Source organism: Anabrus simplex, chromosome 10 (genome assembly GCF_040414725.1).
Source record: "Anabrus simplex isolate iqAnaSimp1 chromosome 10, ASM4041472v1, whole genome shotgun sequence".
NCBI lineage: Eukaryota > Metazoa > Arthropoda > Insecta > Orthoptera > Tettigoniidae > Anabrus > Anabrus simplex.
The window spans coordinates 13,204,891-13,265,838 of record NC_090274.1 but is presented as its reverse complement, the minus strand read 5'-3'; the positions used below and the strand labels follow the sequence as shown (position 1 = coordinate 13,265,838).

General features: G+C 39.6%; 1 protein-coding gene across 1 annotated transcript; it reads left to right on the top strand.

Moving 5' to 3' along the window:
* The first annotated feature begins 1,802 nt into the window (after positions 1–1,802).
* LOC136882450 (putative mediator of RNA polymerase II transcription subunit 17) lies at positions 1,803–30,939 on the top strand. Its single transcript, XM_068229418.1, has 2 exons — positions 1,803–1,885; positions 30,027–30,939. Exon 2 carries the CDS (start codon positions 30,092–30,094, stop codon positions 30,416–30,418), a length of 327 nt encoding a protein of 108 aa, XP_068085519.1. The 5' UTR covers positions 1,803–1,885; positions 30,027–30,091; the 3' UTR covers positions 30,419–30,939.
* Positions 30,940–60,948: the final 30,009 nt, after the last annotated feature.

Genomic DNA, 60,948 nt, shown 5'->3' with positions numbered 1-60,948 from the left:
AATAATCCCTTTGTTTATATAACTTGACAATATATTACATTACTTCTTCTTAATCTGTTTACCCTCCAGGGTCGGTTTTTCCCTCGGACCCAGCGAGGGATCCCACCTCTACCACCTCAAGGGCAGTGTCCTAGAGCTTCAGACTGTGGGTCAGGGGATACAAGTGGGGAGGATGGCCAGTACCTCGCCCAGGCGGCCTCACCTGCTATGCTGAACAGGGGCCTTGCGGGGGGATGGGAAGATTGGAAGGGATAGACAAGGAAGAGGGAAGGAAGCGGCCGTGGCCTTAAGTTAGGTACCATCCCGGCATTTACCTGGAGGAGAAGTGGGAAACCACGGAAAACCACTTCCACGATGGCTGAAATGGGAATCGAACCCTCCTCTACTCACTTGACCTCCCGAGGCTGAGTGGACCCCGTTCCAGCCCTCGTACCACTTTTCAAATTTCGTGGCAGAGCCGGGAATCGAACCCGGGCCTCCGGGGGTGGCAGCTAATCACACTAACCACTACACCACAGAGGCGGACTACATTACTTCTACATGTTGTAATTACATTTACATTAGTTTGTGGGAAATACCGAATTATAAACACTCTGTAAATTCTTAGACTTAGGTTTGAAATCATTTTTGTTGTACATAAGTATTCTTTGCTATATATTTGTTGAAGTGTTATTGTAAAATTTGCAATGTTAATAGAGAGTTGATGTAAATATATCTTTGACGTTTACCGGGCGATGTGGCTGTGCGGTTAGGGTCGCGCAGCTGTGAGCTTGCATCCGGGAGATAGTGGGTTCGAACCCCACTGCCGGCAGCCCTGAAGATGGGTTTCCGTGGTTTCCCATTTTCACACCAGGCGAATGCTGAGGCTGTACCTTAACTAAGCCACGGCCGCTTCCTTCCCACTACTAGGCCTTTCTATCCCATCGTCGCCATAAGACCTATCAGTGTCGGTGCGACGTAAAGCAATTAGCAAACAAAAAAAAAAAGAGCTTCTTTGACATTTTATTCTGCTGCTGCTGCTGCTGATGATGATGATGATGCTTGTTCTTTAAAGGGGCCGAACAACTGAGGTCATCGGCCCACGTTTTATTCTAGCCCAAGCCACCTCGTTGCTTTTAACCTCATGGTTCCGGATGTCTTTCTGCTATTAAATTAGCCAGTTGAACGCGCGTGTTGTGAGTGAAGTAGTGCGAGGACTCAAGAGTGTATCAGAGAAAAGCATGGGATAACTGTGATTGTACATGTGCTGGCTAAAATGCCACACATCTACGCTACTGAAGAATATGCAGATATGGTGTATTTTGTACGTCCTCTTAAACAATAATCACCATCAGCATTAGTGTTAAGAAAGGATGGTTTTCCTGTTGTACTTTCTCTTGAAACAATGATCACCACCAACACTTCAACAACACATCGATACCACCAACTGATTTAAATCTGACCAGTTGAGAAAATTGTCAACACATTCGTATGGCTGTATAATAAAACGTTAATCACACCATTTTCTCTGTACTTCATACTTTTTTAGGAAACTTTCGTGGTTTATCTTCTTCTTTCTCTGAAATTTTTCGTATGGGGAAAATGTTTCTGGGGAAAGGTAATTCAAGATTCGGAACGGCTTTGGGTGTTGACTCGTTTCTTCACAAACGGACTTCGTTTCTTCGCCGTAAAGGCGATTCCTCACGCAAACCATAATCATCTGGTTACCAACCCAAGCTCCCTTGATGAGAGGCCATTTTAGTGGTCTCTTGCAACAGGCAGGCGATTTTCTATGCTCTGTGATTGGCTCTGTTGTTGAGAGGAAACTTATCACTCGGTTATCTTCCCCAAGAGCTGCACTCATGTCAGTACAAACGGATAAAGTGGAGGGCCGCCTGTACCAAAGGTAAGACATACATGTTTCCTTTAATTATTTTGTTCAATCTTTTCAAGCAATTACAGTTTCAAAATTTTATCAACATTTTAAGGATGATAGAAAAGACAAAGAGTTTTTCTGTAAAATAACAAAAGAATAATTGAGTGACAAAATCAGAAACTATTAAAAGGGTATAAATTAAATATGACTCTCGTCAAATAATAATCAATATTGCATACATACATCTTTATTATAGTCTGTTATGCCCTTCAGCGTTCATTCTGCAAGCCGTTATAACTGTCCGCCTCTGTAGCGTAACGGTTAACATTATGACCCGTCCTCGAAGGCCCGGGTTCGATTCCCGGTGCTGCCAGAAATTTAAGAATGGCAAAAGGGCCGACATGTAGTTAAAATGGTACATGCAGAATTTACCTCCATTGGGGGGGGGGGTCTGAAAAGAGCTGCATCACCTCGGCATTAGGACACGAGTATACTTAAGTGTTCATATGGATTGATGGTGATTAAGTGCGGCCAGTATCCAGTATTCAGGAGATAGTAGGTTCGAACACCACTGTCGGCAGCCCTGAAGATGGTTTTCCGTGGTTTCCCATTTTCATACCAGGCAAATGCTGGGGCTGTACCTTAATTAAGACCACGGCTGCTTCCTTCCCACTCCTAGCCTTTCCCTGTCCCATCGTCGCCATAAGACCTATCTGTGTCGGTGCGACGTAAAGCAACTATCAAAAAAGGAAAAGAAATAAAAACTGGATCGGCAGGAAATGATTGAAATCTCCAATGTTCTCCTTTCTTTGACGAATTCGACTTACAGTACGATACCGGTATACCATATTTTATAGTGTATATGAAATTTACGTCGAGTTCATTTGAACACTAACAATAAGTAAATCTATACGTACACGTATTAAAAATACTTTTCTCCATATGAGGACATAAGATGCAAAAGCCGCCAAGTCCACGTTGACAAAATTTCCAAAAATTGAGAAAAACATGCCTCTGCTTTACAATTTGTTCTTATTGTGTGTTTATTGGACAAGAGATGTGTAAGGGGTTTGGGAATGATATGAGCAAAGAAAAATAAACCTATTATTTTTGTTGTAAATGTGGATTTTATTTTGGACTTGGAGGGTTTTGGTTGGAACATGATAGTAATCATCAATTCAAAATTCTGTCATGTAGATGAATGAGAAGCTAAGTCTCTACAATCAAATACTTTGCATTAACAATGAAATATGTCAATAATAAAAAAGCTTTCTTCTTCTTCTTCTGCTTCTCTAACCTATTTCAATCCACTCCTCTCCTCTGACAGCTCGGAACATACCACTTATTACATGTTATAAACCTCATTTTAGGTCCGTATTGAAAATTTAACAGTTCAACAATGATAAAGGTGTTTTAATTTATTCCACCTATTCAATACTTATATTATCACGTATAGTTGTTACATAATTAAATTCTTAGTTACATGGGACATGTTTCGCCCTCAATTAAGGGCATCTTCAGCCTAAATACAATAATCAAAAATACAACTAAATTAAAAGTGGACGTTAAATACAATCATCAAAAATACAACTAAAATAAAAAGTGGAAGTTAAAAGTTTAGTCTGTTCTTAAAATTCAGAACAATAAAATTGTGAAAAATGATAAAATAAAAAGATGCTAATGGAAAACTGTCTTATGATTAAACTATAATCTTGTCAGAGACTAAAACTTCTATTAAAATTCGAATTAAAACAGTTCATATAAAATATTGGAAAATCAAAGTGGTAGTAATAAAAAGCCAACGACATGAGGGCGTGTACACAAGCATAAACTTGATTGTCATGAATACAATCTTTTCAAGGCCGTTGATGAAATTCGTGGTAAGTAAGGCAAAGCATCTATTGAAAAATTGTAAGAGGCCGTTAGCACCGGTAGGTAATAAAATGGCTGAATCCTTGCCAGAAAATGTCAACAGATGCAGAAATAAGTTTTCTGTAAGAGAAGGAAAAGAAGAAATAAGAAACTGAACGTAAGGAGAGAATTCACTCTTACATAATTTTGAAACAGATGAGGACTTACATGTAAGTGGAAGTTGTTATTTCTTAACTACTGTTGAGTTGGTTGCTGCCCGTCTGTTGGCTCTAAGTCTGGTGTTATAACTGTGCTGCAGAGGCGGTAGCAAACTCGGAGGGGAAGGAATAGGGGAGTGCGGAAGGGAGGAGAGGATGGGTGGAGTCAAATGTGACGAGGCTGACAAAGGGGCGGAGTCAACTGCATTGCTGGAAGTAGGCCTAATATCTGTAGGTATGGGAGGAGTATTAGGGTTTGAAGAATTAAATATATTAGGTATCCTAAATTTATTCGAACTAACTGACTTTAATAATTTTGGCATTAATTCATGTAACATACTTTTATTGTCCGTGGTTTCATTGAGATTCTTTTGCTTATTGTACGTCTGATCTAAATAGATGTATAAACTTTCTAATTCATTCAGCATTCTTCCTTTTTGTATGTTTCTAATTATCGTTAAGTCTTTCTCTATGGATTCAAATCTGTGGCCAGTCTCCCTCATATGCAAACTCATCGCTGAGTATTTCCTATGTTTTTCCGCGTTAACATGTTCCATGTATCTTGTCATAAAATTTCTCCCAGTCTGTCCAACATATGAAAAATTACACTGAGTACATTTAAGTCTGTATACTCCCGATCCTAAATAACGATTCTTATCATAATTAACTTTTTTATGATTAAAGAATATGGACTGGTTAGTATTAGTAGTTTTAAAAGCTATATTAAAATTATGTTTCTTGAATACGCTAGTAATCTGATGTATAGCTGGATTATTAAAAGTGAATGTAGCATACTCAGTTTTTTTGGTCTTTTCTGGTATCAGATTCGTAGATAATTTGTTCTTAATTTTATTGATTAATTTGTTGATCATTTCTATTTTGAAACCATTTTGTTTAGCGAGGTATCTAATATAATTCAATTCTTTCTTCAAATTCATGGGAGATAGAGGGATTCTAAATGCTCTATAAATTAGACTGTGAAAAGATGCTTGTTTATGTGAACTCGGGTGTAAAGAGGAATTGTTTATAGTTGTAGATGATTGTGTCGGTTTTCTAAATATTTGGAATTCAAAAGTGTTAACCGTACGCGTAACTGTTATATCTAGAAAATTCAATGAGTTATCGACTTCGTCCTCTTTCGTGAATTTCAAATTAGGTTCGATTTCATTTAATTTATTTAAGATTTCTTGACTATTAGTGACATCTTTGTTTATGATTACAAATGTATCATCTACATATCTCAACCATAAATCCATTCCTTTAATTTTTGCTATTATTTCATTGTGTTCGATTGAATCCATAAATATGTCGGCAAGGATGCCCGATATTGGGTCACCCATTGCTAATCCATTCTGTTTATAAATATTATTGTTAAATGTGAAGTAGTTATTGTCTAATACGAACTTTAACAATCTAGTGAATTCTTCTACTTCCATTTTATTAAGATTATTGTGTTTACAAATATTATCATGAATGATATTAACAGTTTTATCTGTCGGAATATTCGGGAACATATTCACTACGTCATACGAACACATCATCTGGTTTGGAAGTACGCCAAATCCAAGCAAAATGTCACACAAGTCAATGGAATTTCTTAATGGTTGTTTATTATTAAAAGTGTAATGTCTTTTCAAAAAATTGTGAATGTATTTGGAGACTTTATACGTGGGAGAATTACGGCAATTGATAATCGGACGAATCGGAATATCTTTTTTATGTATTTTGGGCATAGCTCTACTTTCCGGGAGCCTAGGATTCATATTGACAAATTTTAATTGTTCTTGTTCAGTAAAGAGAGATGTGGATCTTTTAAGTAAGGCTTTTAAGTTGCGTTGAATTTTAGTTAGCGGATTTTTTGTTACTAATGTGTATTTATTATTATCATCAAAAAAATCTTCAGTTTTTTTGATATATGTATCTTTATCCATCAAAACGATCGCACCCCCCTTGTCAGCCTTGGTTACTATAATATTGTTATCTTCAATTTTCGATTTCATGTTTTTTATTGTTTTCTGTTGTTTGGGATCAAAATTGGAATAAATTTCTTTAGCCAGTCTGGGTAATTTCTTCTTTAACTCCAATCTTACTTCATCTTGTACATCGCGTGGGAGTTTTGATATGTTCGCCTCCGCTTCTGCAACTGTGTTAATGATATCTATTTCTCTATCTTTATTAGGCCAATTGTATTTTGGACCCCTTTTAAGTAGGTCATTCTCTCCTTCCGTAAATTTTACCTTGGTCAAGTTAACTACCGTGGGAGTGACATTGTCCGATGGGCCCTTAATTTGTTCTTGTTTCGTTTGTTTACTACGACGTATTTGTGTGTCTATTAAATGATTCAATTTCTTATTCAATGTATCCTGTTTCTTACTAAGTGCGTATGTTAATTTGTGTTCCATGTGTTGATAAAAAGACTGCCATTCTAATGGGGCTAAATCCTGTGTCACCGCTAAGTGAACGTTATATAATTGCAAATTCAATTTGGACTTCTTCCTGTAATATGCCTTGATTTCATTTTTAAGCCATAATTCATTTACCTTATTTTGGGTTACATTATGGCTTGGATTGCTTATGTTCTTACGTTGTGTTGATTTTAGAAAAGTAGGTACAAGTTTTAGTCTCAGACATTGTTTAAGAAAAGCTAAATCTTTTCCTAACTTACAAATCTTCATTTTCAGATTGAGAAACTTATTTAATCTACATTTTGCCTGGTTGGCTGTCACATTACATGTTATAAACCTCATTTTAGGTCCGTATTGAAAATTTAACAGTTCAACAATGATAAAGGTGTTTTAATTTATTCCACCTATTCAATACTTATATTATCACGTATAGTTGTTACATAATTAAATTCTTAGTTACATGGGACATGTTTCGCCCTCAATTAAGGGCATCTTCAGCCTAAATACAATAATCAAAAATACAACTAAATTAAAAGTGGACGTTAAATACAATCATCAAAAATACAACTAAAATAAAAAGTGGAAGTTAAAAGTTTAGTCTGTTCTTAAAATTCAGAACAATAAAATTGTGAAAAATGATAAAATAAAAAGATGCTAATGGAAAACTGTCTTATGATTAAACTATAATCTTGTCAGAGACTAAAACTTCTATTAAAATTCGAATTAAAACAGTTCATATAAAATATTGGAAAATCAAAGTGGTAGTAATAAAAAGCCAACGACATGAGGGCGTGTACACAAGCATAAACTTGATTGTCATGAATACAATCTTTTCAAGGCCGTTGATGAAATTCGTGGTAAGTAAGGCAAAGCATCTATTGAAAAATTGTAAGAGGCCGTTAGCACCGGTAGGTAATAAAATGGCTGAATCCTTGCCAGAAAATGTCAACAGATGCAGAAATAAGTTTTCTGTAAGAGAAGGAAAAGAAGAAATAAGAAACTGAACGTAAGGAGAGAATTCACTCTTACATAATTTTGAAACAGATGAGGACTTACATGTAAGTGGAAGTTGTTATTTCTTAACTACTGTTGAGTTGGTTGCTGCCCGTCTGTTGGCTCTAAGTCTGGTGTTATAACTGTGCTGCAGAGGCGGTAGCAAACTCGGAGGGGAAGGAATAGGGGAGTGCGGAAGGGAGGAGAGGATGGGTGGAGTCAAATGTGACGAGGCTGACAAAGGGGCGGAGTCAACTGCATTGCTGGAAGTAGGCCTAATATCTGTAGGTATGGGAGGAGTATTAGGGTTTGAAGAATTAAATATATTAGGTATCCTAAATTTATTCGAACTAACTGACTTTAATAATTTTGGCATTAATTCATGTAACATACTTTTATTGTCCGTGGTTTCATTGAGATTCTTTTGCTTATTGTACGTCTGATCTAAATAGATGTATAAACTTTCTAATTCATTCAGCATTCTTCCTTTTTGTATGTTTCTAATTATCGTTAAGTCTTTCTCTATGGATTCAAATCTGTGGCCAGTCTCCCTCATATGCAAACTCATCGCTGAGTATTTCCTATGTTTTTCCGCGTTAACATGTTCCATGTATCTTGTCATAAAATTTCTCCCAGTCTGTCCAACATATGAAAAATTACACTGAGTACATTTAAGTCTGTATACTCCCGATCCTAAATAACGATTCTTATCATAATTAACTTTTTTATGATTAAAGAATATGGACTGGTTAGTATTAGTAGTTTTAAAAGCTATATTAAAATTATGTTTCTTGAATACGCTAGTAATCTGGTGTATAGCTGGATTATTAAAAGTGAATGTAGCATACTCAGTTTTTTTGGTCTTTTCTGGTATCAGATTCGTAGATAATTTGTTCTTAATTTTATTGATTAATTTGTTGATCATTTCTATTTTGAAACCATTTTGTTTAGCGAGGTATCTAATATAATTCAATTCTTTCTTCAAATTCATGGGAGATAGAGGGATTCTAAATGCTCTATAAATTAGACTGTGAAAAGATGCTTGTTTATGTGAACTCGGGTGTAAAGAGGAATTGTTTATAGTTGTAGATGATTGTGTCGGTTTTCTAAATATTTGGAAATCAAAAGTGTTAACCGTACGCGTAACTGTTATATCTAGAAAATTCAATGAGTTATCGACTTCGTCCTCTTTCGTGAATTTCAAATTAGGTTCGATTTCATTTAATTTATTTAAGATTTCTTGACTATTAGTGACATCTTTGTTTATGATTACAAATGTATCATCTACATATCTCAACCATAAATCCATTCCTTTAATTTTTGCTATTATTTCATTGTGTTCGATTGAATCCATAAATATGTCGGCAAGGATGCCCGATATTGGGTCACCCATTGCTAATCCATTCTGTTTATAAATATTATTGTTAAATGTGAAGTAGTTATTGTCTAATACGAACTTTAACAATCTAGTGAATTCTTCTACTTCCATTTTATTAAGATTATTGTGTTTACAAATATTATCATGAATGATATTAACAGTTTTATCTGTCGGAATATTCGGGAACATATTCACTACGTCATACGAACACATCATCTGGTTTGGAAGTACGCCAAATCCAAGCAAAATGTCACACAAGTCAATGGAATTTCTTAATGGTTGTTTATTATTAAAAGTGTAATGTCTTTTCAAAAAATTGTGAATGTATTTGGAGACTTTATACGTGGGAGAATTACGGCAATTGATAATCGGACGAATCGGAATATCTTTTTTATGTATTTTGGGCATAGCTCTACTTTCCGGGAGCCTAGGATTCATATTGACAAATTTTAATTGTTCTTGTTCAGTAAAGAGAGATGTGGATCTTTTAAGTAAGGCTTTTAAGTTGCGTTGAATTTTAGTTAGCGGATTTTTTGTTACTAATGTGTATTTATTATTATCATCAAAAAAATCTTCAGTTTTTTTGATATATGTATCTTTATCCATCAAAACGATCGCACCCCCCTTGTCAGCCTTGGTTACTATAATATTGTTATCTTCAATTTTCGATTTCATGTTTTTTATTGTTTTCTGTTGTTTGGGATCAAAATTGGAATAAATTTCTTTAGCCAGTCTGGGTAATTTCTTCTTTAACTCCAATCTTACTTCATCTTGTACATCGCGTGGGAGTTTTGATATGTTCGCCTCCGCTTCTGCAACTGTGTTAATGATATCTATTTCTCTATCTTTATTAGGCCAATTGTATTTTGGACCCCTTTTAAGTAGGTCATTCTCTCCTTCCGTAAATTTTACCTTGGTCAAGTTAACTACCGTGGGAGTGACATTGTCCGATGGGCCCTTAATTTGTTCTTGTTTCGTTTGTTTACTACGACGTATTTGTGTGTCTATTAAATGATTCAATTTCTTATTCAATGTATCCTGTTTCTTACTAAGTGCGTATGTTAATTTGTGTTCCATGTGTTGATAAAAAGACTGCCATTCTAATGGGGCTAAATCCTGTGTCACCGCTAAGTGAACGTTATATAATTGCAAATTCAATTTGGACTTCTTCCTGTAATATGCCTTGATTTCATTTTAAGCCATAATTCATTTACCTTATTTTGGGTTACATTATGGCTTGGATTGCTTATGTTCTTACGTTGTGTTGATTTTAGAAAAGTAGGTACAAGTTTTAGTCTCAGACATTGTTTAAGAAAAGCTAAATCTTTTCCTAACTTACAAATCTTCATTTTCAGATTGAGAAACTTATTTAATCTACATTTTGCCTGGTTGGCTGTCACATTACATGTTATAAACCTCATTTTAGGTCCGTATTGAAAATTTAACAGTTCAACAATGATAAAGGTGTTTTAATTTATTCCACCTATTCAATACTTATATTATCACGTATAGTTGTTACATAATTAAATTCTTAGTTACATGGGACATGTTTCGCCCTCAATTAAGGGCATCTTCAGCCTAAATACAATAATCAAAAATACAACTAAATTAAAAGTGGACGTTAAATACAATCATCAAAAATACAACTAAAATAAAAAGTGGAAGTTAAAAGTTTAGTCTGTTCTTAAATTTCAGAACAATAAAATTGTGAAAAATGATAAAATAAAAAGATGCTAATGGAAAACTGTCTTATGATTAAACTATAATCTTGTCAGAGACTAAAACTTCTATTAAAATTCGAATTAAAACAGTTCATATAAAATATTGGAAAATCAAAGTGGTAGTAATAAAAAGCCAACGACATGAGGGCGTGTACACAAGCATAAACTTGATTGTCATGAATACAATCTTTTCAAGGCCGTTGATGAAATTCGTGGTAAGTAAGGCAGAAGCATCTATTGAAAAATTGTAAGAGGCCGTTAGCACCGGTAGGTAATAAAATGGCTGAATCCTTGCCAGAAAATGTCAACAGATGCAGAAATAAGTTTTCTGTAAGAGAAGGAAAAGAAGAAATAAGAAACTGAACGTAAGGAGAGAATTCACTCTTACATAATTTTGAAACAGATGAGGACTTACATGTAAGTGGAAGTTGTTATTTCTTAACTACTGTTGAGTTGGTTGCTGCCCGTCTGTTGGCTCTAAGTCTGGTGTTATAACTGTGCTGCAGAGGCGGTAGCAAACTCGGAGGGGAAGGAATAGGGGAGTGCGGAAGGGAGGAGAGGATGGGTGGAGTCAAATGTGACGAGGCTGACAAAGGGGCGGAGTCAACTGCATTGCTGGAAGTAGGCCTAATATCTGTAGGTATGGGAGGAGTATTAGGGTTTGAAGAATTAAATATATTAGGTATCCTAAATTTATTCGAACTAACTGACTTTAATAATTTTGGCATTAATTCATGTAACATACTTTTATTGTCCGTGGTTTCATTGAGATTCTTTTGCTTATTGTACGTCTGATCTAAATAGATGTATAAACTTTCTAATTCATTCAGCATTCTTCCTTTTTGTATGTTTCTAATTATCGTTAAGTCTTTCTCTATGGATTCAAATCTGTGGCCAGTCTCCCTCATATGCAAACTCATCGCTGAGTATTTCCTATGTTTTTCCGCGTTAACATGTTCCATGTATCTTGTCATAAAATTTCTCCCAGTCTGTCCAACATATGAAAAATTACACTGAGTACATTTAAGTCTGTATACTCCCGATCCTAAATAACGATTCTTATCATAATTAACTTTTTTATGATTAAAGAATATGGACTGGTTAGTATTAGTAGTTTTAAAAGCTATATTAAAATTATGTTTCTTGAATACGCTAGTAATCTGGTGTATAGCTGGATTATTAAAAGTGAATGTAGCATACTCAGTTTTTTTGGTCTTTTCTGGTATCAGATTCGTAGATAATTTGTTCTTAATTTTATTGATTAATTTGTTGATCATTTCTATTTTGAAACCATTTTGTTTAGCGAGGTATCTAATATAATTCAATTCTTTCTTCAAATTCATGGGAGATAGAGGGATTCTAAATGCTCTATAAATTAGACTGTGAAAAGATGCTTGTTTATGTGAACTCAGGTGTAAAGAGGAATTGTTTATAGTTGTAGATGATTGTGTCGGTTTTCTAAATATTTGGAAATCAAAAGTGTTAACCGTACGCGTAACTGTTATATCTAGAAAATTCAATGAGTTATCGACTTCGTCCTCTTTCGTGAATTTCAAATTAGGTTCGATTTCATTTAATTTATTTAAGATTTCTTGACTATTAGTGACATCTTTGTTTATGATTACAAATGTATCATCTACATATCTCAACCATAAATCCATTCCTTTAATTTTTGCTATTATTTCATTGTGTTCGATTGAATCCATAAATATGTCGGCAAGGATGCCCGATATTGGGTCACCCATTGCTAATCCATTCTGTTTATAAATATTATTGTTAAATGTGAAGTAGTTATTGTCTAATACGAACTTTAACAATCTAGTGAATTCTTCTACTTCCATTTTATTAAGATTATTGTGTTTACAAATATTATCATGAATGATATTAACAGTTTTATCTGTCGGAATATTCGGGAACATATTCACTACGTCATACGAACACATCATCTGGTTTGGAAGTACGCCAAATCCAAGCAAAATGTCACACAAGTCAATGGAATTTCTTAATGGTTGTTTATTATTAAAAGTGTAATGTCTTTTCAAAAAATTGTGAATGTATTTGGAGACTTTATACGTGGGAGAATTACGGCAATTGATAATCGGACGAATCGGAATATCTTTTTTATGTATTTTGGGCATAGCTCTACTTTCCGGGAGCCTAGGATTCATATTGACAAATTTTAATTGTTCTTGTTCAGTAAAGAGAGATGTGGATCTTTTAAGTAAGGCTTTTAAGTTGCGTTGAATTTTAGTTAGCGGATTTTTTGTTACTAATGTGTATTTATTATTATCAAAAAAATCTTCAGTTTTTTTGATATATGTATCTTTATCCATCAAAACGATCGCACCCCCCTTGTCAGCCTTGGTTACTATAATATTGTTATCTTCAATTTTCGATTTCATGTTTTTTATTGTTTTCTGTTGTTTGGGATCAAAATTGGAATAAATTTCTTTAGCCAGTCTGGGTAATTTCTTCTTTAACTCCAATCTTACTTCATCTTGTACATCGCGTGGGAGTTTTGATATGTTCGCCTCCGCTTCTGCAACTGTGTTAATGATATCTATTTCTCTATCTTTATTAGGCCAATTGTATTTTGGACCCCTTTTAAGTAGGTCATTCTCTCCTTCCGTAAATTTTACCTTGGTCAAGTTAACTACCGTGGGAGTGACATTGTCCGATGGGCCCTTAATTTGTTCTTGTTTCGTTTGTTTACTACGACGTATTTGTGTGTCTATTAAATGATTCAATTTCTTATTCAATGTATCCTGTTTCTTACTAAGTGCGTATGTTAATTTGTGTTCCATGTGTTGATAAAAAGACTGCCATTCTAATGGGGCTAAATCCTGTGTCACCGCTAAGTGAACGTTATATAATTGCAAATTCAATTTGGACTTCTTCCTGTAATATGCCTTGATTTCATTTTAAGCCATAATTCATTTACCTTATTTTGGGTTACATTATGGCTTGGATTGCTTATGTTCTTACGTTGTGTTGATTTTAGAAAAGTAGGTACAAGTTTTAGTCTCAGACATTGTTTAAGAAAAGCTAAATCTTTTCCTAACTTACAAATCTTCATTTTCAGATTGAGAAACTTATTTAATCTACATTTTGCCTGGTTGGCTGTCACATTACATGTTATAAACCTCATTTTAGGTCCGTATTGAAAATTTAACAGTTCAACAATGATAAAGGTGTTTTAATTTATTCCACCTATTCAATACTTATATTATCACGTATAGTTGTTACATAATTAAATTCTTAGTTACATGGGACATGTTTCGCCCTCAATTAAGGGCATCTTCAGCCTAAATACAATAATCAAAAATACAACTAAATTAAAAGTGGACGTTAAATACAATCATCAAAAATACAACTAAAATAAAAAGTGGAAGTTAAAAGTTTAGTCTGTTCTTAAAATTCAGAACAATAAAATTGTGAAAAATGATAAAATAAAAAGATGCTAATGGAAAACTGTCTTATGATTAAACTATAATCTTGTCAGAGACTAAAACTTCTATTAAAATTCGAATTAAAACAGTTCATATAAAATATTGGAAAATCAAAGTGGTAGTAATAAAAAGCCAACGACATGAGGGCGTGTACACAAGCATAAACTTGATTGTCATGAATACAATCTTTTCAAGGCCGTTGATGAAATTCGTGGTAAGTAAGGCAAGCATCTATTGAAAAATTGTAAGAGGCCGTTAGCACCGGTAGGTAATAAAATGGCTGAATCCTTGCCAGAAAATGTCAACAGATGCAGAAATAAGTTTTCTGTAAGAGAAGGAAAAGAAGAAATAAGAAACTGAACGTAAGGAGAGAATTCACTCTTACATAATTTTGAAACAGATGAGGACTTACATGTAAGTGGAAGTTGTTATTTCTTAACTACTGTTGAGTTGGTTGCTGCCCGTCTGTTGGCTCTAAGTCTGGTGTTATAACTGTGCTGCAGAGGCGGTAGCAAACTCGGAGGGGAAGGAATAGGGGAGTGCGGAAGGGAGGAGAGGATGGGTGGAGTCAAATGTGACGAGGCTGACAAAGGGGCGGAGTCAACTGCATTGCTGGAAGTAGGCCTAATATCTGTAGGTATGGGAGGAGTATTAGGGTTTGAAGAATTAAATATATTAGGTATCCTAAATTTATTCGAACTAACTGACTTTAATAATTTTGGCATTAATTCATGTAACATACTTTTATTGTCCGTGGTTTCATTGAGATTCTTTTGCTTATTGTACGTCTGATCTAAATAGATGTATAAACTTTCTAATTCATTCAGCATTCTTCCTTTTTGTATGTTTCTAATTATCGTTAAGTCTTTCTCTATGGATTCAAATCTGTGGCCAGTCTCCCTCATATGCAAACTCATCGCTGAGTATTTCCTATGTTTTTCCGCGTTAACATGTTCCATGTATCTTGTCATAAAATTTCTCCCAGTCTGTCCAACATATGAAAAATTACACTGAGTACATTTAAGTCTGTATACTCCCGATCCTAAATAACGATTCTTATCATAATTAACTTTTTTATGATTAAAGAATATGGACTGGTTAGTATTAGTAGTTTTAAAAGCTATATTAAAATTATGTTTCTTGAATACGCTAGTAATCTGGTGTATAGCTGGATTATTAAAAGTGAATGTAGCATACTCAGTTTTTTTTGGTCTTTTCTGGTATCAGATTCGTAGATAATTTGTTCTTAATTTTATTGATTAATTTGTTGATCATTTCTATTTTGAAACCATTTTGTTTAGCGAGGTATCTAATATAATTCAATTCTTTCTTCAAATTCATGGGAGATAGAGGGATTCTAAATGCTCTATAAATTAGACTGTGAAAAGATGCTTGTTTATGTGAACTCGGGTGTAAAGAGGAATTGTTTATAGTTGTAGATGATTGTGTCGGTTTTCTAAATATTTGGAAATCAAAAGTGTTAACCGTACGCGTAACTGTTATATCTAGAAAATTCAATGAGTTATCGACTTCGTCCTCTTTCGTGAATTTCAAATTAGGTTCGATTTCATTTAATTTATTTAAGATTTCTTGACTATTAGTGACATCTTTGTTTATGATTACAAATGTATCATCTACATATCTCAACCATAAATCTATTCCTTTAATTTTTGCTATTATTTCATTGTGTTCGATTGAATCCATAAATATGTCGGCAAGGATGCCCGATATTGGGTCACCCATTGCTAATCCATTCTGTTTATAAATATTATTGTTAAATGTGAAGTAGTTATTGTCTAATACGAACTTTAACAATCTAGTGAATTCTTCTACTTCCATTTTATTAAGATTATTGTGTTTACAAATATTATCATGAATGATATTAACAGTTTTATCTGTCGGAATATTCGGGAACATATTCACTACGTCATACGAACACATCATCTGGTTTGGAAGTACGCCAAATCCAAGCAAAATGTCACACAAGTCAATGGAATTTCTTAATGGTTGTTTATTATTAAAAGTGTAATGTCTTTTCAAAAAATTGTGAATGTATTTGGAGACTTTATACGTGGGAGAATTACGGCAATTGATAATCGGACGAATCGGAATATCTTTTTTATGTATTTTGGGCATAGCTCTACTTTCCGGGAGCCTAGGATTCATATTGACAAATTTTAATTGTTCTTGTTCAGTAAAGAGAGATGTGGATCTTTTAAGTAAGGCTTTTAAGTTGCGTTGAATTTTAGTTAGCGGATTTTTTGTTACTAATGTGTATTTATTATTATCAAAAAAATCTTCAGTTTTTTTTATATATGTATCTTTATCCATCAAAACGATCGCACCCCCCTTGTCAGCCTTGGTTACTATAATATTGTTATCTTCAATTTTCGATTTCATGTTTTTTATTGTTTTCTGTTGTTTGGGATCAAAATTGGAATAAATTTCTTTAGCCAGTCTGGGTAATTTCTTCTTTAACTCCAATCTTACTTCATCTTGTACATCGCGTGGGAGTTTTGATATGTTCGCCTCCGCTTCTGCAACTGTGTTAATGATATCTATTTCTCTATCTTTATTAGGCCAATTGTATTTTGGACCCCTTTTAAGTAGGTCATTCTCTCCTTCCGTAAATTTTACCTTGGTCAAGTTAACTACCGTGGGAGTGACATTGTCCGATGGGCCCTTAATTTGTTCTTGTTTCGTTTGTTTACTACGACGTATTTGTGTGTCTATTAAATGATTCAATTTCTTATTCAATGTATCCTGTTTCTTACTAAGTGCGTATGTTAATTTGTGTTCCATGTGTTGATAAAAAGACTGCCATTCTAATGGGGCTAAATCCTGTGTCACCGCTAAGTGAACGTTATATAATTGCAAATTCAATTTGGACTTCTTCCTGTAATATGCCTTGATTTCATTTTTAAGCCATAATTCATTTACCTTATTTTGGGTTACATTATGGCTTGGATTGCTTATGTTCTTACGTTGTGTTGATTTTAGAAAAGTAGGTACAAGTTTTAGTCTCAGACATTGTTTAAGAAAAGCTAAATCTTTTCCTAACTTACAAATCTTCATTTTCAGATTGAGAAACTTATTTAATCTACATTTTGCCTGGTTGGCTGTCACATTACATGTTATAAACCTCATTTTAGGTCCGTATTGAAAATTTAACAGTTCAACAATGATAAAGGTGATAAAGGTGATAAAGGTTACTTACCACGAATTTCATCAACGGCCTTGAAAAGATTGTATTCATGACAATCAAGTTTATGCTTGTGTACACGCCCTCATGTCGTTGGCTTTTTATTACTACCACTTTGATTTTCCAATATTTTATATGAACTGTTTTAATTCGAATTTTAATAGAAATTTTAGTCTCTGACAAGATTATAGTTTAATCATAAGACAGTTTTCCATTAGCATCTTTTTATTTTATCATTTTTCACAATTTTATTGTTCTGAATTTTAAGAACAGACTAAACTTTTAACTTCCACTTTTTATTTTAGTTGTATTTTTGATGATTGTATTTAACGTCCACTTTTAATTTAGTTGTATTTTTGATTATTGTATTTAGGCTGAAGATGCCCTTAATTGAGGGCGAAACATGTCCCATGTAACTAAGAATTTAATTATGTAACAACTATACGTGATCATATAAGTATTGAATAGGTGGAATAAATTAAAACACCTTTATCATTGTTGAACATACCACTTAGTCGGGCAGCTCTTCTTCTTTCTCTCAATTCTTCCCAACCCAAAAATTGCAACATTTTTGTAACGCTACTCTTTTGCCAGAAATCACCCAGAACAAATCGAGCTGCTTTTCTTTGGATTTTTTCCAGTTCTTGAATCAGGTAATCCTGGTGAGGGTCCCATACACTGGAACCATACTCTAGTTGGGGTCTTACCAGAGACTTATATGCCCTCTCCTTTACATCCTTACTACAACCCCTAAACACCCTCATAACCATGTGCAGAGATCTGTACCCTTTATTTACAATCCCATTTATGTGATTACCCCAATGAAGATCTTTCCTTATATTAACACCTAGATACTTACAATGATCCCCAAAAGGAACTTTCACCCCATCAACGCAGTAATTAAAACTGAGAGGACGTTTCCTATTTGTGAAACTCACAACCTGACTTTTAACCCCGTTTATGAACATACCATTGCCTGCTGTCCATCTCACAACATTTTCGAGGTCACGTTGCAGTTGCTCACAATCTTGTAACTTATTTATCACTCTATAGAGAATAACATCATCCGCAAAAAGCCTCACCTCTGATTCCACTCCTTTACTCATATCATTTATATATATAAGAAAACATAAAGGTTCGATAATACTGCCTTGAGGAATTCCCCTCTTAATTATTACAGGGTCAGATAAAGCTTCACCTACTCTAATTCTCTGAGATCTATTTCCTAGAAATATAGCAACCCATTCAGTCACTCTTTTGTCTAGTCCAATTGCACTCATTTTTGCCAGTAGTCTCCCATGATCCAACCCTATCAAATGCTTTAGACAGGTCAATCGTGAAACAGTCCATTTGACCTCCAGAATACAAGATATCTGCTATATCTTGCTTGAATCCTACAAGTTGAGCTTCAGTGGAATAACCTTTCCTAAAACCGAATTGCCTTCTATCGAACCAGTTATTAATTTCACAAACATGTCTAATATAATCAGAAAGAATGCCTTCCCAAAGCTTACATACAATGCATGTCAAACTTACTGGCCTGTAATTTTCAGCTTTATGTCTATCACCCATTCCTTTATACACAGGGGCTACTATAGCAACTCTTCATTCATCTGGTATAGCTCCTCCGACCAAACAATAATCAAATAAGTACTTCAGATATGGTACTATATCCCAAGCCATTGTCTTTAGTATATCCCCAGAAATCTGATCAATTCTAGCCGCTTTTCTAGTTTTCAACTTTTGTATCTTATTGTAAATGTCATTGTTATCATATGTAAATTTTATTACTTCTTTGGCCTTAGTCTCCTCCTCTATCTGGACATTATCCTTGTAACCAACAATCTTTACATACTGCTGACTGAATACTTCTGCCTTTTGAAGATCCTCACATACACACTCCCCTTGTTCATTAATTATTCCTGGAATGTCCTTCTTGGAACCTGTTTCTGCCTTAAAATACCTATACATACCCTTCCATTTTTTCACTAAAATTCGTATGACTGCCAATTATGCTTGCCATCATGTTATCCTTAGCTGCCTTCTTTGCTAGATTCAATTTTCTAGTAAGTTCCTTCAATTTCTCCTTACTTCCACAGCCATTTCTAACTCTATTTCTTTCCAGTCTGCACCTCTTTCTTAGTCTCTTTATTTCTTCATTATAATAAGGTGGGTCTTTACCATTCCTTACCACCCTTAATGGTACAAACCTGTTTTCGCATTTCTCAACAATTTCTTTAAACCCATCCCAGAGTCTGTTTACATTTTTATTTACTGTTTTCCACCGATCATAGTTACTTTTTAGAAACTGCCTCATGCCTGCTTTATCAGCCATATGGTATTGCCTAACAGTCCTACTTTTAAGACCTTCCTTTCTATCACATTTATTTTTAACTACCACAAAAAAAGCTTCATGATCACTAATACCATCTATTACTTCAGTTTCCCTATAGAGCTCATCTGGTTTTATCAGCACGACATCCAGGATATTTTTCCCTCTGGTTGGTTCCATCATTTTCTGAATCAGCTGTCCTTCCCATATTAACTTATTTGCCATTTGTTGGTCATGCTTCCTGTCGTTCGCATTTCCTTCCCAATTGACATCTGGTAAATTCAGATCTCCCGCGACAATCACATTTCTTTCCATGTCGTTTCCCACATAGCTGACTATCCTATCAAATAATTCCGAATCCGTGTCAGTGCTACCCTTTCCTGATCTGTACACTCCAAATATATCAAGTTTCCTATTATCTTTAGAAATGAGCCTTACACCTAGAATTTCATGTGTCTCATCTTTAACTTTTTCGTAGCTTACAAATTCTTCTTTCACCAGAATGAACACTCCCCCTCCCACCCTTCCTATTCTATCTCTACGATACACACTCCAGTATGTCTCAAATATTATTACAATATTATAAGTCCACCTGTTCAATACAATACAATATGATCCACTATTTCATATGGTCAAAATTTTATACATAATACATAAATACATAATACATTTCTTCCAACTAATGTTTCAACGGAATTATAACATCAACTTGACTGTCTTCTAAATCCAATCGACTACCAACATAATTACTGACATCCGCTAGCTTTGACATACGTTTTATCATTAGCAACGCCTCTACATGAAGTTCCATTTTCTTTTCTACTTTCAGATATACCAGCCGTATACATTTTAACATGTTTATTACGTTCACACTTCCGTTTTAAATAACTGACAGTGATTTTACCATCTTGGATTCAAACTATGGGAATTGAAGAAACATCCCCCTTTGATGATTGTGTTTACATTTAAGGCCATCACAGTCTTAATGATATTATAAAAAAAGGATCCATTTTAATTTTAAACTCTCAAAATTCATGTTTAACCACGTTTTAATCTTCAAAAACAGTTAATTTACTCTTTTTAACATACTTTGGTGCATTATCGTTGTTTTACATGTTATTGTATAATGTTTTACGAAATCATTTTTCAACATTTTAACCTATAATTTATAAGATTAGAATGACTCCATATGTATTATTTTTAAGATTGATATAGATTGATGATGCCCGTAAGGAGGGTGAAACATGTACCATTGACTTTTATGTATTATGTATAAAATTTTGACCATATGAAATAGTGGATCATATTGTATTGTATTGAACAGGTGGACTTATAATATTGTAATAATATTTGAGACATACGTCATCTTCAATACGGAACCAAAATGAGAATAGTTACTTGTAACATACTTCAGTGCCGTGAGAAAATTTCTGCATCCATTATATCATTTCTCAGCCATGATTCAACTCCTATTACAATATCTGGTAAATATGTATCTATTAAATTTCTTAATTCTATTCCTTTCCTTACAATACTTCTACAGTTCAACACTAACAATTTTATGTCATCCCTACTTGATTTCCAGTTCCCTGTTCCCTTATCACCGCTCCCTAGGCCATCCCGTTTCCCTTAATGTACCTCCCTATTACCCTTCCAAACAAATTTCCTAACTTATACGTACCACTGCGGTTTAAATGAAGGCCATCTGAGCGCAGATCGCTATCTCCTACCCACCCATTAGGATCTAGAAATTTCACTCCCAGTTCCCACATACCCACTCCATAGTCTCATTTAAATCCCCAATCACCCTCCAGTCAGTATCCCTTCTACACAGTATTCCACTAATAACAATCTCCGCTTTCTTAAACTTCACCCGTGCTGCATTTACCAGATCCCACACATCTCCAACTATGTTGGTACTTACCACTCTCTTCGCTCTACCTGTACATCATCTGAAGCATTTGTAATTTGTCTATAAGAATGCATTTTCATAGCTTCATTTCTTGGGTAGCTTACGCACTTTATTAAGCCTACCCTTGTCATGCAAATGAGATAGACACGCCGAAAGAAACATTGGAATTGAATTTGGAACAAGGCGCCTGGTTTTAGCAGAAATGCTAAAGCAAGTGCTTTCAAAATGTTCACTATATACTACAGATTTCAAGGAAGACTGCCTCATGCTATTTTCTCGTCACACCGACGTGATATAATTTTGACCCATTTTTCTCGTAATTCTCCTGGGAACTCGTGGAAAGAAGTTCTGCTGCCTTTCTGGTGTTGGCATTTGCAGAATGGTACACATCAACAAACAATTGTTTAGCAAGCGCAATAAATATCCTGTGAATAGTATGTTTACAATAAATTCTCTCTCGGCGCCAAATACAGAACCTCGTATAGTTATAACTATGCACCGAAAATTATCTTATGTTTAAATAGAAACTATATACTCACTTCAAGATGAATACACAAATCAACAACTTGATTATTTTTAAGGTCTACCTCAGCTATAAACTCACTAACTTAACTTTTTGCTTCACAATTTTCATATATGCCAGTGTTAAACAGTAGAGTGCTAACACAAAGTCTAGCGGCGAGACTGGAACTAGAACGTATTTTGCGCTGTCTAAGCTGCCATGCGGAGGCCTCAATACTAATCACGTAGGCAGCAGTAAGACTGAGTAAATACCGGTACTTCAGGCCCCATGTGACAAATACGGGAGCTCCTGTTGGTAGAAATATCTCCCAATTGCTATTGGTCGATTACGATTTGAGTTTGAGAATTCCCGACTTTTCTGTTTCTCGCTTGCATCACATTGGTCTCACTACTCACTCAGTAAATGTGTCTGTGCAGTTCTTTCTAGTGTCTGTTATTTTGTTGGTGTGTAGTCAAATATTAAATTACTTTTTAATTTTATAATCATGCCGGACCTCTATTTAATTGTAATACATGTGTAATTATCGTCCCTTTGGTGAAAGTTTTGTTGTATAGTGGTATTATTACTGCACTACAGTTGGTAGACTGTCAATCTTTCCTACGTCTATCGAAATTCACTGAGAGAGCATCAAAAAACTTACCAGTCTGTAGCTATATTGTTTTCCAGTTTTTATGTTCTCTACCCCCTCCCCTGCTATAGGCCTCAGACCAGGGTACTTTATGTTGTCTGTTTCTGTGCCCCCCCACACACACTTCCAATCGCTGCTGCTGCTAAACGGTATGTCTATTCATTCGCTGAATCCACCACCCTATAGCCTACTTAACTATTATGGGGACTGAAAGGACAGTGATTTTGTAACAATTAAATTTCTTTTCACATATAAAAGGAAATATCAGATCCCTTCTGATAGCGATCTATACAAGCTGCACAAAGTTCACTGTTGTGAAAAGTTTTCCACTCCACATGCAAGGTTTAACTTGCCCATTTGCCTTCATTTCAGAGGACTGCGGGTTTGATTCCCTGCCAGATCGAAAATGTTAACCTTGTCTGGTTACTTTCTCCATGCTGGGGGCTGGGTGTTTGTCCCATTACACATCTACATACATCAATAGTGAATTCATCCCTTCACCAGCATAATTGGAAAAAGCGCCCGGCTGTAAAACAGGGCTTTTTCCACACAAAGTTCTGACCCCATGCAGTTGGGAGAAACCAGGAAGGAGAAGAAGAAGAAGAAGGTATAATGTTGTTTGAGTCATCAGCCCATAGGCTAGTTTGAAGCAGCCCTCCATGCCACCCTATCCTGTGCTAACCTTTTCATTTCTACGTAACTACTACATCTGCTCTAATGTGTTTGTCATATTCATACCCTTGTCTATCCCTACCATTCTTACCACCTACAATTTCTCCTCATAAATCAGCTGTACAAGTCCTGGGTGTCTTAACATATATCCAATCATTCTGTCGCTTCTTTTCATCAAATCATCGTTCTCCTCTCATCAATTCAATTCAGTATCACTTAATTTGTAATTTGATCTATTCATCTCACCTTCAGTATTCTTCTGTAATATCACATTTCAAAAGCTCCTATTCTTTTTCTTTCTGAGTTCGTTATCATCCACGTTCCACCTCCATACAATACCACGCTCCAGACGAAAATCTTCAAAAACATCTTCCTAATTACTACAACAATGTTCAAAGTGAGCAAATTATTTTTCTTAAGAAAGGTCTTCCTTGCCCACCTGCTGGCCATGATTGTTAAGGCATAGAAGTCTGACACCGTTGTTCCTTTGGTCAAAAAAAATTCACCATCAGAATGTTAGCTGCCTGGGTAGAGGAGGTGGTGGTGGTATACAATTTCTAATCAGCAGATTGCACTTCAAAAGCCTGGATTAAATTCCAGACCTCTCCGCAGTGCTCGTATGGAGTGAGGGCAGATGACGCTGTTGATGGCGTTTTGTCCGTCAGATGGGGACATTAAGACCTCCTTGGTGGTATTGGACAGGAGTAAGCTATGTGCTGGCACCAGGTTTCACCTTCTCCCTACTATCATATATCACGTCATTCATTTAATCTCATTAACTCCTCTGATGAGCTTGACGTCTGGAAGGGCATCCGGTCATAAAAACCCGCCGCAACAGATTCATCTCGCCTCATACCCGACCCCGTAGAGAAATGGGATAAGGACTGGACAAACAAGAAAGGCCTTCCATGCTTGTGCTAGTCTGCATTTTATGTCCTCCTTATTTCTGCCATTGTTAGTTATTTTCCTACCCAAGTAACGATATTCATCTACTTCCTTAAGACTTCATTTCCTAATCAAATATTACCTGCATCACCTGACTTCATTCGACTGCACTCCATTACTTTTGTTTTAGACTTAATTATTTTCACCTTGCACTCCTTCCCCAAGACTCTGTCCATACCATTCAGCAATTTCTCTAGATTTGCAGATGTTCTAAGGTACCCTCATTTAATACTAACATCAATTTAAATAGTGTATAAGCTCTCAATTATTCAATGAAAGCATTTCAGAATATAATCATCACTCTGTCACACATAATACTACAACAGATCCACCAACTGACATAAGTGAATACAAAATCACTACCATGTGCTAACCATGGATTCAAAGCTGAAGTGCCCACAACATGGTGGTCATGAAGGGGTTCATTATTCCATTAGCGCGCTGAGTCTAGATAAGTAATATGAAGTCTTTGGTTAAAATATAACTAGAGGAATATTATGATGTAAAACACTCGCTCCACTTCTATAATAACATGAAAATATGATGGTCATCATGAATGGCGAGTTCCATTGACAAAAGAAACAGTGTGTTAGGGAGTTATTTATTTATTTATTTAGCGTATGGCTTTACAGATACAACACACTATGATTTTGAAGAACAAACTATATATTTATATCCAGGTTATTTACACTGACTGACAGACGACTTTACGAGGGGTATGGTGATCGGGCTGAGAAGGGCAGGTTGGTCGCTTCGTCAAATCGCAGCCGATACCCATAGGGATGTGTCCACGGTGCAGCGCCTGTGGCGAAGATGGTTGGCGCAGGGACATGTGGCACGTGCGAGGGGTCCAGGCGCAGCCCGAGTGACGTCAGCACGCGAGGATCGGCGCATCCGCCGCCAAGCGGTGGCAGCCCTGCACGCCACGTCAACCGCCATTCTTCAGCATGTGCAAGACACCCTGGCTGTTCCAATATCGACCAGAACAATTTCCCGTCGATTGGTTGAAGGAGGCCTGCACTCCCGGCGTCCGCTCAGAAGACTACCATTGACTCCACAGCATAGACGTGCACGCCTGGCATGGTGCCGGGCTAGAGCGACTTGGATGAGAGAATGGCGGAACGTCGTGTTCTCCGATGAGTCACGCTTCTGTTCTGTCAGTGATAGTCACCGCAGACGAGTGTGGCGTCGGCGTGGAGAAAGGTCAAATCCGGCCGTAACTGTGGAGCGCCCTACCGCTAGACAACGTGGCATCATGGTTTGGGGCGCTATTGCGTATGATTCCACGTCACCTCTAGTGCGTATTCAAGGCACGTTAAATGCCCACCGCTACGTGCAGCATGTGCTGCGGCCGGTGGCACTCCCGTACCTTCAGGGGCTGCCCAATGCTCTGTTTCAGCAGGATAATGCCCGCCCACATACTGCTCGCATCTCCCAACAGGCTCTACGAGGTGTACAGATGCTTCCGTGGCCAGCGTACTCTCCGGATCTCTCACCAATCGAACACGTGTGGGATCTCATTGGACGCCGTTTGCAAACTCTGCCTCAGCCTCGTACGGACGACCAACTGTGGCAAATGGTTGACAGAGAATGGAGAACCATCCCTCAGGACACCATCCGCACTCTTATTGACTCTGTACCTCGACGTGTTTCTGCGTGCATCGCTGCTCGCGGTGGTCCTACATCCTACTGAGTCGATGCCGTGCGCATTGTGTAACCTGCATATCGGTTTGAAATAAACATCAATTATTCGTCCGTGCCGTCTCTGTTTTTTCCCCAACTTTCATCCCTTTCGAACCACTCCTCCTTGGTGTTGCATTTGCTCTGTCAGTCAGTGTATATAGCTAACTGTCTCTGGAAGCGCATGAGCAAAGTCACTGATATCACCACTGTACTTTCTTTTTTGGACATTCGCTGATAATGTGCAGGATGGTCTGCTTAGAGGCACCACAGTCGCAGTTAGCTGTAGGAATTCTTTTCCACTTGTAGTGGAAATCTGCACAGTTACCATGGCCCGATCATATCCTGTTAAGAGTAGACCAGGTTTTCTGAGGAAGCTCAAATCCAGATGGTAGTGACGATCCTATGTGTGGCAAAGTTGACTCAGGCCTAGTATCTTGTCTTCCCTGCCATTCCTTAGTAATATTGAAGTTGGTATTCTTCAGTTCTATTGCAGTACTTATTGGTGGATTTCGGGACCTTAGACGATTCAGATGAACATCGGCGATGTCGTCATGTATTGGTAATTGGGGATTATTTATTAATTTCTTAAATTCCCAGAGGAGAGTGTTTTTACGTTGAAGATCTGGTGGGGAGATATGGCTGAGAATAGGTAGACAATATGTGGGTGTAGACCTTATTGTGCCAGTGACGAGACGCATCGTGGTGTTAGGGAATAAAAACTGACTTTAAAAGGAAAGCAAACCATTGCTCTCCAAGGAGATAATTTAGAAAACATCCAACCAACAACAGAGAAACATAGGTGTAATTTGAGCATTTTGATTGGGGGAGGGGCAAGGATTATTGGGGAGGGGGGTTGAAAGCAAATTTTGACCACAAAATTATTGCTAATATTCTATGTTAATTATTTTAATTTAATAACAAAACCTCTGTAATGTATATTCGCACAGAATTAAAAAGTAGGTAGTTCTAATTCAAATGCATTTGTTACTTGGCCTGTTTTTATCGGCAAAAATAAAACTCAAGCAGACAACGTGGACAAAATACAAATCTTTTCTTTTCTTTTTTACATAGTTTACGCCCCTTTTGGAGCACTTTAATCAGTCATATACATTAAAGTCTGATAGTATTAAATAGAGTCAGCTTTTCAGTTTCTTTTTCTGCTCCCAAAACTCCTTCATACTGTCGGTCCTGGCTGCCCTTTGGTTGTCAGTAATGTGTACTTCCTTCGTTCAAATGTTATGAGTTTGAATTGCAAGTGTTTATTCCTTAGAATTCTATTCTCTTCTCTGCCTTCAATTTGGAGTATTGATAAGTTTACTTGTTCTAAATCATTCAAGATCGCTGTGAACTAAGTTTTCTTTGTTTTATTTTTCCAGAAGTAACTAAATAACTGCTTTAGTCTGATTTCTGGCACTCGGAATACATGACAAAAAAGTTCAATTCTCCTTTTCCGCATTGTATCTGTTATTGATTCACTTTCATGATATACCACTTTAGGTGGTAATCTCCATTGACCATCAACTTGGTGTTTCTTATTGATGATTGTCCTGACGATTTTTCTATCTATTTAACTATCTATCTATTTTCTGAAATTTATTGGTTGTTGATTTAGTGTTCAACTAGAAAAGTGTTTCACTAGCATAAGTTGCTTCGAGTTTTACAACAGTATTGTAATGTTGAATTTAGCATTCATCGAGAGATAATTTTTTTAATAAGTTGGCCAGGTGATTGGCTGTGCTGTTTTGAATTGATGTTTTCTTTTTTGTGTTCCAGGTTATAATTCCCCCAAGATATTTGAACTTATTCACAATCTTAATTTGTTTGTCATTGTCAATTCATACCTCACCAATCGCCTTTCCAGATCACATCTGGAATTGTAAACCCTGACCTCGTTCAGAAATGTTTTGATCATAATGATCAGACAATCAGCCAATCATAAACCTTTTCTTTATTATACATAATTTTATCATACAGCACTTTTACACAAAGTGAAGTCTTCTCTTTTGATTTAAATTAAAGCCATTAATTACTTTTGAAATGGCAACATCAGTAGTACTTTCAATAGCCAAAAAGCCAAGGAGGATGATCTTTCCTGGACGATCGTGTTCCTCCAGTATGCTTTTTTAAATGCCGACAAGCATGAAAAGCACGTCTCACGGGTTTCTGAATTCATTGGAACTGTAAAACATTAAATTTTAAAAATGAGAGTGAATAGACTTTTCAAATACTTCTCTACAGAAAAGGCAGCTCTTTTTTGCGTATATATTTGTTTCCTGATTCTTCCAACATTGGCCCTTAGCTGAGTCCTGGCATTGCTTCCACTTACTTGTGCCAGGCTCCTCACTTTCATCTATCCTATCCGACCTCCCTTGGTCAATTCTTGTTCTTTTCCGACCCCGTCGCTATTAGGTTTGGGAGGGCTAGGGAGCCTTTCATTTTCACATCCTTCATGGCCCTTGTCTTTCTTTGACCGATATCTTCATTTTTCGAAGTGTCAGATCCCTTCCATTTTTCCCTCTGATTAGTGTTATACAGAGGATGGTTGCCCAGTTGTACTTCCTCTTAAAACAATAATCACCACCACCACCACTCTTCCAACATGACAGCTCATACAAAAAATGTTTCTTGTTCAAAGTGTAAAACTTACCATCATATTTTACAATGACCATCTCTACTTTGCGAACATCCAAGTAATTTTCTTGAAGCCTGGTCTAGATCTCTTGCTTAGGAATGTCAATAACAGGAAACAGAATTACCGGGCGAGTTGGCCGTGCGCGTAGAGGCACGCGGCTGTGAGCTTGCATCCGGGAGATAGTAGGTTCGAATCCCACTATCGGCAGCCCTGAAAATGGTTTTCCGTGGTTTCCCATTTTCACACCAGGCAAATGCTGGGGCTGTACCTTAATTAAGGCCACGGCCGCTTCCTTCCAACTCCTAAGCCGTTCCTATCCCATCGCCATAAGACCTATCTGTGTTGGTGCGACGTAAAGCCCCTAGCAAAAAAAAAAAAAAAAACAAAAAAAAAAAAAAAAACAAACCAGGAAACAGCAGTGTAGCACAGTTGCACTGTCTCAAATGGAGCAGTCCATGGCGTTCAGCATTAGCCTTATCATATTCTGTTGCTGAATACTGCTGCCCCTCTTGGATCAATAGTGTTCACACAAAGAAGATCGATGTTCAACTCAATCAGGCAATGTGCATAATCTCGGGTTGCATTCAGAGCACGAACACACTATGGCTTCCTGTTCTCAGCAATATTGCACCTCCAGCCCTAAGACGATCAGAAGCTCTCCTAAAGGTTTGGAAGAACATTCAGCAGAAGCCCCCAACTACCCATCCATCAAGATATTACGCACACTGAACATCAACGACTGAAATCAAGGAAACCACCCTGGCGTACAGCAATGGATCTTGAAAGAACCTCTTTTCATGTTAACAGTTCATGGAAAGCCCAGTGGGATCAGTCTTCAGTAGTGAACAAACATCTGGTCGAGAATCCTTCTAAACGAGTACAAGGATTTGATCTTCCAAGACGACAGTGGAGAATCATCAATCGGATAAGAACTGGACAAGGCAGATGTGGCTATCTATTATGCAAATTGTGATTTTGGTGCCTCTTCTCAGTCAATCCACCACATTGTTGCTGACTGCCCAATTCGAGCTTTCAAAGGAACGCTAATGGACATTCACCGCACATCGGATGAAGCAGTTGATTGGGTCAAAATGCTAGACCTAGAGTTATAGTATTGTACGGACTTGTGACTATGCACATTTACCCTGAACTATATACATGTGTGTACATAGATTCATCATACGATAAATAAATAAATAAATAAATAAATAAATAAATAAATAAATAAATAAATAAATAAATAAATAAATAAATAAGCACCTGCCTATCAGAATTCTTTCAGAACTTATTAGCGACATTTTAATTAGAATGATGGGGAACGGTAAAATTGAACAATAATAGAAATTACAGTATTTTTATCAACATTATGTAGGTAGCCTAAACAATTTTTGCAACAATCATTTTGTTTCATTGACCTAAGAGTAACCAAAAACTTACTTATGAAATATGTATTTCTAAGTCTGTGATATTGTGAAAATTTGATTTCCTTTGGGTGGCAACTGCAAAAGCATATGCACATTATAAAATGAGCTTCCCACTATCAAAAAGTCTAAAAATGAGTATTTTGCTCACAAAATAGCTTATGACCACAATGTGTTGTTTGCTTATGGTTATTTTTCTCTTTCAGCCTTCACAGAAAGTGTTTTGCAGACCAACAGCGAGCTTCTGGATACTAGAGCCCAGGATACAGCTATGGACGGAAGAAAGCCTCGCTATGCTGAGTCTGTGGCCACGGGGAGTGGTGCGGTTGTAGGTGGTATTCTCGGTGGTTTAGGAGGTCTGGTTGGAGGCTTAGTTGCAGGCAAGCCGGGAAGAGAGTTTGTTTCCTCTTCCGTGGCCAAGGTAACGGGAGGAGTAGCAGGAGCTGTTGGTGGGGTAGTTGGTGGTGTCATCGACGGCGTATGTGAGGGTAGTTTACCTGGAGTTGTGACAGGTGGCATCAGCGGAGCGGCCAATGGACTGGCAAATGGTTCTAAGGCAGGGGAATATGTTGTGGATCGTACCGGGAGATCCAAGTAACATCTCCCTCACAAGCAAGTTGGTGAAGTCTGTCCTGGCTAAATTTCATCATGACAAAATCCTTCCTACCACTTTCTGAAGACTTGGACCTGGCAACCTACTGATTCAAATAGTACTTGGTTGATGTAGTTTAAGGACTGCATCCTGATTGGCCCCCAGAATAGAATATGGTATCTGAATTGGCTCCCAAGAGAAGCAGTTCGTGTCTGAATAGGCTGCTGGGTTAAATCCGATCAGCTCCTGCTGTATCAGCATTTTACTTCTCAACTTAGTTAACCAAGAACTGTCTGCATTAGTTTTGTCCTTTTAAAATTGTTTGTGTGGTCGGGACAGATCCATCATTTTGGTTTAATAAGGCATCAATAACATTCTTGTGAAAACAATGTTGTGTATGACTTAAAAATTCTTGGAAAACACTTAACTGAGTTTTTTTTTTTTTCTTTTCAAAACTGCATATGTGCATTATCCCATCCTCTGTATTCTTCTATTACACATTTAATAAATGTAGTTTTTCTCACTGATGTTTGTTTCTGAATCCCAAGCAACTGAATTTCTAGAAAATAGATCTCAGAGAATTAGAGTAGGTGAAGGTTTATTTGACGCTATAATAAATAAGAGGGGAATTTCCCAAGGCAGTATTATTAGACCTTTATGCTTTCTTATACATATAAATGATATGAGTAAAGAAGTGGAATCAGAGATAAGGCTTTTTATGGATGATGTTATTCTATATAGAGAAATAAATAAGTTACAAAATTGTGAGCAACTGCAAAGTGACCTTGATAATGTTGTGAAATGTACATTAGGCAACTGTATGATGATAAATGTTAATTTAATGATGCGTGGCCTCCAAAGAGGCTGGATGCAGATCTTTCAAGTTTATGCCATATAGGCGAGCTGCGCGTCTGTGAGAATGGGGCCCTACCTGTGATGAATTCTAATGCTGAAGACGACACACACACACACCCAGCCCCCGAGCCATTGGAATTAACCAATTAAGGTTAAAATCACCGACCCGGCCAGGAATCGAATCCGGGACCTTCTGGATCAAAGGACATCACGCTAACCATTTAGTCATGGAGCCGGACATGATAAATGTTAAAAGACAGGTTGAGAGTTTCACGAAAAGGAAAAGTCCTCTCAGTTTTAATTACTGAGTTGATGGGGTGAAAGTTCCTTATAGGGATCATTGTAAGTACGTAGGTATTAGTATAAGGAAAGTCTGACTCGTTGGCTGAATGGTCAGCGTACTGGCCTTTGGTTCATAGGGTCCCGGGTTCGATTCCTGGCCGGGTCGGGGATTTTAACCCTCATTGGTTAACGCGAATGGCCCAGGGGCTGGGTGTTTGTGCTGTCTTCATCATCATTTCATCCTCATCACAACGCGCAGGTCGCCTACGGGAGTCAGATAGAAAGACCTGCACCTGGCGAGCCAAACCCGTCCTGAGATATCCCGGCACTAAAAGCCATGCGACATTTCATTTCAATATACAGACAGATCTTCATTGGGGTAAGCATGTAAATGGGATTGTAAATAAAGGGTACAGATCTCTGCACATGGTTATGAGGCTGTTTATGGGTTGTACCCGGACAACTGGAACTGAACATTAAAATAAGAATAATAGTTAACACCACCTTTCCAATACTTATCTTTCCTTATATTTAGGAAATAAACATTACAACAGGCGTTGTTAGATGGGACATGTTTCGCTTAACTGTCGTAAGCATCATCAGCCAAAATAAATCTTAGCCTAAAGTTAGGTCAGGGCCCCAAACCTAGTGTCCTTAAAATATATGGTACCCTAAGAATCAACATTTACATTTGATCAACACTCTTATATATTTTCACTCTTGTTTTATGTAAGAACATTCTGATTGACTGACTGGTAGCAATGATATCCTAATGATTTTAATTATTTCACTACCAGCTCTGTATTGTACTTTCTGTTTTTATCCTCTGTTTCAACACGATTGTGTGTTTTTCTCTTAGCCATGTTGTAACATTCTATGTTTGTTTTTTTTTGACACTAGTTTTAAGCCTATTTGATTTTCTAAATGTCAGAGACGATGTGCAGGTACATTGGCCTCGTGAGACACTCACTCAGTGGACCATTGTACCGCTTTGGCAGCCAACATGTTAAGAAAAGGCTATGAAAACAACAGACAGGGAATCTGCCACCTGGGCGACTGCCCTAAATGCAGATCAGTAGCGATTGATCTGAATAATTCAGAAGCAATTTTTTCTTCTTGTTCACTTTGGTGTGCATTTTTACTCTCTAATTATTAAGCTGCAGTATGGGAGGTGGGCATGTAGTTCTTGACCTTGCAAGCATCAGTCGCCAGTCTGAATCTCATCTGTTAACATGGTGAGGCAGTTATCATTGCAACGCTGTATTTCCGTATGTAAGTTCTGGTTTCATTGTAACGGTCGTGTGAACAGTCATAACTCTCGCTATTGGTGTGCAGAAAATCCTAATGGTGTTTATGAAGTCCTTCATTATGATAGGAAGATTGGTGTTTGGTGTGCTGTTATTGCAAGGCGAATAACTGGGCCTATTTTTGTTTGAGATGACAGTAAATGCAGAGAGGTACCAAGATGACATTTTGATGGCATTCTTCCATCAGATAATGGAAGAAGATGAAGATTCAGCTCCTGCTCATACAGCAGAAGATTCCCTTCTTACCTCTCAGAAGTGTTTTTATTTTTTTTTGCTATTTTGCTTAACGTCGCACCGACACAGATATGTCTTATGGCGACGATGGGATAGGAAAGGTCTAGGAAGTGGAAGGAAGCGGCCGTGGCCTTAATTAAGGTACAGCCCAGGCATTTGCCTGGTGTGAAAATAGGAAACCATGGAAAACCATCTTCAGGGCTGCCGACAGTGAGGCTTGAACCCACTATCTCCCAATTACTGGATACTGGCCGCACTTAAGTGACTGCAGCTATCGAGCTCGGCGGGAAGTGTTTTTAGACAGAGTGATCAGTGTTGGTCTATTTCTCCCTCATTCTCCAGATCTATCAATGTGTGATTTTTACTTGTGGGGTAATCTGAAAGAAAATGTGTATCGAACAAATCCTCACACATTGGAGGAACTGAAAGAAAACATTACGTATGAAATCAGAATCATTACAGTGGCAGAACCCACTCGCATCAACCAGAATGTGGTTACCAGATACAATGCCTGTAATATCCGGGAAGGATGACACTTAACACATTGGAGATCGAGCGCGAGTGTGTATTGGGGTGGGGTAACAGCGCAGACTGACCGCACCCGAGGCTAACTCGGGCCTGCATATTTCTTATATTGTCAACACAGCCAGGACGAGAATTGCTCGGAAAGTATACATACCACTTTAAAGACCTTTTATAACAGCTATACCGTGCGTTCGTGTCCTCTGTCGTTGTTTTCTCGAACTTATAGTGGCTTATTTATGCTTGAGTTCGCTTTTACACTCCATGCTCCCAGCCTTGCTTCCAGCTGCTCAAGATACACGCTTTCAGAGTTTTGTTTACATCGTGCGAAGTGTTTAGACTGTGTTTTGTTTCTGCTATCATGATTGGATCATTGAATAAAAGCAGAATTGTATTTAGAAGAGATTTTTGCTGACAATGGTTCAGAAGAAGAGGTAGATGATTCAGATCTAGACCCTGATTTCGAACTTCATGTTAGTGATGAAGGTATTTATAACCTATTCTCTCATATTCCACCCAGGAGTAATTTTGCACTTCATGTCCCTGAATGCTTCAAACTATTCCATACTCAGGCTCATTATGTGTAAGACTTTGTTGTTAGACTTTTTCTGTTGTTGCAAAAGGCATACCATTGGAAAATGTGTAATGTGAAAAGTACTCAATAGATCTTAATGCAACTTTTTAATCTGTAGAATAGACACTTTTTATTTTTTTGATGATACATACCTGTTACAATTGCAACCTACCTACTATTTTCTACAATTTTTAAAAACCTTCAAAATATGGCAGTCTACCTGCCCATATGGCAGGTAAGATTTCATATACAGTAAGACTGTACACGCTTAAATCAGGGTGGCTGGACGCGACGAAAGTTCAGCTGAGGCAACTGCCGTAAACACCGTGCGTTTGGTCTGAGTTTATATGAGAGACCCTGTGTGTGTTGTTTTCATTACCAATTAAAAGAAATGGGCTATGGCCACCCACCGCAGAATTGTACCCCCCTGTTTAGTCTAGAGGCTCTCGGACAGTGGCAGCAAGTGTGCGGGAGGAGCCTGGAAGGACGATATGGGCTTGTCAGGGGAAGGAAGAATACAGGTGGGTGTATGGTCTGTCCGGCAGAGCCCGCAGCAACATCGCCAACCACTTTATGATGTATCTAGGCTTTTTCCCCTACGTCTTATATTAATTGTTGTTAGAGATTAATTCCGAAACATTTTACACATCAATGAATTCCATTACACTGACTATTTAAACAATTAAAAATGTAACCACAAGGTAACGGCTCTCTCTGTAGTTTGGTCAAATTGTTAAATACGTCTTTATGCTTCGAGATTTGGGCAAGACAAGAGAAATTTGGGCGTGTACTCTTTATTTGTTTTAGTAAATGTCGTTTGTGATCAGTGAAACAGTGCAGTGCCATAGTAATTGTGATTGCAGTAGCTGTTGGCTTGTTAATGTATGTGTATAAATGCCATTGTAGTGTAGTTAATGAATTATTTAGTCTTGTAGTGCAACAAGCAGATTTCTATTCAGCCAGTGCCATCGGGTTATTCTTCTTATTATTAATCTAAAATTATCGTGATTCTGGACAGTGAAAAGTGAACCAATTGGGAGGGGGAAGAGATGGTGGCACAGCTCTGCCAGAGTAAAACGTCACAAATTGCCACTGGTTGTATTATGCAGCAAGATCTGAGAAGTGAAAGCTTTGGCAACTCCAAGCAGGCACGTCCAAAATTTGTCTTCAGGCACTATGCATAAGTACATGCCCTATATTTCCAAATGCATATCTTAGATTTTCCATGTTGTCTCCTGTTCGAGAGGGGAAAAAAGAATAGTTGCCATGACTTATGACTCGACCCTCGTATACCCATATTCCCTTCTGTTGTGTATGTTTATCAGGAACTCAAGGGAGACTTCATCAGTTAGTCGGAACATAGAAAAAATGAGGAACTCTTCTCAGAAGAACTCTTAAGGTTTCACTTTACTTTGTCCTGCCTGCTGGCTCTTCAGAAATGTGTGCGCGTGTGTTTTTATATTCAGGGATCATTCAAGAAGAACACTTTTGCACTGCAAGAAATGTGGTTAAGGTTATTTTAATATGTATAACTTTTGTTTTCTCAACGATTCATTTGTTTCTATATTCGTCCCTGTTTTTATCTCCTTGTAAGATGTGTATTGTTTAATGTAACGCCTAGTGTAATATAAATGCCTACATCTTGCCTATTTCCCACATTTTGGCTGATGATGACGCAAACACAGCGTCGAAACTAGTTCCAAGTGCAAATACATGTTATAAATAAATATAACATTTTTGTATTGAAAAGGTGGACCGTTTTAAGTTTTTCCTAACATCCTTTCTCAGTTCAATACGGACAAAATGAAATTCCTAGGTTTAAATACATATTCCCTTCTGCCCAGCCATGCAGGTAGTAAACGGACCTGCTCTGCGCTAGCTGTCACAATGCTTCTTTCAATATTAGGACTGAAAGCAAGTGACCTGGATTCAGTTGCTAGAGGTAATGAACACAAAGCTGGTTATTATAAGGTAAGTTCAAAAACTTCCTCATATTTACTAAAAAGTAGGGATGCCGTATATCCTCTTTAACAGCAAAATGATACAAATGGTACAAAATGATATGACAAAGTAAAAGTTCAAAATAAAATAAAAAATGTCATGAAGAATGAATGGATGGATGGATGGATGGACATGAATTTAAAACAATCAGTGGATCCAACTCAAAAAACTATCATAAATAATAGTATTACTGAACAAGGGACCACTTCTAAAGCACAATCCTGAATCGAGGATGCTTGATGTCTAAAGGGGTCCAAAATCCAGGTCAAAGGCCCCTCACCGACCTCGATAGCTACGGTCGCTTAAGTGCGGCCAGTATCCAGTATTCGGGAGATACTAGGTTCGAACCCCACTGTCGGCAGCCCTGAAAATGGTTTTCTGTGGTTTCCTATTTTCACACAAGGCAAATGCTGGGGCTGTACCTTAATTAAGGCCACGGCCGCTTCCTTCCCACTCCTAGCCCTTTCCTGTCCCATCGTCGCCATAAGACCTATCTGTGTCGGTGTGACGTAAAACAACTAGCAAAAAGAACGCCCCTCAGAATGGTACGTATCACTAGTAAAGTAGAACCATGGTATGTGTCATGTTGGGTACTAATCAAAAGGAGTGAAGACTCACAGTGTTCCACACATAATAGTACTACTCACAAGTATTGGACGTCGTACAGGGAACGCAGACCTATGGTGTTCCTGACATAATGGCGCCACACATAGGCAACGGAAACCGATGGTGTTCCTCACCTAGGTGTACTAATCACGGGCGAGGGTAATCCCGTGGTGTTCCTCACATAGTGGGTACTAAGCGCAGGCAACACCCAGACCCGTGGTGTTGCTCACAAGGGCACGACCCTCATGGGTACCGGAAACCCATAGTGACACACTCTCTGCTGCTACTAATCACAAACCTATTTCGTACCTAATATAATGGTACTACTCGCAAGTACAGGCAACCCATGATGTTCCCCACATGATGGTACTAATCAAAAGGAGTTTCATGGTTCTAATTCAATCATCCCTTGGTCGCCCGATTTAGTAGCCTCTTACGACAGGCAGGAAATACCGTGGGTGTATTCTTCGTCTGCGTCCCCCACCCACGGGGGGTGAAGAGAGGAGGAAAAACCACATGAAGTAATGAATAACTATTGGAAAGCAGAAAACAAACTGAAATAAATACAGTCGGTTATTTTACATAATCCTAAGATGGCCAAAATTCATCAATGAGAGAACAATAATATAATAATAGAAGAAATGACCAATATCCGCATACGGAAATGAGAGCAAGTGTTCCAATTGACTAAAAACATCTATATATATATAAAATAAGAGTTTTGTCTGTACAGTGCTCAGAATTTGAAAAGAATGGCATTTCTGTATCAGTCATGTCCATAGTAAGAAGGAAATGCACTTTTTACTTTTCCGTAATGTCTGTCTGTGTGTCTGTACACGCATCACGAGAAAACAGCTGAAGAGAATTTAATGAAAATCGGTATGCAAAGTTGGGAGATGAGCCACTACAGTCTAGGCTGTAAAATCATTTTATTCACACTGAGTGAAATGGTAGTTTAGGGGAAGGCCTAAAATGTTATTCTCATATATTTATATTATTAGTGGTGCTATTGATAAATACTGCATAAGTAAAGTTATATGAATTCATTTTTTACCGCAATGATAACACAGATATTCATGAATTTGTATTTTTGTTGCTAAGTCCATATCAACGCCAAGCCACGAGAAAATGGGTAAACAGAATTTAATGAAAATTGATATATAGAATCAGGGAACAAGAAACTACAGTCTAAGCTTTAAACAATTTTATTCACCCTGGATGAAATTGTAGTTTAGGGGAAGGTGCCTAAAATTTAATTTTTAAATACTTATGTTATTGGTCCTATCGAAAAGTACTACATAACAAAAGTTATAGAGAATACAATTTCCGATCATTTATGTTTTATTCAGTTTTACCGTACCGACTATGATAAGAGTGGTATTTCAGAGTCGGAAGAAAACTAAATGTGAAGGCCTACAATATTGAAAGCGCATAACACTGATCAACAATTAACACTACATTGACCACTGTTCGTTGTGATGTTCTTTTTCTCTTATACTGCTACTCAACTCCAATAGATGGGACTAAAGCTGCATACCGAGTATAACAGCCTGACTGAATACTTGCAAGAAATAGCTGGGGAGTTAGAAAACTTTCTTCTTTAGCATGCCATTCCTCTGGTTCATACATTTTCTGATACTGGTGGTACGTAACACACTGGTTCATCATACTATTCTAGCTATTTGATCCCTACTCTGGCGCGCTGTTTTGAATGAGCAGTGTGCACACTTAAGGCAGAGGCTCACATAGTAGTAGTAGTAGTAGTAGTAGTAGTAGTAGTAGTAGTAGTAGTAGTAGTAGTAGTAGTATGACCTGGTCTAGAATTACAATTTAGGCCTATTCCAAATTACAGCACCACAATTCACTAAATGACTCAAAATTCAACCCTGAAAAGAGCCACTCCTTAAGAAAAGCTTCTTCCTCTTCACTTTTATTAAAATCTTCATTCATTTTATTCCAAGTTAGCAGTGAAGAGGGGGTTTGCCCTCTGGCCTGGAGGAAAAATTTGCCCCAAGTCAGATAGATTTTTCCGCCACGAATGTAGTGAATTGAGATTTTTCGACTCATCGGGTACTCCTAGGAAACAGATTAGTAAAAGGGCATAATTTTTGCCCTGGGACTCTCAACTACTCGGCACCCCTCCTTCCCGCCGATGAAAAGACAAAGAGTGTTCACGAATCACGGCTGTCTGCGGCTTAGTCATTCCAGCTCTGGAACTTTGGACTGTTACATCAGCAGCGTAGTACTGTTCATTAAAAGTAAGAAAATGTGTGCTTTATCATTTGATTGAGTATCTCATTTTATAGCATTGCTTTTAATAGCGCCATTCCTACTGACATCATTGTAATGACCTATGTTCATTTTAGTTGGGAAAACCACTAAGACAGTCTTTCTGAGGATGTAAAAAGGCATGTGGAGAGTGAGTGTCTGCCATTATAATGAAAACTCCCCAAACTGATTGTGACTGATGGTAGGCAAGCGAGCCTACCATTTCAATGAAAATTCCCTAACCCAGTCTTCATATAAGAAAAGACGTTTGGTAACTTTATCAATTATTTCAATTTTAACTGGTAACTTTGCCTTCGTGCTTCTAGTGTAACGTTAAGAGCTATGCAATTTAATACAATCTTGCTCACAATGTGTACACTACGTAACCTAGAATTCTGTATAAAATGTAGAATTCCATACCGAAGGACGGGTACATCAGCTAGTCTATAGTAAGAAGATGCTGAGTTTTGGAGTCAATTTAAGACATTGCAGCACTGTTGTTAGACCAGGAGGGTTATATGCTTTGGAGACCTTGTGCATGAATCAAAAAGGACTAGTTGATCAACTACTAAAGAGAACACAGGCTACTACAGAAGATCTTGGGCAACAGATGGGTTCGACTGAAATCCGAAAAGAAGTATACAGCAAGATGAAACCGATAACAACAGCAATTAGAAAGAGAAGATGCTGTTTTATGGGAACATCTTCTGTATGAATAATGACTGGCTCACAAAGAAAATTTGAAGGTTTCTAAAACCAAAAGGCATCTAAGTTGAGATGGTTCCAAGAGTGTGACAAAGATTTGAGAGAGGTGGACATTACGGAGGATGAAATGGATGACAGGTTTAGTTTCAGAAGGATGGTGAAAGCTATCAGGGTTTTATGGTGGAGACAGAATCCAGAAGACAGAGAGGCCCTTTACCAGAGGAGCGGAAGAAAGCGCTGATCAACAGGCTCAAGAAACACTGGCAGGATGTCAAAGCCGGCAAATGAACAAGACATATACACTGAAAATGAGATTTGTTATTAACACACAGTCCATAGAGGCTCAATTCACAAAAAAAAAAAATAATATTTGCAAGTGACGCAAAGAAATGAACAACAATGGGCTCCAGAATGGTGTGAGACTGGATTACAAGAACATGAATCTTTGAATTGATTGCCTAGCTTTTGCAGACGCTCTAGCAATTTTCTCTGATTCTTTGGACATGGCTACAAAGCAAATTAACAACCTTAAGACGCAGGCAGAAAAAGCAGGCCTCCAGATCTCTTTGGAGAGAATGCAATTCATAACTAACATTAAGCCAGCACCAAGAGAGCTAAAATTAAACCAAGGGTCAAACAAAAGGACAGATAAGTTTAAATATCTTGTTGAGTGGACAGAACCAAACATCTCTGAAATAAGAAGCTTTCATATCATGCATGAATGAAGTGGAAATGGCTTATCACCTGATCAAAAATGTTTACAACAAAAACTCTCTATGCTTGAATGCAAAACTTGGACATTATTGCACTGTCATAAGACCAGAAGCTTTGTATGCAGCAGAATGCCTTGCCATGAAGAAGAAAGGCCTGATGGAAAAATTGGAAATTAATGAAAGAAAGATCTTAAAGAAAAAGTTAGGCCCAATAAATGACAAAGATGAATATAGATGTTGGAGTAACCATCAACTGTACAGTCATGTCCAAAAGAACTCTGAACGTTTATCTTAAAAATTAGGGCACTATTATTCATGAAAAATAATAAGAATCTGCTTGAACTCTTAATTTACTTCATCCGCAAGAATGAAGGACTGGATTCACAGATAACGCATTTTTTAAAATATATACTGTATAGAGAAATAAAAAAAATTACAGGACTGTGATTGCAGAAAGACTTCAAAGAGTTTAAATAGACAGCAGATGGTGGTATGATGGTAAAAGGGATAATAATAATTTCATGTGGCTATTTCTAGCCGAGTGCAGCCCTTGCAAGGTAGACCCTCCAATGAGGGTGGGTGGCATCTGCCATGTGTAATTGCGTGTTATTGTGGTGGAGGATAGTGTTATGTGTGGTGTGTGTGAGTTGCAGGTATATTGGGGAAAGCACAAACACCCAGCCCCCGGGCCACTGGAATTAACCAATGAAGGTTAAAATCCCCGACCCGGCTGGGAATCGAACCCGGGACCCTCTGAACTGAAGGCCAGTACACTGACCATTCAGCCAACGAGTCGGACGGTAAAAGGGATGAAAAAAGTAATACGTTACTGATCGAGTGAATGCACATCACAGGGTTCACTAAGTACCTAATTGTGGGAATTCAAGAGGATAAATGGGGACAAATATTTGTTCATTAGAAGAGGAATTCGAGGCTGAAATAATTAATCAAGTGCAATATTCAAAAAATTTCTCCAGGTTCTTTGAAAACATTTAAGGAAAGACTATGTAAATAATTGACAGGGAACCAGCCAAATTGGTGAAATTTCTAAATATAGAACAGTGGTGGTGAAAGATATAAAGTGCTAATTGTTAAAGTGTGAGGCATTAGCAGTACCTGAAACAATATGTTGTGCTGCGGTCTTGCCAAATTCAGGAATGAACAGGTGAAGCCACAGTCAACTTGTAGAATGTCGGAGGTTAGACTTGACAGCACGGTATCTATTGCTGGTTATACCTTGCTGTGAGAACTGAACAGCTGGTTGCAAGGAAGGAGACATCTTGAGGTAACTCCAGAGCTCTGCCATCTACAAGACATGAAACAGAGAAGCATACAACTGGTTATTAAAATATGTGAATTTATTTAAACATTTAGAAATACTTTTCTTCATATTGTGCATTAATATTTTTATTATTAATTAACAATTAAGGAAAAACTAATAAATTCAGAATATTGTACAAACTTACTGAGGCCCACAAGTAGAAAAAGGAAACCTTCTTGGTAGATTGGGGACTGGCAACACAGCTGATTCTCGTAAGATCTTCGAAGCACTTGAAGTACACACCAGAGAACCCTCCTTCACCCGCAGTTTATTGTCCATGAAACAGTGAATTGTAAATTCAGAAAACCATTATTAATTTTTGAATCAGAATACAGTAAGTCCTTTAATCACATCAGCTCATAACATTAAAATAATATTAGAATCTCATACCACTTGACAGATCCATCCTTATTATTCCAATAGGTACCACTGGAACATTGGAAGCTCATCAGTACTTTCAAAATACTGACACATTCTTGGCTGCTAGGTGCTCATGAAAATAATTGTACAAGGTTTAGATAAATGAAGAGTTCAAATCTTCCTGCAAAAGAAAATACTATTAGCTTATTGAATATTTTAGACACCAAGGAAGGTCCACAATGTTGAGAGCAACTGAATAGTCTCTCCAACACAGGCAGAGAAACAGTCTGAGCATAACTCGGGACCTAACTTAACCTAACTTGAGAATGAACAGACTAAATCACTGCCCATACATTGGAGGTCAGCACAGTGCCAACAACAACCAACCAACCAACCTTGGGTCCTGGAACAAAGAGACCTGTGGAGAAAGAAGGATTTATATTAGTAAAAGAGATGCGTTAGGGCACAGAACCCTGGCTGTAAAGTGGCATCCATTTCTTCAGGGCTGGATGGACCCCGGACAGACCTATGGCGAGCACAGGCAATGCAGCTTTCATCACCCTAACGACCAAGCTTTCCGTCCAAGAAGAAACAAAGCAGACAGGTCGACCCCCTCCCCCACAACGATGGGTGCCACCTATGCAAAGTGGACACATGCGCGGAACTATGGGTACGCGGTCTCTAATGTGGGTTTCTCTAGACTTACAACTATGACTCACATTCATCCAGGACTGCTACCCGCACGTCCCACGTTGGCGCAGACTAACAACAGCGTCACTGCTATAGCTACCCCTTCACCAATCAGTGACCCTGTCTTCATCTACACTTGTTCCTGCAATAAAACAACAGAGCACAGCACAAACCTGGTAGTGAGCAGGTTTATTTTGAGAACACCTTGGTATTTAGTGATGTTTGTGCTGTGCTTTCAAATAACACTCAACAAGTCCCACTACAAAATGCTCGACAGAGTCTGTGGAGGCTGATGGTAAACGTCCACACCAGCGTCCACAAACTATGTCAAGTAGCACAAGTCCTCCTGCAATGTACCTAACAGTTCCTGACGGGAACTGCTTGCAGCTTATTAGACAGTTCCTGAAGAGAACTGTTACAGGTTATTGGACAGTTCTTGAAGAGAACTGTTACAGCCTATCAGAATGCTCTTATCAGCCAGTTCTTGAAGAGAACTCTTACAGGCTATTAAACAGTTCTTGAAGGGAATGGGCACATGCTATCAGTGAGTTCTTGAAGAGAACAGTTACAGGCTATCAGAGAGTTCTTGAAGAGAACTATTACAGCTTATCAGACTATTCTTGAAGAGAACTGTTTACAACTTTTCAGATAGTTCTTGAAGAGAACTGCTTAGAAATTTTCAAAAGAGTTCTTGAAGAGAACTGTTACAGCCTATCAGATAATTTTTGAAGAGAACTGTTACAGGCTATCAGACAGTTCTTAAAGAGAACTGTAAAAATTGTGAAAATGTTCTTGAAGAGAACAATTTGGGAGGACAAGTGCTATAAAACAAAGATGACTCACGAATTGAGGTCCCACGAAGAGAAGCGATGTGATGAGAAGAGTCTTCTCTCTTGATACTAGTGTAGGGCGTAAACAAAGTAGTTCTTTAGACAGCCTTGCTTCGTTGGCACCGTTAGGATCCACTCGGTTGTCAGAACTACAATGTTTACTTTGTGTGTTTCTTATGTGTGTGTAACTGACCTAGCACTAAATATTAGTCTGAAGATGAAGGAGGTGCAGTCTGTCTGACTACATCTCACAATCCTACATTTGTAAGTCCTATCACCCTATTAGCAGGAAAGTCTTGATGTCTAATTCTACAGCTATGTGTCTACTTAAACTAACATCATATCAGTGACATCCATAACTGTCCTAGCACACTACCATTAAACTTAACAGCTATACAATCTAGCCCTAGCACCATCAGGAGGCTGGCGTTCTCTGGACGAGGGTATAGTTATATAACTATTCTACAATGTCGGTAGATGCTGAGTGGCTCTCAGCCAATAAGTAGCCACAGCTGGTCCGTGGTCCAACAGCTCTGCACTTAGACCGGCCAACCAAGCAGAGGAGGGGTGGCCATGGCTCTACCGTGGCTCTACGCCTCTGCATTCGAGAGACAGGACAGAGCTGGATCTCATGGCTGGCTCCAACCGTTGGCTGTCCTCAGAATGGTTTTCATTCTCCTGCACTAAGGCAAATGCCGGAAGAGTTCCTAGTATAGGCTGCAGCCGCCAACCCCCTCACCTTCTTCGAGCATCTCCTTCACTGTAACAAATCGCCCGGCCTGAGAGATGGCGTCACCACCTAAGAGGCCTGCCTCCCCTTTCAGGGGAGGAATGAAAACATTTTTAGTAGTAGTATTCTACAAAGCTATCTACTTTACATAAATGCTGTCCTTCCTTACTAGTTCCTCTAAATTTATAGAGAGGGCACACATCTTGAAGTGGTCAACATTGCTAACTGTTCCTAACATCTAGGGGAGGACAGTGAAGGCTTGATGCGGGTTCTTCGTGTGTTCTTCCCACTTACACACAAGCTGTAATGAAAAATGTCAACATTAGATTGCTTTCAGTGATAGAATGTACTAGATATGGATGTATAGTTGCTCAAAAGAAGAACGATCATATTGTATTTTATGCTCAGCATATTTAATGTTTTGTCGGACTTTATTTTAACTATCAATATACAATTCACATACCATTAGATACTAGCCTTGTGGACACCCACAACAAATGTATCTATCTGAGGAAAGTGGACCTTTAAAGAACTTACACAGTACCATACAATCATTCTTCTTTTGAGTGATTCCACATTCACTCAGGGAGTGATAGAGAATAATGTAATACAAATGCAGGAAACAGACAACAGTTAGTAAGTATTACTGGTAGATATTTGTTGAATATCCCAACACTTGCCTAATGTGAAAATGGGAAATCATGGAAAACTGTCTTCAGGGCTGCTTGCATTGCGATTCAAAACTACAATCTTCTGAATTCAGGCTGATAGCTACATGACCCAAACCACTTGCTCTGTGACCAGGATAAGAAATTCTTGCCCCCACATATGCTGCTTTACATGTGTTACACTCCTGACAGGCTGGTTAAATGAATCACATGAAACGTCCGTTGCTGCTCTCATGATTTGGAAGGAACCCTCAGATCACACAAAGAGACTGTTATATCTGTCAGCAAAAAAGCTTCACTCACCTAGAAATCCAAGAAAATTGTGCAGCCTCCTAATTTATGTACCGGGCGAGTTGGCCGCGTGGTTAGAGGTGCGCAGCTGTGAGCTCGCATCTGGGAGATAGTGGGTTTGATCCCCACTGTCATCAGCCCTGAAGATGGTTTTCCATTTTCACACCAGGCAAATGCTGGGGCTGTACCTTAATTAAGCCCACGGCTGCTTCCTTCCCATTCCTAGGACTTTCCTGTCCCATCATCGCCATAAGACCTATCTGAGTTGGTGTGATGTAAAGCAAATAGCCTAATTTATGTTCTGCTCTGAGACTTGTAAGTCACAGTAAAGAATACATGGTACCAGTACCTCCAGAGAAAGTGACAGTGAGTGAAGAAGAATTCAGTGATGAACACGCAGGAGATAAGAATCCCAACCCAACATTTCACGCCCTCTCAGAATCAAATGAGCCACATTCTTTTTTTCTGAAGGGGACCTCAAGGATCTTCTTTGCGGTTTAAATATGAGGTTTTAGTTTTGTGATTAAAAGGATGCACTATTCATATTTGCAATATGAAAGTGAGCAATATTCATTATCACCAAGCTGCTTTTTCTGAAAATTTCTCCAAGGAAGGTGACATGAGTTTTTGTACTTTTTTTTGTTTTTGCTACTTGCTTTACACTGGGCAACACAGATAGGTCTTTTGGCAATGATGGGATAGGAAAGGCCTAAGAACGGGAAGGAAGCAACTGTGGCCTTATTAAGGTACAGTCCAAGCATTTGCCTGGTGTGAAACTGGGAAACCACAGAAAATCATTTTCAGGGCTGCCGACAGTGGGGCTCGAACCCACCATCTCCCGGATGCAAGGTCACAGCTGCGCGCCCCTAACAGCACAGCCAACTCACCTGGTTTTTGTAATGTTATCAAATACATTGTGGAGACTATTGGACATGATTTCAGTGTAAATGAGTTGTGCTTGTTCATAGATTCTAGCAAAGTTAGTCTGAAAGCAGAACTTCTCCACAATTGCAACAAATTTCCTTTTGTTCCAATTGCTTACGTAGTTAACCTGAAGGAGACAGACTTTAGACTGCTGCTCATACTTACCCAAGATGAGAAATATAAATGGCGTGTATGTGGAGAACCGAGCTCGATAGCTGCAGTCGATTAAGTGTGGCCAGTATCCAGTATTCGGGAGATAGTAGGTTCGAACCCCACTGTCGGCAGCCCTGAAAATGGTTTTCCGTGGTTTCCCATTTTCACACCAGGCAAATGCTGGGGCTGTACCTTAATTAAGGCCACGGCTGCTTCCTTCCTACTCCTAGCCCTTTCCTGTCCCATCGTCGCCGTAAGACCTATCTGTGATGTAGATGTTGATTCCCATAGGGAACCTAAAATATTTGTCCTGAATGAGTAAATTTATAATACCAATATAATGGTCCGTTATTGGACATTATAAATTTTCCAGCTACTCATTCTTGGTTGCCTGCATTTCGCCCTCGTGTGCTAAGTTAGGCTCGTCAGTTGGGACTTAGCACACCACCCAAGATGCAAGGCTAGTGCATACTGTGGAGGCTGCTGCTGCTGCAATGCTTTCATTCCCCACCCTGAAGGGGTGGGGCGGGCCACCTAGAGGGTGTCGCCCTCTCTCTGGCCAAGAGATGCGGGCGGGTTGGGGAGGTGTGATGGAAGAAGGAGGTGGGTAAAGGATGTGGAGAGTTAGGAGATGGGAGAGGAATTGTGCCTATGCCTGGGTATTACACAATTGCTTTATTTAAGTCATAAGTACATGATACATAAAACATATATGATTTACGAAAGGGTGTGAGGGATAAGGGGGTGTGCAAGGGGGAGAGATGAAGTGTAGAAGGAAGTGCTGGGGTAAAGGTGCAAGGTAAAGAGATGAAGGCTGGCTGTCATGTGATTAAGTGAAGTGAGGAGAAGTCGAAGGAGTTCAAACGTTGGGATTGTTGGGGGGATGAAACCAGTCGGAGGAAGGGGAGGACAAACTGGTGGAGATGGGTAAACAGGAGGAGGGTCCGGCCGGGGTCGGCGACGAGGAAAGGTAAATCGGGTCGAAGGTTGGGGAGGCGAACGGGAGGGTTCCACACGATGGTGACGGTCATATAGCTTGATCCCATGAGTGATGAGTTGGTTCACGTCTTCGGGCGTCGGCAGGTGGAGGCGAACTAAAAACGTTGGACCATCAGCGTTGTGTATCCGAAGTGCTCGTTGTACGGGCAGTCCTTGCTGACGGAGGTGAGTAGCGATGATGTCAGTAGGAATACTTGGGTCCACCCCGCAAGCAACACAGCTGTAGTTATGAGTACGGTTGGGCGACGGTGGTGGCGATGGGGAATTGGCCATGTTTGTTGAAGTCCCAGTGTTTGTTCGCTCGGCAGGTGGCTGGGAGGTTATACACTGAGGTCTTGGTTGATCAGTGGTGGGAGGGTTAGGGAGTGTAGACATCATAAGGGGTAAAGGATGGGATAGAGTTGTAGTGGTGGTAGGGTGGGTTGGTGAGGTGGATGCAGTGGTGGTGGTGACGGTGGTGGTAGTAGTTGTGGTGGTAACAGGGTTGGTATGACTAGGGAACAACGGTGGCGATGGAGGAGGGGGTGAGGTTACGACGGGCGAAGCAGTTGTAACAGGCGTAGTAGGTTCATCTTCTGGCAGCTGGGCTAATATATATGATGGAGTAGAGGTCGCTCGGTATCGGTAGCCATGGAGGAGCGCTCCGGTTGCTTGTAGGCGATTGCGGTCGTCTTCAAAGGCAAAATACAGAAGTACATCGGGAGATGGGTCGGGGCCATCATAGAGCCGTGAGGCGCTATGGACGCCGGTCCCGCGGAGGGCAGTCTGGATGTCGTCGTTGGAGAGAGCAAGGCTGACTTCTTCGATGACACAGGTATACATGGTGGGAGGCCGACTTCCAACTAGGTGTCAGGCCGTTATGCGTGTTTGGGATTGGCGGGGTGAAATAGTAGAGGTGTGGAATCACCCGGCCGAACAAAAAGAGACCTTGCGTGGAGAAGCGATTGTGTCCTGTGGAGGCTGCTGCTGCTCGCAAGTTTTCATTCCCCACCCTGATGGGGTGGGGCGGGCCACCTAGAGGGTGTGGAGGCCACTGCATAGGCTATTTGAAGCCACCAGCAGTGCCAATGCACTATGAGAGCTATGTCTCATTTCCAAAAAATAGATGCCTGCCTGGCCATCAAATGATGTAGATGTTGATTCCCATAGGGAACCTAAAATATTTGTCCTGAATGAGTAAATTTATAATACCAATATAATGGTCCGTTATTGGACATTATAAATTTTCCAGCTACTCATTCTTGGTTGCCTGCATTTCACCCTCGTGTGCTAAGTTAGGCTCGTCAGTTGGGACTTAGCACACCACCCAAGATGCAAGGCTAGTGCATACTGTGGAGGTTGTTGTTGTTGTTCAAATGCTTTCATTCCCCACCCTGAAGGGGTGGGGCGGGCCACCTAGAGGGTGTCGCCCTCTCTCTGGCCAGGAGAGATGACGGGGTTGAGAAGATGTGAGAAAAGAGGGAGGTGGGTAATTTGATGTATGGAATTAGGAGGTGTGTGCGGATAGTATTGAATGATCGGAGATGTGTGTAAGGATTAAATATTTAGAGGAGAGTGCAAGGATTGACAAGTTTTAGATGAGAGGGCTAGGATGGAATTGAAGAGTTAGAAGGTGTAATGTTGCGGTTATATTGCATAAGGAGGTGGTGAGGAGTCTGAGGAGTTCAAGTTGCAGAGGAGGTTGATAGAAGAAGTTAGGTGGAGGTAGGGGTGGACGGACGGGTTGACAAGGTTGAAATGAAGGACTGGCTGGCCGGGGGCGACGAAAGGGAGTGTTGGAAGTGTGACGAAAAGGTTGGGGTGGGGAACGTGAGGGCTCCACTTTGAAGCGACGTTGAAAGATGTAGGCACCAGTGTTGATAAGTTGTTCCACATCATTGGCGGTGGGAAGGTGAATTCGGACCATAAAAGTAGGGCCGGAAGCGTTGTAAATCCTGAACGCACGACGAGCGGGGATGTCTGCTTCCTGGAGTTCTTGGAGAATTTCCCGTTCTGAGAGGGTAGGTTCTACGCCGCGGATGACACAGCTTGACATAGTGTCCAGAGGTGGTGGTTGCGACCGTTGCGACGATGTTGCGGCGGCTGTTGTGGTGTCGTCTGGTGGTGACACGGCAGGGGAGTCTAGGATGTTGTCGGGAATTTGCTGGGGACGAGGTTGTACAGAAGTCAGGGTAGAAGAGAGGGAGGATATCATTACAGGGGAAGGATGGCATGACGTAACGGTAGTAACAGGAATATGGTGGCGAGTAGTGGCTGACATCGTAGTGGTCGCGGTAGTAGTAGTAGGTGGTGTGTGATGAGGGGGAAAGGAGGGCGATGTTTGTTGTAGCAGAGGCTTGTGGTGAGGCGCATTGACGACAGGCAATGTGGTGGGATCTGCTGTAAGCTGGGCTAATATAGGCTGGCTGGTAGGCTCCACTAGGTAGTATCGGTCGTGAATAGACACTCCCATGTCAAGGAGGCGCTTCCAGTCGTCCAACGTAGGTAGATAAAGAAGAACCTGCGATGATGGTGATGAAGTTGAGGCATCCAACATCCGGTGGGCATCGTGGACTGGGTAGCCAGCGGTGCGAAGGGCGTAGCAAATCTCTTCTTCGGATATGGCAGGATTAACATCGGGGATGACACAGGTGCGCATGGTGTGGGAACGGCCGACTTCCAACTCGGTGTCAGGCCTATATTCTTTAGAGTCCGGCGGGGAGCTGAGTTAAAGATGTAGAGCCACCCGGCCGGCAACAAAAAATAAGGAGAGTCTTCAGAGATTTTTGAAACCAGTGCTCCTCGAGAATGCAGCGGTGATCAGCTGTGGAGGCTGCTGCTGCAACGTGTTTCATTCCCCGCCCTTCGGGCGAGGCGGGCCCCTAGACAGTGTCGCTGTCTCCCAGGCCGGAGATGTTGAAAGAAGTGGGGAAGGACCAATATTGTAAGGAGGAGGGTAAGTGGAATTAATGGTTGAGGAGGTGTGCTCGGATGTTATTTAAATACCAGGGATGTGTGGAAGGGGTAAAAATTCAGAGAAGTGTACTAGGGCTGCCATGAAAGGTTAGTAGGTGTAAGGTTGCGGAGGTATTGTACAAGGAGGTGATGAGAAGTCTGAGAAGGTCGGCTGTTAAGGCTGGTGAGAAGGAGAATTGAGTTGGTGGACGAACGTGCGAGGGAGTTCGATATGAGGGGGCTGGCCGGGGTCGAAGACGTGGGCTGGTGGGAGTTCGAGGAGGGGAGCGTGAAGGTTCCACTTGATGTTGACGACCGTAGATACGTGCCCCGCTGGTAATAAGACGTTGGACTGCTTCTTCCGTAGGCAGGTGGAGACGGACGAGATAGGTTGGTCCGGAGTTGTTCCAAATTCGGAAGGCACGACGCACAGGAATGCCTTCGAGATTAAGTTCTTGGATAACCTCTCGATCTGAGATGTCAGGATCCACGCCGCGTAAGACACAACTATGCATAGTGGTGCGATCTGGCAGTGGTGATGTTGAATGGCGCACGGTGTCTGCTGGAGGTGAAGGCTGTATGACTGGTGTCGTAGCAGAGGTTTCTTCAGCGATGGTCGAACGGTTGAAGTAGCGGGGAGGGATGTACAGGTAACTGGGCGGATCAGGGTATGGCGGCAGAGGAAGGGTCGTAGTCAGAAGAGGGGAAGAATGGGAGTACGTAACCGTAGTGATAGGAAGGTAGGGAATGCGAAGTGCGCAGGTCGTGGTGGTTGTTGTTGTGGTAGGAGTGGTAGTGGTTGTCATGGTGAGGAGAAAAGAGTAGGTAGAGGGGTGGCTAACTTCCAACAAGGCGTCAGCCAATTTGCTTTTTTGAAGTCGGCGAAGTAGCTGGAGTAGAAATGCTGAGCCACCCGGCCGACAAAAAAATTAAGGAGTAAGGGGAGTTCTGAGACGTACGAAGAGTTCAAGAGCTGATCCCTGTGGAGGCCACTGCATAGGCTACTTGAAGCCACCAGCAGTGCCAATGCACTATGAGAGCTATGTCTCATTTCCAAAAAATAGATGCCTGCCTGGCCATCAAATGATGTAGATGTTGATTCCCATAGGGAACCTGTTGTATGTCCGGCGCTCTCTTCTCGCTCAGCCAGCCAGCTGCACGCGCGCCTGTGTATCATTCTGCTAGCTTCGACGCGCAGCCCTCAGTGCGCGTGCCTGACCATCGAGTGTACTATAAATAGGAGCTCCCGGCCTGCTCACTTGCCCACTCGCCCCGGTGTCCAGCTCCAGAATACACCCTACGTCGAGCACGGAGGCTACTCCTCTTGAAAATGTGCTTCGACCAGGTGGACTGAATTTCTGGCAGTACGAGGTTTCACCTCTGGTCACCGCTCCCTTACCTGTTTCCGCTGCCTATGTTCCGTAATTCTTTTACAAGCCATTTTCATTCCCTAATTTATGCAAGCTCCCTTAGTTTCGCTAGGTGGAATTTCTTCAATCAATTGAACTTGCTTTTTAGGAATTCAGGCACTTCAACAAACAAGGACTCTCATAACATTTATGTTAGTGTGCCAGATAGTTCTCGACTATCAACGTGTCAATTCACAAAGACTATCTTTTCAAGATAGAAGTGTATATAAAGACTGTAAACCTGTACATATTGTATAAAGACAGACTTTTCTCAAGATTCAATATTCCTTTTTGCTTCAAAATAAATTTCAGTTATTTGTGTAAATATCATAAAGTGAAGCAATAAAAGTTGTGTTTTGTAAACTTCAACCTTGGTTACAACAGAACCTAAAATATTTGTCCTGAATGAGTAAATTTATAATACCAATATAATGGTCTGTTATTGGACATTATAAATTTTCCAGCTACTCATTCTTGGTTGCCTGCATTTCGCCCTCGTGTGCTAAGTTAGGCTCATCAGTTGGGACTTAGCACACCACCCAAGATGCAAGGCTAGTGCATACTGTGGAGGCCACTGCATAGGCTATTTGAAGCCACCAGCAGTGCCAATGCACTATGAGAGCTATGTCTCATTTCCAAAAAATAGATGCCTGCCTGGCCATCAAATGATGTAGATGTTGATTCCCATAGGGAACCTAAAATATTTGTCCTGAATGAGTAAATTTATAATACCAATATAATGGTCCGTTATTGGACATTATAAATTTTCCAGCTACTCATTCTTGGTTGGGCGAAATGCAGGCAACCAAGAATGAGTAGCTGGAAAATTTATAATGTCCAATAACGGACCATTATATTGGTATTATAAATTTACTCATTCAGGACAAATATTTTAGGTTCCCTATGGGAATCAACATCTACATCATTTGATGGCCAGGCAGGCATCTATTTTTTGGAAATGAGACATAGCTCTCATAGTGCATTGGCACTGCTGGTGGCTTCAAATAGCCTATGCAGTGGCCTCCACAGTATGCACTAGCCTTGCATCTTGGGTGGTGTGCTAAGTCCCAACTGACGAGCCTAACTTAGCACACGAGGGCAAAATGCAGGCAACCAAGAATGAGTAGCTGGAAAATTTATAATGTCCAATAACGGACCATTATATTGGTATTATAAATTTACTCATTCAGGACAAATATTTTAGGTTCCCTATGAGAATCAACATCTACATCATTTGATGGCCAGGCAGGCATCTATTTTTTGGAAATGAGACATAGCTCTCATAGTGCATTGGCACTGCTGGTGGCTTCAAATAGCCTATGCAGTGGCCTCCACAGTATGCACTAGCCTTGCATCTTGGGTGGTGTGCTAAGTCCCAACTGACGAGCCTAACTTAGCACACGAGGGCAAAATGCAGGCAACCAAGAATGAGTAGCTGGAAAATTTATAATGTCCAATAACGGACCATTATATTGGTATTATAAATTTACTCATTCAGGACAAATATTTTAGGTTCCCTATGAGAATCAACATCTACATCATTTGATGGCCAGGCAGGCATCTATTTTTTGGAAATGAGACATAGCTCTCATAGTGCATTGGCACTGCTGGTGGCTTCAAATAGCCTATGCAGTGGCCTCCACAGTATGCACTAGCCTTGCATCTTGGGTGGTGTGCTAAGTCCCAACTGACGAGCCTAACTTAGCACACGAGGGCGAAATGCAGGCAACCAAGAATGAGTAGCTGGAAAATTTATAATGTCCAATAACGGACCATTATATTGGTATTATAAATTTACTCATTCAGGACAAATATTTTAGGTTCCCTATGGGAATCAACATCTACATCATTTGATGGCCAGGCAGGCATCTATTTTTTGGAAATGAGACATAGCTCTCATAGTGCATTGGCACTGCTGGTGGCTTCAAATAGCCTATGCAGTGGCCTCCACAGGACGACACACCTGCTCTGGTTGGAGAGGGGAGAACACATAACACACGCCCGAAATTTTTCGGCTGGGTGGCCATCATCTTTAATAGCCCACTCAGTCGGCCCAATATAAACACAAACAGGCAGACGCCTAGTTGGCAGTCGCCTATCCTCATCATGACCTACTGCCTCATCCCTGGCGTGGAACTCCACATTCCCGAAGATCACATATTTGAAGACCTCCAAGCAGACGACGTTCCAGTTCTCAACGCCTTCAGACTACAGGACGGTCAGACCGCAGCACCATCTACTCACGTTTTAGTCCAACTAGAAGGAGAAGCAGCCCAACGCCGCCTGTTCACCACCGGAGCACACATCCATAATAAAACCTACGCAGTGGTGCCAACCCCCCCATGCATCCTGAACCAAATAAAAGCCGACCCTTATCACATCCCCATCATCCAGGTGCCCCCATCGCCCCTACCAACCTTACCCACAACAACAACAACTACCCTCACAACCATAACTCCGTCAACTTGTACCCCCTCCCCAGACATATTCACCACCGTCACAACTTCCCACCCATCCCCAGTAATGTCATCATCCCAGCAGACCCCAGCCACCCCACCACTGCAATTTCCGCCGGACGCCGCAGTCTCACCACCAGCAAACCAACAACAGACGCCCCCACCAGCCGTCTTCAGCTGTGTACTACGTGGGATATCTCCAGAAGTTACCGAGCAAAACATAATCCAAGAACTACGGAAAACTGGAGTCAATGTACTTAGAGCCATCAGAATTTACAACAGCCATGGACCTACTTTCATGATGCGCCTCCAGATGCCCAGTAAAGAAGACGCCCAGCACCTCATCAGTACCGGCGCACAAGTCTATGGTCGCCGCCATCGAGTAGAGCCCTCCCACTCCCCACCCCTACCCCCACGAAACCGCCAACCATCGATCAATTCACACCGCCGCCCCCAGCCAACCCTCCCCTGTGTTCCCCCATATCTACAACAAACTCCGTTCCCTCTCCCAACTGGACCCATCCCTCTACCTCTCCAAACATACGACCTTCTTCGCCTCCTCATTCTATCTCTCCATAACATCACCACCACCCTCCAGTTCCTAACCTCCCATAGCTACCCCGGACCCTACGTCCGACCGACTTAGGCACATCATACTCATCTTTAAGAATTGTATCACCTCATCCATCAGTCTGCATTGTAAAACTCACCAAAATATCAATAAAGTCTTATATACCAGCACTTAGACAAGACGCAAATCCTCTCCCATCTCCTAACTCTCCACATCCTTTACCCACCTCCTTCTTCCATCACATCTCCCCAACCCGCCCGCATCTCTTGGCCAGAGAGAGGGCGACACCCTCTAGGTGGCCCGCCCCACCCCTTCAGGGTGGGGAATGAAAGCATTGAAGCAAGCAAGCCTCCACAGTATGCACTAGCCTTGCATCTTGGGTGGTGTGCTAAGTCCTAACTGACGAGCCTAACTTAGCACACGAGGGCGAAATGCAGGCAACCAAGAATGAGTAGCTGGAAAATTTATAATGTCCAATAACGGACCATTATATTGGTATTAGACCTATCTGTGTCGGTGTGACGTAAAACAACTAGCAAAAAAAAATGTATGTGGAGAACTCAAGATAATTGCAATTCTGCTCGACATGCAGCTCAGATAGACAAAGCACAGCTGCTTCTTATGAGAGTGGAACAGCAGAGACAGAAAAAACACTATTCTGAAAAAAATGGCCTACTTGGAATGAACTACTGCCTGGACAGATGAATGTGCTGAACACTCCTCTTGTCAAGCTGAATAATGTGTATCTACCTTCACTGCACATCAAAATCTTTATGAAAGCTATGGACAAAACATCATATGGAATCCTGTACTTACAAGAGGAGTTCCTATGGATCAGTGAAGTAAAATTAAGGAAGGAATATCTGTAGGACTGCAAATTAGGGAAATAATGCCTGATGAATATTTCCTTCATTTGTTTTATTTATTTATTTATTTATTTTGTGTGGCTATTTCTAGCCATGTGAAGCCCTTGTAAGGTGGACCCTCAGAGGGTGAGCGGCATCTGCCATGTATAGGTAACTGCGTGTTATTTTGGTGGAGGATAGTGTTGTGGGTGGTGTGTGAGTTGCAGGGATGTTGGGGACAGCACAAACACTCAGCCCCCGAGCCATTGGAATTAACAAATGAAGGTTAAAATTCTCGACCCGGCCGAGAATCGCACCCGGAACCCTCTGAACTGGAAGCCAGTATGCTGACCATTCAGCCAATGAGTCGGACTCCTTGATTTGTTGAGTGATGGCTAAAAAATGGCACGGCTGTCTTTCACAAGTGTCTGCAAGAGCTTTTTTGGTAATCATAAGGCAGAGAACTATCATGATATTGTACACAAGCTACTGAGATCATTCCTCTGTATGGGATGTAACATGTCCTTACATCACATTTCTTGAATGATCATTTGGATTTCTTCCCAGATAACCCTGGCACCATTATACTAAGCACAGAACAACAATGAACATGAGGGAGAAGCCAGAATTGCTCACCCATCCATGCCAGCCAATGGAATAGCATGGAGTTGTCTAGATAAAGAAATTAACGTGATAGCGAGCTGTGTTCGATATCTGTACTTCTTTCCCTGCAGAAAAATCATTGCAGATTCAATTGTTTTGGTGATTCTATATGACAGCTGTAAAAATTCTGAAGTTGTCTGTCCAAACCCCATGATTCTATGACGAGGCATTCGGGAGATACCATCTGCCCTTGAACTGAAGGGGTATTTCAACATTTGCTTCTCCCACATGCGTGAGAAGGATAGAAGAGCATGGAAATATTTAGGTTAGCCGGGGAAGTGTGTTTGCAGAACTTCTCTTGGCGTAATACAAGCTAGAGTGACAGTATTGCGGTATCAAGTTATTGTGTTGGAAGTTTAAGACTTACTGTGAGCTGAAGTTTTGTGTTCATGATGCCTCTTAGCAAGCTGAGTAGAAGTAACTAATCTCATTTTGTTCCATATTGAAGATACAATAAGTAAACTCTTTCAAGATTAAAATTATTGTGTCCACCTTTTCAATACAAATATACATTTTTTAGTGGTTAAATTCTACATGAATGAAACACACCAGTTATGGACATGTTTCGCCCTAGTTATGGGCATCTTCAGCCTATATTAATCCTAAGGTCAAAAATTAAAAATATAAACATTGGAACTTATAGTAAACTAACTTAATACTAAATACAATTGTCTTATGCTATTTACACAGTTTACAATATGTACAGTATGTACAATAAGCAGCCCGCCTGGTGGCCATGATCGTTAAGGCGCTGAAGTCTAAAACGGTCTAACACCGAGGTTAGCCGGTTCGAGTCCCGTTGGTCGAAAAAATTTTCACCATCAGAATGTTGGCCGGCAGGGTAGGGGAGGTGGTGGTATACAATTTCTAATCACTAGATTGCGTGCCAAAAGCCTGGATTAAATTCCAAACCTCTCCGCAGTGCTCATATGGAGTGAGGGCATATGACGCTGTTGATGGTGATTCGTCCGTCGGATGGGGACGTTAAGCCTTGAGCAGACCCCTTGGTGCTATTCGACAGGAGTAGGCTATGTGCCGGCACCGGGTTTCACCCTCTCCCTACTATCATATATCACGTCATTCATTTCATCTCTCATTAACTCCTCTGATGAGGTTGACGTCAGGAAGGGCATCCGGTCATAAAAAACCGCCACGACAAATTCATCTCACCTCATACCCGACCCCGTAGGGAAACGGGACAAGGGCTGGACAAACAAACAGTATGTACAATAAGTGCATTAACCTTGCCAGAATTTATGAACAATGAATTACCATACTTTTTTTTTTTTTACAAAGACCAGACCTCCAATTGCAGATTGGATTGATCACAACTTGAATTGGGGCTTCTCAATAGTATTGACTAGAATCTATCACTGCGTGAGTTGGGGTTTCTTCAGCTGTTATAGTCGCCTGAGTAATAAGAAAAAGAAAAGAAAGCCCTCTTAAATTTACAATTATATAAATTCCATTTATTTTTGGCCCAAATGTTGTCTTTGTTTGAATGGATTTCATTTCCAACTACATGTGGATTATAAATTGAATATTAACGATTTTATCCAAGATTCCGGTGTTGTAAAAATTCTTATGACTCAGGCGACTATAACAGCTGAAGAAACCACAACTCACGCAGTGATAGATTCTAGTCAATACTATTGAGAAGCCCCAATTCAAGTTGTGATCAATCCAATCTGCAATTGGAGGTCTGGTCTTTGTAAAAAAAAAAAAAAAAAGTATGGTAATTCATTGTTCATAAATTCTGGCAAGGTTAATGCACTTATTGTATTGTAAACTGTGTAAATAGCATCAGACAATTGTATTTAGTATTAAGTTAGTTTACTATAAGTTCTAATGTTTATATTTTTAATTCTTGACCTTAGGATTAATATAGGCTGAAGATGCCCATAACTAGGGCGAAACATGTCCCTAACTGGGTGTTTCATTCATGTAGAATTTAACCACTAAAAATATATATTTGTATTGAAAAGGTGGACACAATAATTTTAATCTTGAAAGAGTTACTTAGCTGAGTAGAAGTCGAACAATTGATAATGGTATTACCTGTAAAGTTTTACACAGTTTATTAACTTAACCATCGTTGTTCGCTTTTTTGACGTTCCATATAGACTACAATCTCTACTCCAATAAATACACCTTTGATATTTAAAATCAGCCTTGTCAATACTTAAGATTTTATTTCATTAATTATTTGTTAGCACCTCATACACCATACATGTTTCAAGGACCTTACTGTCCTTTTCTTCAGTTTTTTTTTTTTTTTTTTTTTTCCACAATACTGAATCAATTGACAACCAATTGAGGTCAAGAGCAAAGTGAATGCACTAAATTTTAAATAGAACCACTGAGAGAGTTTCAGATTTGAATGTCAAAATAATCGTTGTCCATTTTGCAAATAGAGGAGAAAGATATTGATCCTGATATTGGTGTTCTACTGACAGACATATTGCCTGATGCTTAAGTCAAGGCCATTTATGTTTATGTATGGATAACAGCATATTAATTTAGGTTGGAGTAAAGAACTACTACTCTAGGGATTTTTGAGGACAGATGGATATAACAGCAACTTTTAAACTGATGTGATCTCTGAACTGCAAGATTTGGTAAGAATTTTAAGAGACACTAATTTTAATAAATTGATTATATTTTTAGGTAAAAGACAAGTACCGGTATGCCATTTTATGAAGATTCTAAGTAGAATAGTGTAGTTTTAGTATTCTTTTATGCCATTTATGATATATTTTATTTTAATTATGACACATATTAGATTTCTACTAAGAGATGTTTAGAACTTTGGGGTGTGATGTGTAGGCCTAATAATAAGTAAAGAAGTCCAAGGTAGTGTAAAGTTCCTCCATGCTGTGATTCAGAAAACCAAGCAAGACAAGATCAGGAATGAGAAGATTAGAGAAGAAGTAGGAATAGATGATTCACTCCTCAATAAGATTCAGGTATCAAGACTGAAGTGGTTTGATCACATGAAGAGGATGCCAGCAAACAGAACTACAAAGAGAGAATTAAACAGAAAAGTAAAAGGAAGACGACCCGTGAGAACGCCACGAAAGAAGTGAATAGATCTAGTCAAGAACTATGTACTGCAGAGAGGTATGATTGGGACAAGTTAGTCAAGAAGAGTGGTACAAGGACAGGATGAGATGGAGGGGGCTCATTTACCACACCTGGGCAACTGGAGATGGTTCAAGATAATGATGATTAATATATTAATAATAGGCAGATCTAATCATAGAGGGCTATGTGATGCAGTATATACTACCGTAACATTTTGACAGTGTAAGCCTTGCTAAAGTGTTCTTCTCTTCCGATACATAAGTTTGCTTAAATCAACGGCGTTGTTCTTTACCTTTAAATTACTTAGCAGAATGTGCCGTATGTTTTAGGCAGTTCCCCCGCCCCCTTTGGGCTTTGTTGGTTGCCTGGTTGCGCCCTTAAGATTGACACTGGTTTTTTCAATTTATTATTATTTCTATGTTCGGCCTTTTATGGCTCATTATTATTTATATGTGTCTTGGCACGTATTTCTAAAGGTTGATATTCTCCCTTCCTACTTTCGCCGCTCTTGCATGTTACTACGGCAACGTGCCTTTCCCGCTTTTCCAGCCAATTGGGCTGGCTTTCCTCCCCTCCCTCCCGTCTGCTGCTCGCTCGCTTGTCGAGCTACGGACAGGGATCAGGGACTTGTCTGATAGCCAGCGGCCGGAGATATTCTCGGTGCCTTGAGTGACAGCGGCTGGTCCCGCTTGGGTTTCGAATCCTTCCTTGTCCACGGTGTGGAGGTAAGCTCTAACTAACTGATAAAACTGAAGTATTAGCGCGGGGTAGGACGAAGGGAGGATCTCACTATTGGGTTTCCGAAATATTCAGTCATAAGACATGATTGTAATCTAGTGCCTTTTCATGTAATTGTATACGTGCAGGCACCTTGGAAATTAGCTGCCACCTCCATCGTCATTGGTTTAAGATGATGAATTGAAATTAGTTTTTTTCTCTGCTATTGTATGCACTGGGTGCTTTTAAATGGAGGGCAGCTTTGAAAGGTTGAATGTGTTTCAATGTCCTGGCTGAGGTGTTATATTAAACCTTTGGGGCTCAATGCCCAGTATTAATGTTCTTCTTTCACAGCCTGAGGCTGTCTTGAGATTTAAACTATATTGTGCTATATTGTACGTGTTAACACGCTAAAGGAAAACCCACTAAGGGGATTTGTATTCATAATAAATGTGATTATTTCCCGAAAGGAATGTTATCTTGAAACAGGCCCGGGGCTGTGCGCTTTTCCTTCGTTCCTTCTCCTGTGGGAATGTTTGTAAACCTACACAGGGTACACAGAACACTGGCAATAACTGAAAATATTATTTTATGCACAGTGTATGTGCATTCAATTTGCAGATGACATAGTAATTGTAGCAGACTGCAAGGAAGAGTTATCTAAGATGCTGAATGTATTGTCATCAGTATTGTCAGATTCATGCTTAAACATTAGTGTCAAGAAGACCAAAATATTAGCTATGAGTAAACATCCTGAACAAATTCACACCAACATCAAGCTTACTCACAAGACAGTGGAACAAGTCACCAGTTTCCCTTTTTCT

Excerpts from the sequence above, each read along its gene's own strand:
- LOC136882450 (XM_068229418.1), top strand. The coding sequence starts at position 30,092 with ATGGACGGAAGAAAGCCTCGCTATGCTGAGTCTGTGGCCACGGGGAGT.